General features: G+C 38.4%; 1 long non-coding RNA gene and 1 pseudogene across 1 annotated transcript; one reads left to right on the forward strand and one right to left on the reverse strand.

Annotated features, from left to right (window-relative positions):
• Positions 1–18,993: 18,993 nt before the first annotated feature.
• On the forward strand, positions 18,994–19,684 carry LOC140527316 (bridging integrator 3 pseudogene; annotated as a pseudogene).
• Positions 19,685–35,476: 15,792 nt separating this feature from the next.
• Positions 35,477–40,189, reverse strand: LOC140520252 (uncharacterized). The gene is made up of 2 exons (XR_011972439.1): positions 39,664–40,189; positions 35,477–36,043 (listed from the first exon to the last, which is right to left on the reverse strand). It is a non-coding gene; the product is annotated as an uncharacterized lncRNA (long non-coding RNA).
• Positions 40,190–72,089: the final 31,900 nt, after the last annotated feature.

The following is a 72,089-nucleotide window of genomic DNA, read 5'->3' on the forward strand; positions in this document are numbered from 1 at the left end:
AAAAAAAATGATCCCTATTCTCAAGGCAAACAAAGTTAAGAGAATTTTCCAGAGTCACACAGTCAATAAGTGTCTGAGGCCAGATTTGAACTCAGGAATATGAGTGTAATGGTAATGTAAATGGGAACATCTTTCCCATTCATTAATTAGGCCCATGTGACCTGCTTAAATCACATGGAAGTCTAAGTCACATATGGTGAGAGGACCTTGCTGAATGGGTAGAACAGGAAGGGTGGAATAGACCTGGGAGGAAGTTGGTGAGAGCAGTTATGGTGGAGGAGAGGACACAGGCAAGCAGGCACAGCTAGACTCCTGAGTGTTTGTTTGCGGGAAGGCCCCAGAAGGGGGCAGGGAAAGTGTGGGAATGGCTTTGTCCCCTGCAGTGCTAATGTGTATTGACTTGTTGGTTGCTATGATGTATTTGGCTTTCTGGTATTGAGATTTAAATTTCTGGTGTCTGAATAAATGTTTTTCTTCTGCCTTCTATATGGAGAGTCTGTTATACTTTGTGATTCAGAACTACACTGGAATATTCATAGTCACCCTTGGTGCTGTGAATATTGTCTTGGCAATACAATGAATCTTCCTGACTCTAGGCCTGGCACTCTATCCACTGTGCCACCTAGCTGCTTTACCAGATAGCAACACGAGAGAAACAGATTATCTCCCAGACTTCCCACAGGAGGGAAAACATGACTTGATAGAAAAACCAAAGGCACTGGTTAGACTTACTTGACTATTTTACCCTAAGATTCCTAGCATATTAGAACAGGGCATCTCTAGCCCCTCTGTTAAGCTGATAATCGGTTTTATTAAGAGGTAACTGAGAGAGGTCCAGTGATATGCCTTAAAGCTCACTACTAGCCAGAGTATACTGGAGTCAGCTTGGAGGGGTTAGTGAGAGCTGATGGTTAAATTTTCATTGTGGACATTTATACCCCAGAAGTCAGAAATTGCTACCAATTGGGCTTGATTTATTGCTCTGTGCTTTGAACAAAGTCAGTATTCAGTAAATATTGAATTGGATTGAGGAGAATAGCTGGCAAAAAAGCAGCAAGGAGGCTGAGACACACAAAGCATATTCATGGAACAAGGAGGAGGTCACCCAGTTTTGCTGAAGTAGAGGTTTGCAACTAGACAGGAGTGAGAGGAAAGACTGGAAAGGCCAAATTAAGCATTGGGAAGGGGGATAAGGTGGGATGTGAGGCCAAGAGATGTGTCTTAGAGTGAGTCACCCCACACATTTCACAACCTGATCTCTTTCAGAAGGTTCTCAAGGATAAAAGTGAATGAAACAAGAATAGAGAAAAAGATGAATTCTTATTGCCTATAGCTTAACTACAGCAATTTAAGCTCTACAATAAATCAGTTGCCACAATGAGGGAGCCTAGAAACTACCTCAGCCAGCATCAAAAACGTGATCTCCTTGCCATGCAAAGAGATATGGCATCCAAGGACAACATCAATTAGAATGGAAAATCTATCCTGGGGCTAATACAATTTGGAGGGCATTGATGGATCTCAGGATAGCTCTAAGAAAAACTGATGTCAAATGTTTTAGGGAAAAAAATCAAAGATGCTAATACCTTATTCCCTGCTAAACATGGTGATTGAGGAAATGGCAATTGACTGATATACCTACTTTTCCCATACCTACAAAACTTTTATGAGAAAATTTAGACATATATTGAGGTCATCTTTGATCAAAGTATGAGAAGGAATAGGCAGGCTTTTCTAAAGAATACTATATAGCAGACTACATAGCTTTACAGTCACAGAATTGACTGAACAGTACAAAGAATACAAAATCCGACTGAGCCTCTGCTGGCCCTCAAGATTTGCCTAGGATTCATTGCTCCTAGGTTACCAGTCTTCTCAACAGGGAACTAAGTTTCTCTTAATTCAATTCCACTCCCACTTCAGATTCCTGTAAAACAGTTCTATTTTTGGTTATAATCTGAGGTAAGGGTTCTTAATATAAAGCCTGTAAACTTTGTTTGTTTAATGTTTTGATAAGTGTATTTCAATAGAATTGGTTTCTTTCATAATTCTATATATTTTATCTTTTACTTTCAAAGATATTTTTTTCCTGAAAAAGGTCCATGGATTTCACCAGACTGGCAGAGGGGTCCATGACTCAAATAAGGGTTAAAAATTCCTGCTCTAAGGGACCTCCCAGTAAAGGGGAAGGGGGCAAAAAAAGTTACCCAGAGTAAAAAAAAAAATCTGTCATATATGGAACAGGTATTCCCACATAAAAAGGGGATGCCAAACAACAAATAATCACAGAATGATTACAATCAGTTGAGAGGATAATATCCAAGCTTCACTGGGCCATTTACAAAGAATTTCTGCCTTTTCTATTTCGTCTCAATTGAGAACAGCCCAATGAATACCAAATGGGTTCCTTCTTTCCAATTCTTTCTCCCTCTCCCTCTTCTTTTCCCTTCCTTCTCCTTCCCTCCTCCCTCCTCCTCTTGCTCCCTCCTTCTCCCTCTACCCCAAATGCTTTGGTAGCTGATATTCTATTGCCTGAGTACCTTGGAAGAAGAAGATACCAGTTGCCTTTTAAGATCTCACAAGGCCTTATACCAAAAGAAAAAAGACACAAGCAACAGGCAGCCCATCACAGGCACAGACTTGCCTAGAAGCCCATTAAATAGGTACTTGATGTTGCATAGGAAAAAGGGCACCCCTGGCACCACCCAACCTTCCACAGCTCAGAGTCATCCCACCATTTCAAGGCCAACAAGAAGAAAAGGTCTGAGAGGCAGAGATTACCCCTTTAGTGTATCAACAGATTTCTAGCTCAATAGCCCATGAAAAGACTCATCCTCCCCACACAGCAGGAACTTCTTTACTCATCATTACCAACAGGAAGCAGTCAGAGAATATCCCAATATTCTCTGAAGTTGGGAGTGGGGAGAGGATCCTCTGTACAAAGGATTACAAGCCCATCACAAACCCCTATGTCCTTGACTGAAATGCTTACTGAATATGCTATAAGGGGAAAGGAACAATCACTTATTAAGCACCTACTATGTTCCAAGCATTTCATAAATATTACTTCATTTGATCCTCATATTGACTGTAGAAGGTAGGTGCTATTATTATCCCTATTTTACATATGTTCTATATGCCCTGCTAATAAAAGGAATACGCATATTGATGAGCTTTTTGATCACTTGAAATCTTGAGATCTCAAGTCCATAAAGTTTTTCCTTATAACCATCCTGGAAGGAAGACAATGAAAATCTCATTCTTCCCATCATTCAGAAAAAGGATCTAAGGGTCAGAGGAACTTATCTTGATCAAGACTACACAGCTTGTAAGCATCAGACCCAGATCTAGACCCAAATCTCTGGACTCCAAATCCAATATTCTTTCTACTACACCATGTTAGCTTCCCAGTGGATACAACACATACATAGGTTTCACCAGAAGGCACATTGCTAGTCATTTCTAGTAACCCTTTTTTTGTTATCTACTATCTGTTATCTCTACTCTATTTCCTTGTCTTCTATTCTTTCTCTCTCCATCCTATCCTCCCAATGTCTTTGTTTCCCTTTCCCCCTTTATCCTGCTTTTGAAAATCACAAGTATATCTTTATCTTACCAGGAACAGAATAATCTCCTTACATTGACTGTCCCCAGAGTTTACTCATGCCAGCTCACTTGGCAGCATTATCTCAATCACAGGTAATGGGTATGGGGGTGAAGTGACCTTTTCCTCAATATCTTGGCCAAATGCAAAAGATCAGGCTTTAGGCCAAGCCTCAAGATGGACTGATCAGAACTACCGGACGAGTTAACTTCTGTGAGATGGTCAATGAGATGGGCAAGTTGGGAAAACCTATAAGGAACAAACAATTGAGTATAAGAGAACTCAGACTGGGAAGAATTTCAAACTAAATACATGTGTTTTGGAATACTGGATTGGAAAATAAGAAGACCTGGATTCTAGCCCCAGCTGTCTCCTTCTTGGTAATCTTGGGCAAATAAGTTTTATGATTCTATGACAAAAATAACCCTCAAGGTCATATTATACAGCCCTGTGTCTCTTTGTTCAGACCAATATGTAAATGAATGAGCAAATCTTTGTGAAGAAAAACAAAGTTTAGATAGTGATCTCATTCTCAGCCCTCCAATGGTGCAAATCAAAACCTATCCACACTTTCTCTTTTAGTGACTCTTATCCATGTTCCTCCATAAAGGCTCCATACAAAGACCTGTAGTCTACTGGAGGTAAGGCTCTAGCTCCCTTGAGATCATGTAGATACAAGAGGAACATATGGGTTTTCCACTGATGATTCATTTCTACATGACTATTCCACACTCCTTTCCAATCTCATCTTTCTCTGATGATTTCCTTTGTGCCTTCCACACCAAATTTAAATTTCTTTGCTTGACTTTTGAGACTCAAGATAAACATGGGAATAAGAATGAATATGTTCTATTCATGAGACAGTGGAGAAAATGTCCTAGCTGGAATGGAGAACTGAGCATGGAGGGCTAGGGCAATAAGGTTAGATAGGGAGAAGAGAACCAGGATAAGCAGAGCTTCAAAAATCAAGCAGCCAAATTTAAATATTATGTGGAATGCAACGGCTTTAATGTCAGAGCCATATACTGGCTTTTGCAAAGGAGAAGGACATGATAAAAACAGTTTTTAAAAACGGTGGTCTGTCACTGGGATGTTGGATGGACAGAATACAAGATGTCCAAGTCAAGAAGGCCAAGTAGGGATCTATTAAAGGAATTCTAAGACATGATGAGGGCCTGGACTAGGGTGATGTCAATGAAGAGAGAGGAAAGTCCATATAAAGACTGGACCTGTGATTTGATTGGTAAGAAACATTGCTAAAGGGGAAAAAATGTATTTTATGACTGACTAGATAAAAGTCCACTAGAGTAGGCATCATGCAAAGATGGGCCCCTGACCTTTGGGATTTCAAGGATTTTTATTACAGATACCTTGACAATAGTTTTCAGATACCTCACTCTCTACTAACAGAGCTTTAGTACAAAGAGCCCTGGGATGGAAGAGGATTATTAAAGTATCATTTTGTCACTCTCTACCTATGTTTGTCACAACTAGTCCAGACCTCAGGTTCTTCATCTGTAAAGTAACACAAAATTACCTGTCCTGCCAAAGAAGAAAGATGAGGATCAGGATTAAGACAGAAAACGGAAAGAAGGAATATGTCTACAATATTTCAGCACTTTCAAACTGCTTAATATCTATATTCTCATTTGAAGTTTGTAAGATATAATTAATGTGAAACTGTTTGGAATATTTTCCAAGTGCCTTATAACTACAAAGCAGTGTAACAACTGTTTTTAATATGAGATTTAAAACACATACTCATGAATACCCATAATCTCACTGATTTGGATATTAGATTTTCCTTTCAATGATGCTGGTCCCAACCCACCCATGGCTCTTGCCCATGTCCTTGAATAAGTTTGCCATAACAGATGTCAAAAGAAGTCTGTTAATTTGAAACTGGTATATACTTACAAAGTGTTACAAAAATATTATATTTGTTAATATATTTCTAAAGCATTAATTTTTTGAATTTTATTTTTCTTCTTTTTTATTTTCAGTGTTCCACAATCACTACCACACATCCTAGATTTTTTCTTTCCCTCCCTCCCTCTTCCTCCTCCCCATCTTCCCTCTCCCTCCCCGAGATGTCATTCAATTTTATATAGGTTCTACATATACATTCCTATTAAATACATTTTCACCATAATCATGCTGTATAGAAGAATTAAAACAAATGGGAGAACTCATATAACAAACCAAAACTTAATACAAAAGAAAATGATCTGCTACAATCTGTGATTGAATTCCAGAGTTCTTTCTCTGGATGTGGAAGGCATTTTGCCTTAAAAAACCATTGGGAATTTTTTAAGTCCTTGCATTGCAATGAAGTTCTAAGTCTACCAGAAAAAGTCCTCACACATTGTGGTTGTTGCTGTGTACAAAGTTCTCCTGGTTCTGCCCCTTTCACTCAGCATCAGATCATATAAGTCTTTCCAGGCCTCTCTGAAGTCTTCCTGTTCATCATTTTTTATAGCACAATAGTATTCCATTACATTCATATATCATAATTTATTCATCAATTCCCCAACTGATGGGCCTACCCTTGATTTCCAGTTTTTGGCCACCACAAAGAGTGCTGCTAAAAATATTTTTGTACATGTGGGAACCTTTCCCATTTCTATCATCTCTTTGGGATAGAATGCCAGAAGTGATATTGCTGGGTCAAAAGGTGTGCACATTTTTGTAGCCCTTTGGACATAGTTCCAAACCGTTCTCCAGAATGATTGGATCAGCTCACAGCTCCACCAACAATGAATTAGTGTTCCAACTCTCCCATGTCTTCCTGTTCTGTTATGTTAGCCAATCTGATAGGTATGATGTGGTATTTGATTTGCTTCTTAATTTTTAATTTATGAAATAAAACAAACATTTCCATAAAATAGTCCATGAAATTGCAAATCTACTTATGCACAACTTGCCATTCCTTTCAAATATACAAAAAAAAAATCATGTATTTTTTTTCCTTTTTTTCTTCCTTTCCCCCTCTTCCCCATCCTAGAGATGGTAATCATTAGACACAATTAAGTGTATACACATAATATTGTTCTATACATACTTCTATTTATCAATTCTTTCTGTGGATGCAGGTAACATCTTTCTTCATATGTTCTTTAGAGTTAATTTGGATATTTATAATAGTCAAAAATAACTTCTTTGCTCAAAGTTGCTCTTAAAACAATATAGCTGTTACTTTATACAGTGTTCTCTTGGTTCTTCTCATTTTGCTCATTATTATTTCATGCAAGTCTTTCCATGTTTTTCTAAAATTACTGAGCCCATTATTTTTATTGCACAATAGTATTCCATCACAATCATATACCACAACTTGTTCAACCATTCTGCAATTGATGAACATCCTTATAATTTCTAGTTCTTTGCCACAACAAAAAGAACTGCTATAAACATTTTAGAACATAAAGGTTCTTTTCCTTTTTCCCTAATCATCTTTGGAAATAGACCAAGTAGTAGTATTGCTGAGTCAAAGGGCATTTTTAATTTTCAAGGCACTTTCATACCCATTACTATTAATCATACAATTAAAATTGTTAACAAGATAGAACAATTGTCTCTTTTCTTTTTTGAAACAAATAAAAGGAAAAGAAAACCAAAAAAATAGAACAACCATTTGGGCTATAATCTATAATTCTGGAGTATTGTGACTACATCATTTAAGAGAAGAGCATCTATTAAAGCAAGGAAAGAAAAATGATTCCTCAGTGTCATCCCTCTTTCCTCAGTTACAGAAATCCTATTTCTTTCCTCTGTGATAAAACCACTGTCATGAGAAATGTATCATCCCATAAAGAGCCAGCTGATCAAGAGGTTCATCCTTGGCCAACTGCCCCTGTTGTGTAAAAGGGAGATAGATTCTCAAGAGGCCAGGCTTCAGTTTAGGGAAATCACACATTTCCTGTTAATTCATATTAAATTTCTCTTAAAATTCCTTGTACACAGCAGTTTACATTTCCTCTACCACCCTAATACTTCAATTCTTCATTCTGGCAGGGAGGTGACTCTGGGTTCTTAGAGCCCAGACTCTGCCAGTTTCTACTCAAAGATGGGAAGGCAACATAGTGCAAGGTAAAGAGGGCTAGCTGGGGGAACCAGGGGACCTGGGTTCTAATCCTCACTCTGTCACTTACTACTTAGGTGTCATTAGACAAGTTACCTCATGTCTCTGGGCCTTAGTTTCTTTAATGAGATCACTGGACTAGATGACTCTGAAGGTCCCTTCCACCTCTAAATCTATGATCCTCTGACAGATTTCCAGGATGGTCCCAGTGACAGACTATATACCTTTGTCAAAGATTGAGTTAAGTGCAAAAAACCTCATCCCCCAGGGTCTGAGCCAATGTGGTACACTTTTAAAGCTGCAACACCTCATCCTCCATTAAGGTCAGTGAAAGTGTAATCCACAGCAATGGATGAAGGACTCACACCAATGAAACTGGGGATGTTTGAAGGATTCCAGTAACTGCTGTTTCTTGTATAACACTTTTAGGTTTGCAAAGTACTTTGCCTACATTTTTCATTTAATCTTTAAAACAACCCCAGTGAGACAAGCAGGTTTATGCATTATTATCCACAAATCAAAGATGATGAAATGGAGATTAAAAGTAGCTAGTGGGCACCATAGTGCACAGTAGTGCTGGGATCTGGAGTCTGGAAGATCTCAGTTTAAGTCTGACCTTAGGCCTTTACTTGTGGTATGATCCTGGGCAAATCACTTAACTTCTGCCTGCCCCAGTTTCATCATCTATACAATGGGGGTATTAATAGTATTGATCTCCCAGGGATGTTGCAAGGAACAAAGGAGATAACAATTGTAAAGCCTTAAAAAAAATGCCTAGCACGTAGTAAGAATTATGTAAAAATTATTATGATTATCATTATTATCTAGGCAGCTAGGTGACACCATGGAGAAGGAGGTGGGCCTGAAATCAGAAAGACCTAAACTGAAATCTGACCTCAGGCACTAGCTGTGTGACCCAGGGCAAGTCATTTAACTTCTGCCTGCCTTAGTTTCCTCAACTGTAAAATAGGATTGCACCTACAGGGTTGTTGTAAGGATCAAACAAGAATGTTTGGAAAGTGTTTTGCAAACCTTAAGACCCCATATAAATGCCCTCCTTTATTATTGTTTTACGACTTGCCCAAGATTATATTTGGAGTCAGTATCTGAGGCCAGCTTCCAGTCCAGATCTCCTAAATGTAAAGTCCTTCCTTCTTTCATTGCAACATAGTGTTTCCCCACTCTGAATACCCAATTTATACAGAAATTGTGGTCCAATCAATTATGCTTTCCTAATTCAATAATTCTCAATTCATTGGTGCAAAGTAAAAGCAGCAAAATTTCATGGAGGAGCTCTGAACCACGATGAGTTAAAAGAAATAGATCTGAGTCATGGCTCCACTATTTACTAGATATAGATAATCTAGTTAGTGATAGACAGATACTATAATGCAGAATATTTACGATATACTAAGTGCATTACAGAAGAGGATTGGAGAAAGAACACTGCTTTTGGAGTCAGAGCATCTGGGTTCCAATATAACCTACATCGCTTACTACCTATATGGCCTTGGGCAAATCATTTAATTTCAATGAACCTCAGTTTACTCATGTTTAAAATGGAAGGCTTAGACTAGATGGCCTCAAAGGTCCCCTCCAGCTCTAACTTTGATTCTATGATCCCATGAAAATGATATAAGGTTTGGGCAAGATGTTTAATCTCTTTGAGCTTTATTTTCCTCATCTTTACAACAGGGATAACAAATAACTGTTCTCCCTCCAAATGAGATAATGTATATAAAAGTGATTTGAGAAGAATTTTAAAGAACTATACAAATATAAGCTGGCATTGTTGTTACTGAGCAGCAAGATGGGTTGGAGGAAGGACTTGGCACTACAATACATTCATTAACTCATTCATTCATTCAATGAACGTTTATTGAATGACAGAAATTTTTTTTAAACTGATGAGCATTGAAATGTGCAGAAACAGGAGAACAATTTATACCACTGTATAAACCACACTGTAAAGGCAAATAACTTGGAAAGCTCTGAGAACCATGATCAATATGATGACCATCCTTGATTCCAAAGAATGATGCTGAAACACACTATCTACCTATTGACAGATTTATAGTGCAACATTCTTGTATACAGCCAATGAGGGAGCTGGTTTAATTTCACTATGTATATTTATTACAAGGAATTTGTTTTTCTTTTCTCTTTTTCCCCAATGGATTGGGAGGTGAGAAAGGGAGAAAACAGATTTCTTTTAATTATTTTTTAAAAATAGGATGGTGGGGGTGCTACTGATAGGGAACGTTACATGCACTTTCAGATGAAATCACTATACTCCTAGTTTTATTTATTTTGTTACAAGAGACATCTAAAGGAGTAGGGATAATGCATAAAATTGTGAAATGGAAAAACAAAGTACATCAATAATTTTTTTAAAAATATGTTATATAGCCTGCCCTACAAATTTTTGCCCCCTCTAGAGCACAACAGTACCAGCAGAAATGCAGTTTCTTGAGCATATGACCCTCCTCTTTCCTTTGAATGTTTCAGTTCTCTAAAATGTCTCCACCAATTCTGTACAAGACCATCTCTGAGCCTCTTCCGCTACTTGATATTCAGTGAAGAAATTCAGGTAACTGAGAGCCAAATGGGGAGAAAATGAGATGTAAGTCTCAAATCTCTCCAGGCCCATGGACAGTCTAAAGTTATTCTGTTGCTTGTCCTTTAGGCTCAAAGAGAAGCAGTGACATCACAGGGTGATGTCTTGACTTGTGTCTGTATTAGACTTAAGTGAGGCAGAGTTGCTCAAAGTCATTAGCCTCACTCTCTCTTCCAGAGTTATTGAAATCCAGTAGGAAGGCAAAAATAAAAATGACTGGTGATGGCCTTGGGATGCAGAGGATAACTTTGGCATCTTTGACATTTCACCAAGTTCCATGGTGCCTGCTTCTGCTACTTTCATGGCCAATGGAACAAATTATTCTCACTGGCCTATTCCTCCAGAGGAAGTCTTCACATATTTATCCCCCTAAATCACCAACAGATCTGAAGTCTGTTGGTTATCTTAAATCTGATTTAGCCCATCTGTCAAAATGGTTTTATTAGGATGTGGCGTCTGCACACGCTACAGCTTCTTAGAGCCACAGGTGAGAGTTGGGTGAAAGGTGGACACCAAATGTGGATAAGTAACCTTGAAAAAGGGCTCAGTAAGTCCTCATACTAGAGGTATTAGTGCTCCCTGAACAACCCATACACCCCATATACAGAAGATTAATATAGCAGTCACATTTTCCAATCACTGGGGAAGAAGAGATACAAAGTAAAATTTTTAAAAATACTCCATAAGAATCGCAATTCCTACTAGTCAATGGAAAGAACTGTTCCTATCTTGATGCACCAATATGGAATTTAGGAGAGAGACCTAGATCTAAGTCACAGTAAGCTCTTGAGATGCATCTTGTATGTATGACTTAACCAGGATACAGATGAACGGTTCAAAAAAGGAAACACTCTGGGCAATATGTCCTAGGACATAAACACATACATGCAAGACAGGGATTCTAGATTATCCTCCCCCTAAAATTGTTATGAAGTTGATTCCTGGATAAGAGTATCAGTACAATCTTGTGGAGGTTAATTAGAACTGCATGGAAAATAATGACTATACAAACAGAGAATACAATAGCTTGAAAACATCTACAAGCAAAACCTAAAAGAAAAATTCATCTTAGACAGAAACCCAACAAGAATTCCTAGAAGACTTAAAGCAAGAGTTTAAAAAGATTTTTTTAAAAAAAGATTTTACAAGCCAAATAATAGTAGAGGAAAAAATAGGAAAGAGAGCTATGTGAGAAAGATATGAAAAGATAATTAACAACTTCTCTTATTACAAGAAATTATGAAAGAAAACTGTCCAGATTTCTTGGTACTTGAGAGGAAAGAAGAAACTAAAAGAATTCACCAGTCAACTTCTGAAAGAAACCCCAAAATGAAATCTCCAAGGAATACTATAATCCAAACCTAGAGCTCCAAGATTAAGAGGAAAATATTGTAAGCAGCCAGAAGGAAATAACTCAAGTACCATAGAACCACAGTTAGGATCACACAAAATTTAGCAGCCTAAAGGAGCAAAGAGCATGTATTTCAGAAGGCAAAGGATCAAGAATTATAGCCAAGAATTATCTACCCAGCAAAACTGAGTATAATCCTACAGGAGGGAAAATGGACCATTTATGAAATGGAGGACTTTCAAGCAGTCCTGATTAAAAAGACCAGAACTGAGCAAAAAAATTAACATTCAAATATAGGACTCAATAGGAGCATAAAAATGTAAATGTGGATGAGAAACAACCGAATAAATAGGATTAAACAGTTTGCATTCTAATATAAAGAGATGATAGATGTAACCCTTCCGGAACTTTATCACTAAAGGTGTTAGAGGGAGTTTAATTAGACAGAGAGAGGGCTTGATTCTATTATGTTTGAATAATCCCAGAAGAATGGATGGATGAGGAAAGGTAGAACTAATAACAGAAGGAAAAGCAATAGAACAAGGGAGGGCTATAAAACAAAAGCCCTTTACTTGTTGGCAGCCGTACCCACCAAACTACTTTAAGTGTCCCATGTAACTGCTATTTAAAACTGGTTAGTTCTTGCCTTTGAAAAAATCATTCATCTATCTTGCGCTACTCAAGGAATTGTTTCTGAGAAATTAATTCACCCTAAGGTAATAAGGTTTTAATGTGCTATTTGTATTTTAGTACAAGATTCTTGAAAAACAAAAATGGAATTTATCTTTTCAGATGGCAGTAGAGAATAAGTGTCAATAGGTTAGGGACCTGATTCTTCAGTCACACAGTAGTCATGCCAATTGATCTTTCAATTCTATAAATATTTATTAAGCATCTACTTTGTTAGGAGTTGTGGATACAGGGACAAGAAGAAAACAACCCCTGCTCTCAAGATGCTTACTTTCTTCTGGGATGATAGAAAATGTTCACAAATAAGTAAATATGAAGAAATTAAAAGTGGAAGAAAACACCAACAATTGTGTGTGGTTGGGCGGGGGGAAATCAGAGGTTTCCAGGAGGAGATGGCATTGATCTGAGCCTTGAAGAAAGACAAGATGATATGAGGCAGAGCTGAGAAGAAAGTGCACTCCAGGTATGAGGGATTCAATAAAATTCAACAACTATTTATTAAGTGACAATAACATGTAAGTCACTGTGCTACATCCTGGAACTATAAGGAGAGAATCAAAATAGTACTTGTCCTCAAGGAATTCATAGTCTGCCTGGGCCTTGCACAGTTCCTTGCACATAATCAGTAATTAATAAATGACTTATTGGATGGAATTAGGTTGGGTTGGGCTGGATTGGAGGGTATGACATGTATACAAGTAAGTTGACATAATATAATTTCAAAAGGGAGAGTGCTGATAATTGAGGTGACCAGAAATGCCTAGAATAGGAATTAAGGAATGAGCCAATACCAGAGTCATGTGGAAGATAACTCTGTGTGTTCAGGGAATAGTTAGCAGTTCAATTTGGCTGGAATATAGAATGAGTAAAGGGAAATAATATGGAATGAAATCGTAGGCCCCTATTCCTACTCCTGAGGTGGGAATTATAGGTTGTAACCAGATTGAGGAGGGTCTTAAAGGTGAAAATGAGTAATCTGTATTTTATTTGAGGGGCCATAGGGAATCACTGAAAGTTTTGTTGTTGTGTTGTGTTTTGTTTTTCACCAGGAAAATGACTTAGTAAGTCCTAAGCCTTCTTTTTGTGAGGCATTCCCTCTATCTGAGGATATTGGCACCTGCTGTGCAAACCTATAGTCTTAGTAATTTTCTGGGGACACTGAGTACTTAAATGACTTGTTGAAGGTCATATAGTTAGTGTCAGAGGAGGAGCTTCCTCTCAGGTCTTCTTGACTCTAAGACAAGCTCTCTGTCCACTACATAAAGTAATTCTAAAGTATTTTCCTATTCCATAAGAAATATTTTAGCATGTGTATGGAATCCAGATTGATGAGGAGTTTAAGGAAGCTGGAAGATCATTTATGAGGCTATACAACAGTCCACATAAATGATGATGAAGGCCTGAACTGCAACAGGGATTGGGCAAATGGTGGGAAGGGGAAAAATTCCAGAGATGTTCCTGGGTTTAGGTCAATGCTGTACACTTACATTCCTATTCATGTTCCCCAAATCCCACACTCTACCCTGGTTTCTCTCAGCATATTTGCTCTCCCATTGGGTTGCCAGTTAGTAGGCAAAAAAAATCAATCAATCCATATGTCTTTATTGAGTATCCATTATGTGGGCTATGCTAGGCCCTGAAGAAGTTCCAACATCCCCATTTTATGGTCATAAGCAGGAGATACCATTCCAAAATCAACCAATAAACTAATAAATAAGTTTATTCATTCAATGTTCAATGTACATTTCTTCAGCAACAGGCCCTGGAGTACTTTACTCGTTTAGTACCAAACCTGGAGACTAGATTACCATGTGTATGATCCAATTCTATTTATCAAACATTTATTAACTGCTTACTAAGTAGAGGACACCATGCTAGGCCATGGGATTATCAAGATGAAAAAATAACATAGTTCCTACCCTCGAAGAGTTTACATACTAACAGTTCCAAAACAAAACTTCTTTCCCCTTCCTCCCTTTCTCACTTCCAAATCTTTTACATGCATCTTTTAAGTGAGCTTGATTTTATTACATCGAAGTCCTGCTGTAGCTTCTAAGACAATATGCACATGTGAACAATTTTGGGTTGTCTGAGGAAGGGGTTTGCTATCTTTTTTGTACCATGGGCCCCTTTGTCAGTCTGGTGACATCTATACCCCTTCTCTAAATAATGTTTGCAAATGCCCTAAAATTTAAAAATAGGATTAAAACCCCAATTTTATTGAAATATAGTTAGCAAAACATCCCTTAAAATACATGCATGTACCATCAGGGATCTGTGGATCCCAGATAAAGAACCACTGGTCTAAAGTAATCATGATCAAAGGGGTCATAGAATATGTTGAACAGATGATTTTTTAAAAAATCACTTTTGTTTGGTCTTGAATTTCCAAGTATTCATTCTTTTGTTGTGGACTTAAGTATATTTTAGCATGGTAGAGCAGAGGCTAAAAAATTCTTAACTCCAAGAGTGACATCTAGTGTGCAGAAGAAATAATGGTACTCAAGTTTTTCTTTCATTCCTGAAAAGAGAACAGTAGTCAATTCTCCATAAGGAAGAGATGAGTTATCTTTCTCATAGCTGACCAGCCAAAGTCTAGATTTGCGGGGTAATAGGCATCAAACACATCTGCATAATACCATAATCACAGTAGGGGAAGGCAAAAGGACAAATTCCCATTGATGGTCATACGTGGCAGCTACCATCCACTGGGGCCCATGGCCAGATTATATGGCCAGCAGAGTGTAGAGGGTAGTACACTAGGAGGAGGAGCAGGATGATCTTGGTTTAAATCCTGCCTCCATCAGTTAATATCTATAAGATCCTGGAAAAGTCTACTTAACTACTTCTGTGCCTCAGCCCCAGAGGTCCAGCTCTAAATCTGATCTTATGAACCAATGATCTGTTGTTTAGGTAGTCCCGTTTTCTCTCCATTGGTTCAGGTAATTAAGAATCAAACACATTAGTATTTATTGTATACTGATTGCATCTCACTATGTAAAAAGAATCAAGTCTAGGTATGTGATACAGCTACCTGCAGAGAGAGGGCTCAGAGAAAAATCCCCATTGGTGGCTATAAACACACTTTACTGCTGTTGGACAAAGGAAATAAGAGTCATGGAAATCTCTATATGACAGGGCATGATGGAGGGTAAAGAATACTGACTGGCCTTAAAGTCAGAGGAACCAGATTTGAGTCTTAACCCTGCTACTTATTATCAGTGTGATCTTGGATAAGTCACTTAAAATCTGTGGGCCTCCATCACTTCATCTGTAAAAAGAAAGGGTTAAATGAATTAAAGTGCCCTAATTCCATGCACCTTCCCTACAAAGAAGGGACAGGAACTCTGCTCAGGGTGAATGTGGATGGAATGATAGTGAAGGACTACAGATACATACCTGCAGACCTCTTATTTTGTTACTGGTTGGTTTTGTTTTTGGTTTTTTTTGTATTTTGTTTTTCAGTTTTTGTTGTTTTTTTTTTTTACCTGAAAAGAATGATCTTTGTACTGGAAAGGACAGAACAAAAAAAGGTTATTAGGGACTTAAAAACCAATAAGAAAGCAATCTATGACTGAGAAAAGATATTTATATCTAATATCACTGATAGGGTTTGATATTCAGGCTATACAGATAATTAACAGAAATGTTTAAGACCAAAAGTCAACAGGGAAATGGTCAAATGATATGAACAGACAATTCTCAAAGGAGTTTCAAATGGTGAATAACCTTTTAAAAGAATGCTCCAAATCACTAATAATAGGAAAAATGCACATCAAAACATCAGGACTATACAAAAGTGTACTTGGGAATACTGACCTTTACTCTACATATGGACATCCAATTGGCATCTGTCTAAAACTAAGCTATATATCTCTCCCCCTACACTTGTTCTCCATCTGACTTTACTGTCTCTGAGAATTGCACTACCTGTTCCTTCATGTCATCCCTCACCTTCACTTATAATCAATCAGTTGTCAACTCCTGTCAATTCTTGCTCCACAGAATCCCTCAAATATGTTCTCTCTCTTTTATTTCTACTATCATCATTCTTAGATAAGCCTTTCTTACCATTTGCTTGGTTAATGTGATAAATTCCCTATAAATATTCCCAACCTCTACTCTCTCTCTCTCTTTCTCTCTCTCTCTCTCTCTCTCTCTCTCTCTCTCTCTCTCTCTCTCTCTATCTCTCTCTCTCTCTCTCTCCTTATCCATTCTTCATATTGATTCCAGAAAATATCTTTCTAATCCATAGATATGATTATGTCACTCCTTTCCTCAAAAATCTCCAATGACTCCTTACTGCTTCCTAAGTATAGTTCAAACTTCTTCATATCTCCCCCACAACTAATACCGCCCGTATTTCTTCCATTTGTATGCCATGTACTGGAGCCATATCAAGGCAACTCCCTGTCTCTTGAATCTGCTGCTCTTGTCCAGTCGCTTTTCCATCTGACTCTCTGTGACTCCATTTAGGATTTTCTTGGCAAAGACACGAGAGCGGTTTGCCACTTCTTTCTCCAGCTCATTTGGTATAAAACTGAGGCAAATAGCATTAAGTGACTTGCCCAGGGTCACACAGCTAGTAAGTGTCTGAAGCTAGATTTGAACTCAGGAAGATGAGTCTTCCTGACATCCCCTGTGCCATCTAGCTGCCTATCTCTAGAATATACACCATATTCTCACAGCACCATGACTTTTATTAAGATGCTTCCTATTCAAGGATGCTCTCTCTTTCCCCATCTTCAGATGATAGCATGGAATAATGGCCAGAGTGCTGGACTTAGTATTACTAATACCGAGGTTCAAACCCAGCTTCTAATACTTAATAGTTATGTGACCCAGAGGAAGTTATTGAACCTCTTTGGGTTTCAGGTTCTTCATCTATAAAAGAGATATTTAAAATATCTATAGCACTTACTTCACAGGGTTATTGTGAGGCTCAAATGGGATAATGAAGAGAATATAAAGCTCAGTTGGGTGGCATGGTGGATAAAGTGCCAGCCTTGGACTCAGGAATCTCTAAGTACTATGTATGTATGTATTATTATTACAATCACTATTATCTAGGCAGGTAGGTGCCACAATGGATAGTTCAAATCTGGTCTCAGACGTTTATTATCTGTGTCACTCTAGATACGTCACTTAACCTGTGTCTGCCTCAATTTACTCATCTGTAAAATGGAGATCATAATAGCATTTACTTCCAGAGTCATTGTGAGATCAAATAAGATAATACTTTTAAAGCTCTTAGCAAATAGAAGGGGCCTTATAAATGCTTGTTCCCTTCCCTCCCCTTTGAAAACCTTAAAATATTATACAAATTTCAGTTATCGCTATTCTTTGTTTATTGAACTGTCATTTCCTCCAGGAAACCATCATGATCCACCTCTCTCCCCCATTAGTAAAAGTCTGTCATCCCTCAGATCTTACATAGTACTTCCTTTTCTTGCATTTAGATTAATTTATCCTATAATGGTGTATATTTTAGCTGTCTGCATAAGTATCTTATCCCCTATATCATCTAACAAGCTCTGTGAGAGCACATCTTATCTGAACTTTGTATCTCCCTAGTACATAGCACAATTCTCCACACATAGTGGGTGCTTAACAAATAAATTATTTTTATATGGCACTGTATCTTTTGTCAGTCCATTTCTTAATTTTTTGGTTCAGAAAACATGCATAGGTTATTGAATTAGGAAATGCCTTTTTCCAAAGCCTCATGTACTGAGAGCAGAGTCTTCTTAATGAAATGTTAATGGACTATGTCATATAATTGTCCTATCCCTGCCATCCCTAGCAAACTTCTGGGCATATGTCCAAACCTACTTAAAACTGTCAAGTAAATGAAATGATTTCATTTGGGATGCCTCCCACTGCCTTCTTCTCAATCAGTCAGTGGCTATTTCCACAGTACCTACTATGGTTGAAAGGTGTCCTAGGTTTGAGTTTGTCTTTGCAAGTGGGATGTACTGTTCCAGGAAAGTGATTGAAAAGTCAAAGATGTTTCAAACAGTGAATCTGGAGTAAAAGACCCCAATTACTTCTATTCAGTCAATTAGACTAAAGACATAGATTGATAAGGAGCGCTAGGGAAACCCAGATATGGCCCAGTAGCCAGGACTGAAGCTGAATTGTGCTAATGCTGAGAAAATAACCACGGCATGAACACCATCAGTACTTCAGAGATGAGCTGGATCCATTCAAGATTGGAAAGTCCAAAGAAAAACTGATTAAATAGAGTTTCAGAGGAAAATATGATGTCCTCTATGACCTGATTCAGAGTTAAATGAGCAGAACTAGAATAAATATTACAATGAGAACAATACTATTAAAAAAATAACTTGGAAAGATTTTGGAGTTGACCAACACAATAGCTAACCATAATTCCAGAGAACTGAAGAAAAAGTATACTACTCACCTTCTTTCTGAAATAATGAACCTAAAATTCATTTTTTGACACAAAGAGAATTTGTTCTGTTTGACTATGCATATTTGTTGTAAGATTTTTTTCTTTCTTTTTCCCTTTGTATTGTTCAATTGTTTGGGGAGGAGTGGGAGAAAGAACATAAATGCTTGCTATTTGGGGAAAAAACACAAAATTTTTTGCAAAGTAAAGCCTTAAAAAAAAAATCAGGCAGTCTAAAGAACAAATTGTCCCCAGAATAGTAGAAAGAGACTTTGAAAGGGAAAATGGAAATCTCTAGCAGCTGGAAGATCAAACCAAGAAGCAGCAGGAAGTCACAATGGAAAACATAGATGCTGGTCTGGTCATGTCCATCTCAGCTATGAAAATCTCTTCTGATCACTTGTCTAATCTACTTTGTGAGCAAGACCAGGAATCTTTTAACATGACAACAGCCCTAGATACAGTCATGAAACTATGGATGCTTTTAATTAGGAAAAAGTGAACAAGATCCATAAGACCATACCTGAACTCTTTTTAAAAAAATTGGCAACAGCTCCCTCACTTTCAACATGATAGTGAAATAGCAGGTCTCTAAGAGGTTCAGGACAAGGTATCAGGAGAAAGAAAAGCCAGAGTCAGTACTGGCAAAACTCCACAAGGCACAGAGAGAGCATCAGTCTGTGAAGGCTGACTTTGAAACCAAAAACAATGATGTCTGGTTTCTACAGCAGCCCTCTTAACTAATTCCAGCCAAGTTTTGGGGTCACTGATCCAGAGCCAGGTTGTGTACTACAATGATATGCACAAGATCTTCAGGGACTTAACTCAATGAGACTTAACTACCAGTCTGATCATACAGATGAGCAGAGGAGCTAGAAAATAAGGCAAAGCTGAGTGAGTTCCAAGCCCTCTCTTTCATGGCTAATGACTGACCTCCCAAGGGAAACCTCTCTGAGGCAGAGACCTTCATACTACATTCACCTGTCTACTTTCAGGCTCAGCAAAACCCGTGGGAAAGGACAATGGTTATTACAAAAGAGGGAGCAGAGGAAGAACCTATTGCTTAACACTGGTCCTTGGACACTGAACTTAGCATAGCACCTGGCAAATAGTAGATACTTAATAAAGATTGACTGAGGGGGTGGAGCCAAGATGGCAGAGTAGAAAGACACACATATTCTAGCTCTTTTCCCACAGCCCATAAAATACCTGTAAAGAAAGACTCTCAACAAATTCTAGAGCAGCAGAAGCCACAGAATGATGGAGTGGAGAAGATTTTCAGCCCAGGGTGATCTGGAAGGCCAATGGGAAAAGTCTGTCGCATCAGATTTGAGCAGAGCCCAGCCTAGCCTTGGCCACATGGCACCAGAATGAGGACCAAAGCAGGCCTCAAAGGTGGAATCTCCAGCAGCAGCAGCTGGGTTCACAGATCCCTCAACTCACAGGTGCCAAAGGTAGCTTCAAAGGTCAGTAAAAGGGCTTTTTCACCTCTGTGACAAGGGAACAGGGTCCTCCCCTAGCCCTGTTCCCAGGCAGCAGAGTCAGCAGCAGCAGCTATGGTGGCCAGGCAGACAGCAGTCAGCATCCACTGCTGGATAAAGTCCCTGGGGAAATTGAGCAGCTGATCTGAATCTCAGCCTGGAGCCTGACCAGGAAGTAAGCTCCTCTCCCTTGATAGTGCCACCTTGGAGGAACTGAGATCTTACAGGTCCCCAGAGTATACCCTACTCTTGACAAAGGACCCAAAAGTCAAGTAACTAGTTCAGAAAATGTCCAAAAAAGGGGAAAAAAATAAGACTACAGAAGATTACTTTCTTGGTGAACAGGTACTCTCTCCCATCCTTTTGGATGAGGAAGAACCATGTTGACCACAAGGGGAAGACATAAAAGTCAAGGCTTCTGCATCCAAATCTTCCAAAACAAATATGCAATGGTCCCAGGCCGTGGAAGAGCTCAAAAAGGATTCTGAAAATCAAGTAAGAGAGGTGGAGGAAAAATTGAGAAGAGAAATGAGAGCAATGCAAGAAAATCATGAAAAGTGAGTCAATAGCTTGCTAAAGGAGACCCAAAAAAATGCTGAAAAAAATAACAGCTTTAAAAATAAGCTAACTCAATTGGCAAAAGAGGTCCAAAAAACCAATGAGGAGAGGAATGCTTTAAAAAGCAGAATTAACCAAATGGAAAAGGGGGTTCAAAAGCTCACTGAAGAAAATAGTTCTTTAAAAATTAGAATGGAACAGATAGAAGCTAATGACTTTATGAGAAACCAAGAAATTACAAAATAAAACCAAAAGAATGAAAATATGGAAGATAATGTGATAGGACTATATCCCCAAGAGATCATAAAAATGGGAAAGGGTCCCACATGTACAAAAATATTTATAGCAGCACTCTATGTAGTTGCCAAAAACTGGAAGTCAAGGGGATGTCCATCAATTGGGGAATGGCTGAATAAATTATGGTATATGAATGTAATGGAGTACTATTGTGCCATAAGAAATGATGAACAAGAAGACTTCAGAGAGGCCTGGAAGGACTTATATGACCTGATGCTGAGTGAAAGGAGCAGAACCAGGAGAACTTTATGCACAGCAACGACCACAGTGTGTGAGAGTTTTTTCTGGTAGACTTAGATTTTTGTAATAACACAAGAACTTCTGAAAAAAAAAAAAATCCCAATGGTGGACCTCAAGGCAAAATGCCTTCCACACTCAGAGAGAGAAATATGGAAGTCACTCACATAATGTAGCAGATCATGTTTGTGTATGTGTATGTGTTTGTGTATCATGTTCTGATTTGTTATACAATTTCTTTCATTTATCTTAGTCTGACTACATAGCATGACTATAGTGAAAAGATACTCAATAGGAAAGTATATGTAGAATCTATACAGAATTGTATGCAGTCGTGGGGAGGGAGGGAGGTAGTGGGGGGTGGGTGGGGAGGGATAAAATCGCAATTGTATGGCAGTGATTGTTAAACATTAAAAAAATAAAAAAATTAATAAAAAAAAATATATAAAAAAAAAAAGGCTTAGGAGACAAAAACCAAAAAAAAAAAAAAAAAAGCTTCATGTACAAGCTAGCACTTGATGTGAACCTCAAAGAAAAGTAGAGATTAGAGTTTATGGACAGAAGTGAAGAGGGAACAGATTTGAGGCCCGTACAAAGAACCAGAGACAAAGATGGAATTTCAGTTGTGAGGAATAGTAAGGACAGTCTGGCTGGATGACAATATACAAGTCTATCATATATGTATATACGTATATTACAAATATATGTAATAAAGCTAGAAAATTAGGTTGGGGCCAAGTTGTAATGGCCTTTCAATGCCACCCAGGGAACTGTGTATTTGATTCTAGAGGCAATAGAAAGCCACTGGAGTTTAATGAGGAGAAAAATAACATGGTCAGTCCTCCACTTTAGGAAAATCATTTTGACAGTTAAAGGTTGGAGGTTGGACTGGAATGAGGAGAGGCCAGAAAGGTATTGCCAGAGCACTAGTGAGAGACGTGATAAGGCAAATGCAAGTGGAGAGAAGGGGGCAGGTGTTGTGGAGGAGTTTAATGCCTAGTTTCCAAAAGCAGTTAAATAAATAAAGATACTAAGTGGCATTTCCTCCACTAGAGGCTGCCACCTGGGTGACCTCCTCTTCATCCTAGCCCCGGTCTACTCCTTCCATGGTGGCCTCTCCAAAAGTGGTATCATAGTGTATCAGGGTTTCTCCAGACACATTGTTCAACATCACGTTTTATTAAAATCAATTTGAGAATGCATTTCATGCTGCTTGCCCCAGGCACCAAGATTTCTTATTACAACTCTGCATGTAGGGATCCAAAGGACCACAAGGACATTTGTGAAAAGGCATGGGGGTTTGGAAATCTATGAGGAATACCACTGCCATTATCATTACAGTCATTATTTAGTTAATAAAAAAAGTTAACCAAATTTCCATTATCTGATGAACTTTGTTGGAAGATTTCTGAGCTTCAGGATATTTTTCTACAAGAAAAGACCAATGGCAAATTAGTACCTTAAGTACTGCATTCATTATATTTAACCAGTTAAGAGCCATTCCTATGGTACTTCCCACCATCTCAGTTCTGCAAAGTCAATAAGCCCAATGGGTCTGGCAAAATAAAGAAAGGCAATTGTTGATATCGGTGAATCTCAGAATCTCAGTTCCCCCCAAAATAAAGATATGTTTCAATTTAATTTCTCTGTCAGCTCTTATGATCTAGAATAACATAGCATTGTTTGAATTAAAGTCTTTTTTTCTAAGAAAATCAACTGAGTCAAAATAATAATATTATATAGCATTTACCAGGAGAAAGTATTGTGCTTCATGCTTTACAATTATTATCTCCTTTGATCTTTACAACAACCCTGGGACATAAAATAAGCATTTCCTTAACATAACAGAATAGAAAAAAAGATGCTTGCACATGAAACTACAAACCTATTATGTACAGCTTGCTACTCTTTTAAAAACAAATCATAGCTATCATGTAACTTTTTTCCCCCTCTCCAGTTCTAGGGATGGTTACCACTGGAAATAAGTGTGTGTGTGTGTGTGTGTGTGTGTGTGTGTGTGTGTGTGTGTGTGTGTAAAATTACTCTATACATGCTTTCTATTTATCAGTTCTTTCTCTGGATGCACATAGCATCTTTCTTCATAGGTCCCTGGTAGTTAACTTGAATATTTATAATAATCAAAATGATTTAGTCGCTCAAAGTTGTTTTTGATTGCTGTTGCTGTATACAACATTAGATTTTAAGCTCCTGCACACAGGAATTCTATCAAACATATGTAGACTTTGGTTTCCTCATGTGTAAAATGAAATGGTTGGAGTTTGTGACCTCTGAGGTGCTTTCAAGCTTTAAATCGATGATTCTATAGTCCTTATGTCCCAAGACCTAGCACAATAACTTTAGCAAGCAGATAACTTAATAAATGTTTATTGAGAACCATAAGAAATGATGAATTGAAATAAATGCAGAGAAACATATAAAGACTCAAATGAACTCATCCAGAAAGAAATATGCAGATTTAAGAAAAACAATATACACAAAGACTACCATGATAAAAATGAATAGACCAGCCACAACAAAATGAAACTGTAATGATAAAGCTTGATGCCAAAGAAGAGAAGAAAATTGCACCTTCCTCCCTTCTTTAAGGAGGAGAGCGATTATAGTCATGACACATTTTGTCAGATGTAGTTGATGTATTACTTAGCTTTGTGAACTCCTTGTATTCCTTTCTTTCTTTTTTTTTTAATATTGTTTCTAAGGAATGACTCTTTGGGGTAAGGAAAGAGGGATATATTTATAAATAAAGGCGAAGTAAAAAAAAAAAAAAAAAAAGAAGATAATGTGAAATATCTCATTGGAAAAAATAAATGACCTGAAAAATAGATCCAGGAGAGACAGTTTAAAAATTATGGAACTACCTGAAAGCCATGATCAAAAGAAGAGCCTAGATATCATCTTTCATGAAATTATCAAGGAAAATTGCCCTGATGTTCTAGAAGCAGAAGGCAAAATAAATATTGAAAGAATACACCAATTACCTCCTGAAAGAGATCCAAAACAAGAAACTCCTAGGAATATTGTGGCCAAATTCCATGATTCCCAGGTCAAGGAGAAAATATTGCAAGCAGCCAGAAAGAAACAATTGAAGTATTGTGGAAATACAATCAGCATAACACAAGATCTAGCAGCTTCTACATTAAAGGATTGAAGGACTTGGAATATGATATTCCAGAAGTCAAAGGAACTAGAATTAAAACCAAGTATCACCTACCCAGCAAAACTGAGTATAATATTTCAGAGGGGGAATGGTCATTCAATGAAATAGAGGACTTTCAAGCATTCTTGATGAAAAGACCAGAGCTGAAAAGAAAATTTGACTTTCAAACACAACAGTCAAGAGAAGCATGAAAGGGTAAACAAGAAAGAAAAATCACAAGGCACTTACTAAAGTTGAACTGTTTACATTACTGCATGGAAAGATAATATTTGTAACTCTTGAAACTTTTCTTAGTATCTGGGTAGTTGGAGGGATCATACACACACACACACACACACACACAGAGACAGAGACAGAGACAAAGAGACAGAGAGCACAGGGTGAGTTGAATAGGAAGGGATCATATCTAAAAAAAATAAAATTAAGGGGTGAGAAAGGAATATATCAGGAGGAGAAAGGGAGAAGTGAAATGGGGCAAGCTATCTCTCATAGAAGAGGCAAGAAAAAGCCTTTCCAATGGAGGGGAAAAGGGGGAGGTGAGAGAGAAAAAGTGAAGCTTACTCTCATCACATTTGGCTCAAGGAAGGAATAACATGCACACTCAATTTGGTATGAAAATCTTTCTTACACTACAGGAAAGTAGCGGAGAAAGGGATAAGCAGGGTCGGGGGGATGATGGAAGGGAGGGCAAATGGGAGGAAAGAGCAATTAGAAGTAAACACTCTTGTGGATGAACAAGGTCAAAAGAGAGAATAGAAGAAATGAGGGGCAGGATAGTATGGAGGGAAATATAGTCTTATACAACATGACTATTATGGAAGTCATTTGCAAAACTATACATATATAGCCTATATTGAATTGTTTGCCTTCTCAGCAGGGATGGGAGGGGAGGGAGGAAGGAAGAGAAGTTGGAACTCAAAGTTTTAGGAACAAATGTTGAGAATTGTTTTTGCATACAACTGGGAAATAAGAAATACAGGTAACGAGGTGTTGAAATTTATCTTGCCCTACAGGACAAGAGAGTAGATGAGGATAAGGGAAGGGAAGGATGTTAGAAGAGAGGGCACACTGGTGGAAGGGGCAATCAGAATGCATGGTGTTTTGGTGGGGGAAGGGGGAGATGGGAAGAAAATTTGGAACTCAAAATTTGTGAAAAGAAATGCTGAAAACTTAAATAAATAAATAAATTTTAAAAAAAGAAAAAAAAAAGAAAAAGAAATTTAAAAATTAAATAAATAAATTTGACTGACTGGTCTAACCCACCTGTAGAAGAAAGAACTACTCCCAATTTGTAGACAGGCTTACTTAGTGACACATCTCAACATTCCAGCTCTAAGCCAGCTGCTGCTTCCCACAGAGAGGTACATTAAGCTATAAAGCTGGATGATTTACGTAGGAGGAATGACCATGGGGATTCTTTGTTGCAAAATAACAGTCCATCATAGAGCAGTTTCCTATTCCAGTCAGGAGCAGTAGGTAACTTCAGTCCATCAGCAGTAGGTGTATGAGCATATCCACTCAGACTAGAGGCAGGATCTCGAAGCCTTTTTTTTGAAGTCAGGGAGTTATTTGGCTTTTAGGTTACCTGGTGTGCTTGTTTATTTTATTGTTTTGTCTTAATACCTTAATCTTAATTCTAAGGTGGTAGACCTGTCACTTTGATACCTGTTTAGTCTATAGGTTAGACTCTAACTTCAAACTTCACAGAACAAACTCCTTTAATAAAATGATTTGTTCTGTAAAACCTGGACTCAAAAGGCTGCACCCAAGGACCTAAAAGACCACATGTGGCTTTGAGGTTGCAGGTTCCACACCCTTTAGAGAGGTAGGGCAAATAACTGAGAACCATGAGGACAATGGAGACAAAGCAAAGCTGCTGTCTTCTTTGACCTGCTGAGTCAGGGAGAAAGAACCTGCCCAGAGTTCCAAGTATTATAGCTAGTTTTATGTTCTTTCCAGTCTTCTTGTGCCTGAATTGAGCAGAAGGGAAGAATTCTAAGTTTTCCAGCACAGGTTACCTTTTGGGGACTGAGGATAAGTTTTAAAATGTAAATTTTTTAATATCAGCTCCCTTTGTGGTGACAAAGAACTAGAAATTAAGGGGATACCCATCAACTGGGGAATGGCTAAATAAATTGTGGTGTATGACTGTGCTAGAATAGACTGTGCTATAAGAAATGAGGAGCTGGTTGGTTTTAGAAAAACATGGAAAGACTTGAATAAAATAACGAAGAGTGAAATGAGCAGAACCAAGAGAACGTTGTACATAATAACAGCAATGTTGCTCTAAGAACAATTTTGAAAATCTAAGAAGAACTGATAAATAGAAGTATGTAAAACATGGTTTTACATATATATGTGTGTGTATGTATTTGTCTAATAATGGCCTTTTTTAGGGCAGGGTAGAGAGGAAAGGAGAAAAAATTTAAAAAGTACAGCAGAAAACAAAAGATAATTTAGAAGGAAACATAGACAAGCAAGATAGCTTTAAAAATCATGCATAGTGTTAATTATATATTTTTTCAAAAACATAAACACTGAAATGGACATTCATGGTTTTATATTGAATCCTCTTTTTATGTTGTGCTATGTACATAGAAGTGTTCTTTTGTGTGTGTGTTGTGTTACATGGAAACATCTTTTTTTTATTTTTTTGTATTTAAGTTCAAAATGAAGAAAAATTTTTTAAAAATAAAAATAAAAAATAAAATGTAAATATTTTTCTCCTGGTAAACCCAGGAGTCCCATAGAGAGGGCAGAAAGTCTGGGCTCTCCTGACTTCAAAACTGAAGTTTTTTATTTTTTCAAGAAAATTTTAAATAAAGTTTACACATACCAAAAACAGAGCTGGGGGAAAAGAGAAAGTATTTCCTTTTGTCTCTTGTCTTCCTATTATTCTAGTCCATTGCTGTTCTTATTACATAACATTCTGGAGAGCTAAGTGATGCAGTGAATAGAGCACCAGTGCAGGAGTCAGGAGGACCTGAGTTCAAATCTCACCTCAGACACTTGGCACTCACTAGCTGTGAGACCTTGGGCAAGTCACTTAACCCCAATTGCCTCACCCTGGTCATCTCCAGTCATCCTGATGAATATCTGGTGACTGGATTCAGATGGCTCTGGAGGAGAAGTGAGGCTAGTGACCTGCACAGCCCTCCCTCACTCAAAACAAAGTCAAGTGCAAGTCATGTCATTATTTCTCTGATGGCATGGTCTTCTTTGGCAATGAAGGATGAACACACATATGACATTCTACCTCCTAGCACATGCCTTTTCACAGCATCATGTTAAAGCCAGACTGGGCAACATGCCATCCCCTGAACTCAGAACTCTACTTTCCACTCTTGTGCTCTTGCACTGGCTGCCCCCTGCCCCATATTGGGAATACATCCCTCCACCTCTGCTTCTTAGAATCCCTAACTTCCTTCAAGGATCTATTACAGGATCACCTCCTACACAAAGCCTATCCTGAGTCCCCCACCCCTAATGGCTAGTGCACTTCCAACTCCTTACAATGACTTCTTTTTTACTTTATGTACACAAACATACATACATACATACATATGTGTGTGTGTGTATATATATATATATAAAATCATCAGTGCACATGTTGTTTCTCTATAAGAGAATATAAACTTCTTGAGAGCAGAGATTTTCATTTTTGTCCTAGTATCCTATAACCTTCTGTATTGCCCAGGAAATATTCATAGTACTAAGGGCGAGTATGAATATGTCAGCATAGTTTGGAATCACAAAATATAACAGAATCTCCATATAGAAGGCAGAAGAATTATTCAGACACCAGAAAGTCAAATCCCAACTCCAGAAAGCCTTCCACCACATGTCGCTTAGGCTTCCCTGTGACTTAGGCAGGTCACACGGGTCTATTAATGAATGGGAAAGATCTTCACTTTTAAATTATTATTACACTTTCCCAGCCACTATTTGTCATGCTTTCCTTTGTTGTCATTTAATCAGGTAGCTTCATTGAGACATAGTGTAGTATATAACCTAATGGATAGAACACAGTCAACCTGTGTTCAATTCCTGCCTTAGATACTTGAGGTGTGGTGATGGGAAAATCATTGAAACTATCTGAGCTTCAGTTTACTCATTTCCTCATCTCTAAAACAGGGATAATAATACTTGGATAGCTACAAACAACCTAGGGTTGCTGTGAAGGAAATCCCTTGTAAAACTTAACAGCATGATAGGCACTTAATAAGTGGTTGTTGAATGAATGAATGAATGACCAGAACCCATTCTTCTTTACTATCTTTTAACCAAAGAAAGGAGGCCATATCACAGCAAAACTTCACATTTCTATAGCTTTTTAAGGTGTATAAAGTGCTTTTCTTATAACAGACCTGATCTGAGTCAGGTTTGGAAGTAAAATGAATTAACAGATGCATAAACTATATAATATTAACAAATGAAGTTTACTTAACAACAGCATGTTAACCTACATATTCTAAAATATTTATAGTGGCTCTCTTTGTGGTGACAAAGAGCTGGAAATTGTCAACTAGAAACAGCTAAACAAGGGGTGGTATGTGTTCATGATGGAATATTACTCTGTTATGAGAAATGATGAGCTCAACGATTTTAGAAAAGTATAGAGCGACCTCCATGAAATAATGAAGAGAGAAATTAGTAAAACCAAGAGAACACTGCATATAGTAACAGCAATATTGTTTTAAGAACAACTTTGAGCAGCCGAGCCATTCTATTATCAATATTCAAATTAACTTTAAAAATCCAATGAAGGAAGATGCTGTTTGAACCCAGAATGGAATATTACTATGGTGCAGGAAAGGATGAGGTGGTTGATTTAGAAAAATGTGGAAAGACTTGGACTTATGAAGGAAGATGCTTCCACCTTCTGAGAAATAGATGATAGGAAGAAATAAGCATAGTACGGTCTTCCATGTATGCGTATGAGTATTTATGCATATATATGGCATATATGTCTAAGTTTATAGATATCTATGTATATGTATATATATCCACACTTAATTGTAACCTTCTTTAGGGTGAGGAGGAGAGGAAGGGGGAAAAATAAAGTAAAAAGTGCATAGCAGAAAACAAAAGAAAACCAACAAGGAAGCAAAGAAAAACTGGGCAGTTTTGAAAATAATGTGTAGTATTTATTATATAGGTTTTCTTGAAATGGAAATTTATTGCTTTGTCTAAAATCCTCTCTTATAGTCTGTTGTATACATGGCAGTTTTTTTCTTTTCTCATTTTGTATTTATGTGTAAAATAAATAAAATTACCAAAAAAATAACATGAAAAGGATATTCAGCAGGAAAACAGAATTGATTCCTTCAGGTACTATTCCCCTGCCCTGCCATTTGCTAATATGTTCCACTCTTTCAGCAGTGTGTATCAAGCCTGAGGAATCCACAATTCCTTGTGAGATAAGCTTTTATTCTTAGGTGAACAGGAAAATATTAACAATTCAAGCTTTAGCCCCCTGTACCAGTTAAGCTTCAAAGATGGTTTCATTGTCTTTTAGGGGAAAAAATAACCCAGCTCATACAGGATAGATGCTGCTCAGCTAGGGATATATTACAAATGATTTTATTTTTATTTTATAATTTATAAAATCAAAGCTGAGAGAGACAAAATGGCCCATTTGATGTTACACAACCAACAAATGACAGAGCTAGGAATGAAACATGATCTTCTGATTCCCAATCCAGCAATTCATCCCCCTCAGCTAGTGCTTCTTTTGATTGTACCACAGCTAATTCCACTATTCCTGTTCACAGTATTGATGCTGAAGGGTTTTAAGCCACAGGAGGCCATTAGCGAAATCCAATTCAACAATCATTTTTTGATGTGCCTTCTACCCTTCCTTGCAGAGGTAGGAGATTATAGGTGTGGAACAGCGTATATATGGTCAAATTCAGCTAAAGCATTATGTTTAGTTTTGCTAAACTGATTTCTTTATCGCCTATCCTTTCTTATAAGGAATGGCTCTCTGGGTAGAGAAGGAAGAGGGATATATTGGAAAATTAAAGTGATGTTAAAACCATGAATATCAATCAATTTGTAGAAACCCAGATATTTATTAAGTGAAATAGTGTCCATGTTACAGGCCAGCAAAGTGCAGAAAAAAAAATACTAGCTTTGGAGTCAGAGGCCTGGTGTTGAACTTTAGCTTTTGATGGTTACTGCTTACTTGATACTGTGCAAGTGACTTCTCTTCCCTTGGTCTCAATTTCTTCATCTGTAAAATGAGGAGGCTGAACTAAATGACCTCTGAAATCCTTTCAAACTCCAGATCTATTATCCTATAATTATTAAAGCCTTCCCAGACAATACTTTCCTTTGTTGTCATTTAAGGTGGAATTTTTATTGAAACATAGTGTAGTATAACCTAGTGGATGGAGTGGTGGTCTTAGAGTCAGTCAGCCTGTGTTCAATTCATGCCTTAGATACTTACTAGAGGTGTGGTCATGGGAATATTATTGAAACTCTCTGAGTTTCAGTTTCCTCATCTGTAAAATAGGAATGATAATAATGGGACCAGCTACTAGCAACCTAGTGTTACTGTGAAGGAAATGCATTGTAAAGCTTAAACTCTATATAAATATAAATATGAGTTACATAGTATCACAATAGTATTGTATTTCTCATTATAGGAGTTTTAAGGTGCTTCAGGGTTGCAGGGGTATTCACCGGGGTCATGGATAATGTCTTGCTGCCACTGTTGTTGCTAAGCTGTTTCAGTCCTGTCAGACTTCATGACGCCATTTGCAGTTTCCTTGGCAAAGACATTGGAATGGTTTGTCATTTCCTTCCCCATCTCATTTTACAGATGAGGAAACTGAGGCAAACAGGGTGAAGCGACTTGCCCAGGGTCACATAGCTAGAAAGTGACCAAGGTCAGATTTGAACTCAGGAAGATGAGTCTTCTTGACTCCAGGTCCAGAGTTCTATCCACTGCATCACCTAGCTGCCCTACATATAATGCCCTACATATAATGTCCCTACATATAAATAGCAGAAAGATTCTGTACTGATGGGAAAGATGTATAGGTGCTTCTGTTTGCAGTCAAAACTGTCTTGATTGAATTGAGTCTGAGCATATCACAAAGCCTTGTCAGTAAAATCCATACTCACTGAAAAAAAGGCTGGTCTAACCATTCATAGTGGAAGGACAAAATGAATGAATAGCCCATAGTGTCCAGATTACAACACATAATTCAATGGGCAAACCATTACATCTGGCCATCTTGGACAGGTGATATTAATAGACAGCAAGTTGTATCTAGTCAAGATTAAGTAATTAGAGGATCATAGGTTTAAAACTGTAGGGGGCTTTAGAGGTCACTGAAACAAACTCCCTCATTTTTTCAGTGGGGGCTGTAACTGAGGCTCTGAGGGATTAAATGACTTGCTCCAGATCTCACAGATAGTAAGTGGAAGAACCAAGATTCAAACCCAGTCCCTCTGACTTCATTTCCAGCTGTTTTCCCACTATATCTTGACTCTATGATGTTTACCAAGTTGAAATGAATCGGAAGTAAAGAGTGAGAAAGAAATAACATATGGATGTCCTGAGTGCCACACTATTAACCATAAATATGTAAAAAGAACGAAAGGAAGCCCTGCAGAGCATTGAGTCAATCCTCCATGGAGTGTTTATTGAACAATATTGTCAAGAATCACTTCAAATGAAAAGGTATGACTAGATTTCAAGGAGGGGGGAATGTCCTGGAGATATCTAAAGGTTGACTGAAGCATCCAAGGTTACAACACACTTCCACATACATTGCTTCATTTGATCTTTTCAAAAAGTGTAATGACAGTCATTATTATCCCCATTGTATAGATGAAAAAACTGAAGATCAACAAAGCAAAGTAATTTGCCCAAAGTCACGCAGCTTATAAATAACAGGACCTGGATTTGAGCCTAGGTCTTTTGCTGCCAAGTTCAGAGCTCTATCTACTAATACATCCTGGAACAAAGGACATAGTAACCCCAAAGATCAGGACCACAGAAATGTGCCTTTATACCTGAGCATATGACATAAAGTGACAGCCTGTCAAAAGCCTGATTAATGTGCTAACGTGCATCAAATATATTATGCTAAACTTACTATAGAAGTCTCCTGCATATATATTGCTGTTATTATTATTAGACAGAATTTGATCCCTGTGATCACAGTGAAATCAAGATTTTAGCCTAATCCCTAGGTTCATCCCCTCTATGCCAAGTCAAATTGCTCTCCTTATAGTCACCTGAACCTCAGAAACTTCCCTAAATTTCATTTTTATGATTTCCTGGCATATACTCCACGATAAATGTGAAAGAGAGACTTTCCTGCCCTCTTGTGTTCAACCCTGTTGCTTATTCTTCTCCAGTTTTCTCATTTCTTAATTCATTTTCTCTAAAAGCCCCAAAGTTTCCTCTTACTCACTCTTCCTACTCCTCTCCAAAGACAGGAGGCCAGTTGGGTGGCACAGAGCTCATGCCCACACATCCATGTTTTTTTTTTTTTATTTGAGTAGAAATTAGAGACACAAAGTCCCAGAAGAAAAAAAATAGAAAAAAGTGGAAAACTTGGAGGAAAATGTTTTGGATGATTTTTAAAATGCTTTCTGTCTTCTATATCCCTCTCCTCTAAGGGGCAGGAGTAGAAAGAGAGGGAGGGAAAGAGAGGGAGAGAGAGAGAAAGAAAGAGGAGTAAGGTAGGGAGAGAGAATTTGTTCAGGAGGTAAAAGACATTCTGAATGTTTCCATTCCCCACCCCATCCAAACTCATTTCCTAGTAAACCCATTAGCATATGATATGCCGCATATAGCTACAAGCCAATTCCATTATTAATCTTGCAGTAGGAATACTGCCCCAGCCAGAGTTCTATTACTACTACATTCATCTATATTTCAGAGGAAGGAGGAGGGAGAGGGAATTACCACATTTACCCTCTGTGAATCCTTAAAACATTTATTGCCTTGACCAAACTTAGAATATACTGCTTTGTATAGGGAGTCCCTGTTCTTCACTGCAAGTTATTCTTGGAATATGCTTAGGATATTCCTAGCAAAACCACAAAAAATAGCTTTTCTCTCCATGTGTTATAGTTAGAAAAATTGCTTTTAAGCTTGCCATTGCCCTCATCACCATAAGATGGCAGAACTACCTTGTCAATAAGATGAAATTGTAGCTAACTACTGGAAATTGACAAGTAACAGCTAAGTGACATTTCAAACAAGGCTTTTACAAGTCATTTTCAGTTACTCTGACTAAGTAATTGAAAAGGAAAAGAACACAGTTAATATGGAAATATGTTTTGCTTGATTTCACATGTATAATTGATATTCTACTGCTTACCTTCTCAATGAATGGGGGAGGGAAGGTGGAAAAGAATTTCAAACTCAAGATTTATAAAAATGAATGTTTAAATAAATAAAGGATAATTATTTTTCAAAAGAAATGAAAATGGGAAAAAGAAAGAACAATCTGATCTGTTACTAAGGGTATTTGTTTTTGTTTATGACTGTATCTTTCCTTCCTAAAGAAATAGTAGGGTTCAGGAAGGATTATAGCATAGATACGTGACCCTAATGTCTAGGGCTGAAAGAGACTTCTGAGGTCATCTAATCCAACCTCCTCATGATAAGGCTGAGGCCCAGGGAGATTAAAAGTCTTGGCTACACCTCATCTGTGATGGAGTTTGAACCTAGATGCTCAGACTCCAAAGCCAGTGATTTTTCCACTATACTAAGCTGAGGAGGCTCTGCATTAGACATGATCCTTCTTTCATATTCCTACAGGACCTTGCAGTATGAATACTTATTCCACAGATGCAAATCTCAACACATCTATCCTTTCTCTCTCAGTGTGATTCTTATCCCTGTAATTCTATAAATCTTTCATAGAAGATGCCTTCCTTTAGTTCTTTTAATATTTTGTGGATAAAAGTATAAGTTTCTGGCTGGCCATCTGTCATCCCACATTATTACTACATGACTGGTCCAGCTCCTTTTCCAGCCACACTTGTTCTTGATGTCTTTCATATCATTTCTTATATATACATCACTAGTGATATGTTTCAGCCTGATTGTATCTGTTATTCACCTTTCCATTGTCCTTTCAATCACCTACAACTTTGAGTCTTCTGAAATTGTTGTGTTCTATGATTTCAGAACTACAGCATATAAGACTAAGATTTGGGGGTTTAAAGAAAGGATTATTTTCTGGGATATCTAGTGACTTGAAATAATTAAAAGTGCTGTGTAGCATATGTAATCAATATTATATTATTTACTTTTTCAAGGAGTGGGGGAGAGGTGGGAGGCAAGGAGAGAATTTGGAACTCAAAATTTTTAAAAATGAATGTTAAAAATTTTTAATGTAATTAGGAAATATTTAATGACATATATACATATACATACATACATATACACATACACACATATGTAAAGTGCTGTATAGTTTCCCAAATTCAGCCTGATATTCTCTCATTCATTGTAGGCACAGGTTGGTGTCAGTCCAATGAAAAAAAAAGCAGCAAGCATACAGGAGCAAACTCTTACACCGGCTTTCCTTCTTCCAAGGATAGTATTATGTCATAGTAAAGAGAGGGTAGCCCACTGGACAAGGATGTCAATCGACTCTGCATGGACTCAGATGTGAGTTCTTCCTGTGTGCTATGCTCTGTAAATAAACATTAATGATCTCAAGTCTTATAAGCATGAGTGCTTGTAGGGAGATATGATGGCTACCTGCCCAATATTGAGTCCGTAACAGGTGTGGTACTACATTTGATAACTGAAAGTTCTTTCAAGAGTTTCTATGTGTCACGAGGGAGCCTATCTATGACCAAGGAAAGAAAAATATTATATACATACACACACAGACATACACATTTTGTGTTTATGTACATATACATAAGCATATGTACATATTTGTGTATATATACTGAAATGGACAGACCGAGACAAGCACAGGCAAGAGTCAATTGAGAATCTGGGAGTGTCTTTATTAGCCAGCAGCTGTCCTCAGAAGAGGCAGCCCTGAACAAAGGTGTGTGTGCCTTTTAAGCATCTTAGCACTTCCCGGTACAGCCTTGCAGTTCCAATAGCACACATTTTTCACAGAACAGTTTTGACAGGGGTTCCTAGGTGCTGCTAGGCAAGGGGGCACAACAGAGAGGGGGGTCCAAGCAGCTGCCAGGCAAAGGGGCACAACAGAGTGGCTACTAGGCCCAACCCTGCCTAAAAACTCAACAGACATTTCTCAACCCAGGGGGCGGGGGGAGAGGAAATAATGTCCACTTCACTCCCCCCTTTTCATGTAACTAATTTAAACGAGGGACTCATCAGAGTCCAAAGGGGTATAACTGGCTTGACGTGCGAACGATGTATCCACGCCTTGCATCCTGCAATCTTAACCACTGATGGATTTAGCAGGCTCACTTGAAAAGACCTGGTCCACCGAGGTTCAAGAGAGGATTTCCGGGGTAGTTGTTGCTTGATATAAAGATCTGAGAGCACTCTGGACCTCACGCAGAGCCTGTAAGGACTTAAAGAGGGCAACATTAGAAAAGTCGGGAAGCCAACACCCACAATCAACAACTCAAGAAACAGCGGGGGGGGGGGGGGGGTTTACTCCAAATATGATTTCAAAGGGGGACAGAGAGAGAGCCGCAGGATTGGGGGTACACCTAGCCCGAAGCAGGGCAAAAGGAAGGAGACTCACCCAGGTCTCTCCAGTTTCAACCTTAAGCTTAGCAATATGCTCCTTCAGGGTCCTATTCATCCTTTCTACCTGGCCTGAACTCTGGGGCCCAAGTACATGTACTCAAGCACCCCACTTTGTCCCCCTTTAAGCAGATGGGACCCAACATATTTTGGGATAAGGGATGAAGGTCTCGGCTTCTGAAACTGCTTCCTGCTGAGACTGGACGTAGAGCTGACCCTGCCTCACAGGGTCCCAACATTGGAGGAGTTGGGTCTTTAACCAGTATGAGGAACTTGACAATTCAGAGGGTGATAGGTGATATTACAATTCTCAAGAAAGGGACGTCCCTCCATCAGGTCAGGGAATCTGGTGGAGGGAGGCAACTTACAGACCCTAACGCAGAGAATCCCACTTAATTGCTCATGTGGCTTTAGAAAAGAGGGGAGAGGGAGAAGCAAGACAACAGTACAACAAACAATGAGGAGATTTGAGTGACTTCCAGGTTTCAGCTACAGCCCACAGCGCTTTCACAAAGAAAGCTGGTAGCTGGTAAGGGGGGGAAACCAACCGACCCTCCACAAGCCCTGGATACCTGAAACTCAGGTATCCAAGGAGAAAGGCCTTATGGAAAATTAAATACAATCCTCACATTCTTTCCCCTATACATTCTTCCCTTCATCCCCTTTATTTACAAGGGGACTATCCCATGTTATAAGTACAGATACAGAGATTTAAGATACAAAGGTAGATCAATGAATTATCCATTCAGAGGTTCCATCTCATCTGGGAAGGGACATCATCTGATGCAGTTTTTTGATCTCGATGCTCCTTCAGTCATCTTCAGCACAGCATCTCTGCACATTCTTTATCTTCTTGTAGAAATTCAGATGTCCACTCTCCTACAATACTAACCTCAATACCATTTCAGATGACCATTCTTAAGCTTTATACCTTTATCACTCTACAAAATCAAAATTGGGATGTTGGCCAATTGTCATATTTAAGAAATCCACATTAAAACCCAGTATTTACATCTTACACTCAGATCTCAAGTCCTAAACCTGTTAGCTTAATTTTAGACTTAATCTCAGATGTTCCCCTACCAACAATCTGTTATTTTATAAATCTGATATTAAACTTACAAAACCTTTGACTATAGGAAATTGCCATTAAGAGTAGGGAAATTGCAGGGAAACAACATCTCCCTAACTTCATGTCAATTCCAGGCAGGAGCAGATTGTCAGCCAGCATTCAGTCAGGTTTAAAATCCACCACGTGTCAGTAGGGAAATTGAGTCAGGAGAATCCTACCTCAGCCCAGGCTGAACAGCCGTTCTCCCAACTTTACCATGAGATCACTTCTTGCACTTCATACCAGCATCTCACAGGCTTACTGACATCCTGGATCAGAGGCTCAGACCCCCTTTCTTGTTATCCACACCTGGAGTTAGACTCAGAAGAACAGTCAGTTAATAGTCCCATGACATCTTAGAATAGCAAGTTCCAATAATCAGATTTCAGATGTGACTATAATTTCACATTGTCTAAGGAACATCCTTGACTCTGTTTGAATTCAGGTAGGGGTGAAATTTTCCAATCATGCAGTATCTGTACTATAGCCAGACTCAGGAACAGTCAGGTGGGAAACATTCCTTTATAAAAGGACACAGAGGGGAAACTGACCAGGAGGATCCCATCCTAGATGGAGTCTAGAATTATCCCCTCAGTGTTTCCTCTCCAGATACAAATTTCACCTGATAACAGTACAGGATGCAGGATCACAGTCCCTCTGAATAACTTGTGGCATATTCTTTCAGATACTGATTTAATGCAGACAACTATACCCAAATTCAAACTTAAACAAAAATATTTATGGTCCCAAATGCTTTTACCTTAAACAGCAAATTTCACTAATCCCAACTTAAAGCCAAATACAGTTATTTGTATTCCCATGGAGTTGAAATAAGCAATGATGATTAACGGGACTCACATACATAAGAGATTTCATTTCAGATCCTTCTTTCTCAGATTTGAAACTTGTCCTGATATAAAAGCCAATAGTTAAAAATACTTTCTATATAAGCCGAACAGTTTTCTTAGGACTGATGACTGTGTCCACATGAAAGGGGCCTTGGCAGTTTTACAAAATAAAAGGAATTGGCATGGATCCCATGCCTGCCAACCCCAAACATATAGGAGGACTGTTCTGAATGGGCAAAACCAGTCTAAATAAATTATTACTCCATTTCTTTCCACACATAGTAATCCATTAACAATGTCAGGTTTAGCATTAAAACAGCAGCTTTTTAGCTGTAACTTTTTTAACAGGCAAAGGTGAAAATACCTGGTTTCCTAAATAACATAACTGACTTTACACAACTTTTCCAACATCTTTTAGTTTCAACAAAATTCAGATTAAAAATTGCTTTCTCTAACACCATTTCTGGATTATAGAGTAAAATAAAAATCTTGATGGTTTTAACTTTTACTCAAGAAAAATTTTCTGTCTGTGTCCACTCCTTAAAAATGTTTTTGAAAGAAAAAGTTATGAAACTGCAAGTGGAAGTGAGAGAGACTCTGGAACAAAGTCCAGTGGCATCTAGTCTCCTCCTTTACACTTGAGAGTTTCAAAGCTTTATCTCTGAGGTGTCTTTTCCTTTTTCTTTTTTTTTTTTTTTTGCATTTTTTTTTTTTGCATTTTTATGCATTTTCTCAATTTGTCTTCTTCCCCATGTGTGGGGAGGCTTTAGAGAGATGTTAGGGTTAGGACGGGGAATCAGGTCTATCCAGATGCTGGTATATGGGATCTGATCTGGATGGCCCAGATCCCCATTCACTGTTCTCCGCACCCATCCTGCAATGGATTTATCAAAAGTCCCCTCGGGTGGCCAGTCCACTCCGAAGGTGGGCCACTCTTGTTGACAGAGTAAAGTTAATTTCTCCTTGGAGACTGTGTACCCATAACCAGCTGCAGCTTGTTGGAATTGTTTAAAACACTTTATCATGAACTGCAACGGGGTCTCAGGATCTGAAAGTCTTTGTCCCATGATCCCAGGAAAGGAGAGTAAGATACAGAGTCTGATTAAACTGGGGGTCAAACAAAAACACAAAACAAGAGACTGACAAAACGCATGGACAGACACAGACAGTCTGAACTCAAACAAAAACACAAAACAGAATGCAGACTCAGTCAAGCGGTCCAGGCTCTCAGAAACCCAAAATACTGGAGAGCCAGACAAGATACAGAATGCAGAGTCAGTCAAGCAGTCCAGACTCTTGGAAACCCAAAATACAGTAGAGCCAGACAGATACAGAGTGCAGAGTCAGTCAAGCAGTCCAGGACTCTCAGAAACCCAAAATACAGGAGAGTCAGATCAGGACCTCACAGGGAGTCCCATGGAGGCCAGTAAGGGCATTTCCTGCTGCGTCCAGCCTCGCCACTTACTCCACAAGAGTACTCACCTACACAGACAGGGCGCTCAAAATGGCCAGATCAGAGGAATTTTGCTACCGGGAGCCTGGTTCACATGGCTGTGCTTTGAGATTGGGGCCAGGGAACATCAATCCAGGTGGCCACCCCCTGAAGTCAAAGCACAGTCTGGCCATCCAGGGCAGACGGTTTGCCTGTGCACACAGAGCCAAAGGCCATCTCGGTGGAACCTGCAAGTGAAATGGACAGACCGAGACAAGCACAGGCAAGAGTCAATTGAGAATTTGGGAGTGTCTTTATTAGGCGGTGGCTGTCCTCAGAAGAGGCAGCTCCGAACAAAGGTGTGTGTGCCTTTTAAGCATCTTAGCACTTCCCGGTACAGCCTTGCAGTTCCAATAGCACACATTTTTCACAGAACAGTTTTGACAGGGGTTCCTAGGTGCTGCTAGGCAAGGGGACACAACAGAGAGGGGGGCCCAAGCAGCTGCCAGGCAAAGGGGTACAACAGAGTGGCTACTAGGCCCAACCCTGCCTAAAAACTCAACAGACATTTCTCAACCCAGGGGCTCCAGGGGGTGGGGGGGGTGAGGGAATAACGTCCACTTCAGTACATATATATAAATATACATACACACACACATACAGTTTTCTTCCACTTTTTTTTATTTAGACTGATCTGTTTTTGAATGATAGTGGCTGTCTTAAAGGAGGTCTGATAGTACATAATGTCAGTGAAGAACAGGAATATCTAGAGAACCCTGATATCAATGGAGAATTCCTCTTCAGTACTGTAATGTTAATATAAAGCTAATGGGGGGTGGGGGAAGAGTTAAAGATCTCCCCCCCCCCATTAATAGGCTTAAATACCTTTTCTTAATTTCTACTAAGGCATTGGGTCAGAGGGTCCTGCCCTCCAACTCTGAAAAGTATATAAATACACTGAGGTGGGGTTTTACTTTGGGGCTTACTCATTAGAAGTGTTTGTTTGGCCAGAAAGACTGTTACAGGTAGCTGTTAAGGAGTCCCCCAGCTTTGAAAACCCAGATGTTGGTGCTTCTCTCGCTGAACTATGTATGTGCATAACGGTCAGGCAGTTGGATCTGTCTGCTGATCTGTGATGTATATATTGCTTATGGTCAGACAGCTGGAAGCCCTGTCTGTTGGTCTTTATTTCCTCTGTATTTTCTCTGAAGCGCAGGGTGCTGACTTTTCCCCCTGAACTAAGTGAATAATATATGTGCTTGATTAAAGTAGATTGTTGACTCCTCAAGAGTTCCTTTCCTTTTAGAAAAGCAGATCTAAGAACCTGTACAGCAGGCCCTCTTGTGTATGCTGAGGTCCTTGCTGTTACAAGTACAGATTCTGTATAAGACATCATCCACAACCCTAGCAAACATCTCTACCTATAAAAGCATATGTCTCCCTATTTGATAATCACTTTAAGTTGATACTCAGTGAATTGTTAAAGTTCTTACTGTGGTAAGATTTATTGTGGTGATTCTGCCATAGCATATCTTTATAGATATTATAGAGTATGAGATAAATGGCTAGAAGAGAGATTTGAAAGTGTCAAACACTTTTTTGAAATATACAAGTAGACATGATAAGATTATATATTACACCTCTCGGTTGTGTAACTATAAAGATGGATAGATAAATCATTTTTATAAAATGTGAGATTGGCAAATAAGAATTCTGTCTTGAGAGAGGAACAAACCTTTATGAAGCATCTACTATGTGTCGGGCATTGTGCTAAGCACTTCACAAGTAGTATCTCATTTGGTCCTCACAACAACCCTGTCAGGTAAGTGCTATTGCTATCCTTATTTTCCATTTAAGGGAACCAAGGCCAACAGATCTCACAGTGATTTGCGCAAGGTCACATAGCTACTCTGGGTCACACAGCCATTATGGGTCAGAATCAGAACTTGAACCCAGGTGTCCCCTGACTGTGAGGTCGGCTCTCTAACACATGGGACCAGGCTGCCCCTCAAAGACCATATAGAAGATGTGATGGAATTATTAATTATTGGTTTGCTGATAACCTCTCGATTACTTTTAATTTTTGCAAAAGTGAATTTTCCTTCCTTTTCAATATTCTCCCCTTTGAGAGATAGAACATGAAAACCAATCCTAGAGTGCCTTTAAAATCATGTATATAAGTGTGCATGTATATACATATATGTATATATTAAGATGTGTGTATATTTGATCAGTTTCTTTTGATCTTTCTGAATGTATCTCTTTAGTAGTTGGTTGATTAGTCTTAAATTTTCCTGGATGAGTTTCCCCAATTTAGACATAAGCAATTGATAAGATCCCAGTGTAGAATAATAGTATCCCAATGATCTGGGCTGAAATCTAGGATGTAAACCTGGCACTGGAAATGCCTAATAGTCAACTTTAGGAGAATGTTTGCTTTTTTTTTCCCACCTCCATGCATTTGCTCAGGTTATCCCCCATGCCTAGAATATGCTCTCTCATCATCTCTGCCTTCCAGAATCTTTCTTTTCCTTCAAGGGTCAGATCATATACCACCCACATTTCTATTTCTTCCTTCCTTCTTTCCTTCCTTTCTTTGTCTTTCTCTCTCTCCCAACTCTTTCTTCTTCCTCTCCTCTCTTTCTCGCTCCTCACCTCTCTTTTTACCTCCTCCCACCCCAGTTTTCCTAGACTAGTTTGTGTAAATCTCTCCTTTGCCTCCATCACATACTCTCCCTTATATCATCTAATCATAGACCTCAAGTTGGAAGGGCCTCCAGAGGTCATTTAGTCTAACCAGTTCATTTTGTAGATTATCAGGGCTAGAAAGGGGAAGTGATATGCACTGGAGGACACAGGTAATGAACAGCAGAGCCCATTTTAAAGCCTTGATCCCTAACTTTGAACCCAGCACAGATCCCACTATGCAATGTTACTGATGTGTAGTTTTTCATCTTTGTCTCCCCAGAATCAAGTATAATACCTCGCAGACGGAGAAGCCAAATACATGTTTATCAACTCACTTGAACTCAACTCAGTTCAGTGATATACTGAAAAACTGTGGAGGCCTCACAAATGGACTCAGAAGGACTGAGGACTGAGGATGGATTTTTTAATGCCCAAAACTACCATTCTATCATTCATGTAAAGTATAGATCTCATTGTGTCATGCCCCCAACTCAGTAAACTACACTAGCTCTAGGATAAAATAGAAACTCCTCTGTTTTCCATTGGAATCTCTTCCCAAGCCAGCACCATCCCACCTTTCCAAACTTCTCATATCTTACTCCTTTCCATGCACCCTTTGGTCCAGCCATCCTGGCACACTTAATGTTCCTCCCACAAGGTAACCCATGTCCTGCCTCTTGTCTCTTTGGTCTGGTCCCTGGAACACTCTTCCACCTCAATTCTACCTCTTGGAGTCCCTTGCTTCCTTCAAGGCTACACCAAAGTGTCACCTGCTACATGAAGCCTTTCCCAATTTCCTCACTCACCCAGCCCCACTGCTCTCCCTCCCCAAACGATCATGTTTATTTTGCATACATGCTGCTTATGCTCATACTGTCCCCATTGTCTCCCCTGTTAGAATTTAAACTCCTGGAGAGCAGAGAATGCCTCCATTTTGTCTCTCTATCTCCATGACTCAGGTCAGTGCCTGCTAGTGATAGGTACTTAAGAAATGTCTTTTGACTGATGACTGAATGGCTGATGTCCCATTCCATTGCCTTACTGAGGTCTCAGGGTGATCCCAAGTAGTCAAAAAGTTATGCTATCGGAATACTAGCTCTGGCAAGTTCTACTAAACTGGAAAAATTTAGAGCACAGGCCTGGGAACAGACTGGCTCTGGATGTTCAGTTGAACTATGCCTGGACTTGCTCTACTGCAGAAGGTTGGCCACCAAGAGGAGATCTGGGGGTTTTGGTTACAGCAATTCTTGAAACTGTCTGAAGGTGTGGAGGATTGTGATCAGTACCAGGGGAGGGAGAATACCTACAGATAAAATCAAGTATCTTTTGAAATATAAACCACAGGTATTGCATATCACAATTGTTTAGAATTGTTTTCCCTGGATCACTCTTAAAAAATTGATCAGAATGAAGATAAATATTGTTTATCAACTCCACAAGCTTTAACCTGCCTAAGTACATTCCCACTAGCCATGTGTACCTTCCTCCCCATGCTCAGAATGCTGGTCTCCTCATCCTGTCTTAAAGAACCCTTCCCTTCCTTTGAGGCTCAGGTCAGAGTTCTCCCTCCTTCTCTGGGAAGCTTCCATAGACATCATAGAATCATTGAGTTGAAAGATTCAGGTTCAGTGACAACAATTCTAGACTTGGATTTGGAGGACCTGAGTTGAAATACCAGCTCTGGCATTTACTATCTGTGTGACCTTGGGTAAACCCCTTGGTTTCCCTGTTCTTCAGAGGAGATAGCCATTAAATTCCTTCTAATTTTATATTTTTGAAACATTAGAGACCATCTAGTCAAAGATGTACCTAATGAAAAGCCTCCCTTTACCTCATACATAACCTCTAGTCTTTGTCCGAAGGCCTCCAGGGATGAGGGACCTACAACCTTCCATTTGCCCAGATCCCCTCAACTAAAAATGTTCTCTGCCTCCTTACATAATCTGAGATTCCATGTCTGATCTTTTGTCCCTTTCATTCCTTACCCTGCATCCTATTGGTGTGTGTTTCTGTTGCATCCCCCCAGTAGAATGAAATGTCCAGGAGGTCAGGGATGATTTTGTGTGTTTTTATCCCCAGAACCAAGCATGGTGCTTTGCTTACAGCAGGCACTTAAAATACATGTATTAAGCTGAATCAATATAAATATGGTTGTATGGTCATATGCACACAAGGCTGAGAAACCCTAGGCAAGTCACTTAATATCTCATTGTTCCCAGGAGGCTTTCTAAGACAAGATTTCTTAACTTCAGTTCAGTGAATTAAAAAAAAAAAACAAACCTATTTTGAAAACCATATAATTGGATTCCTTTATAATCCTGTATATCTTATTTTATCCATTTAAAAATATTATTCTGAGAAAGGGTCCATAGGCTCTTCGTCCTGTAGACTGCCTCTGTGGTCACAGGTGACTACTGCATTGTATGAAGTTCTTAAGCCTTTTAAAGTTGTTCATCTTTATAATGTTATGGAAGAGTAAGATGTTCCCCTGGCTCTGCTCACTTCCCTCTGCTTCAGTTCAGACAAGTCTTTCCAAATGCTGTTCTGAAACCGTCCCTTTAATTATTTGTTCTAGCACAATAATATTCCATCGTACTTATATGCCATAATTTGTTCAGCCAGTCTCCAGTTAACGGGTACCACCCTTTAGTTTTCTGTTCTTTGCTACTACAAAAATGGCTGCTATATTTTTTTCTTCATGTTAAATAGGGTTAGCTAGGTGGTGCAGTGGGCCTGGAGTGAGTTCAAAACCAGCCTCAGGGACATCCTAGCTAAGCGACCCTGGGCAAGTCACTTAATCTCTCTTTGCCTCAGTTTCTTTATATGTAAAATGGGGATAATAATGGCATCTACTTCCCAGAGTTATTGTGAGGATCAAATGAGAAAATAATTACAAAGCTCTTAGAATAAGGCACATCATAAGCATTATATAAATGTTAGCTGTTATGTGACTGCTTTTCATCTTTCTTTGAGCTCTTTGGGATACAGACCTAGTACTGGTAACACTGGGTCAAAGGGAATGCATTGTTAGTAACTTTTAGGGCATATTTCCAAATAGCTTTCCAGAATGGCTCCACCAACAGAACATTAATTCACTCATTTTCCCACAGACATTTAATGCCTGTCATCTTTTTTTTTTTAATCAACTTTACCAATCTGATAGGTATGAGGTGGAACTTCAGAGTTACAGCTATGACTAGAACATTTTTCCAACTATGACTAGAACATTTTTCCATTGGATATATATATATATATATATATATATATATATATATATATATCCATCTTGGTTTTCTTCCCTTTAGACCTACCTATTCTTAACCTTTGATCACTATCAATTTTGGTATAAAACATATCATTTCAACAACCATGACATCTTCACATCTGCACTACTCTCTCCTTTCTGAGTCCTCTGTGACCTCAGAGACCATTATCAGCGATTTAGTTCTTTATTACACACAGCTGTGTATTGTTCTTAAATTATTTTATGCATGTCAGTGTCTTCTCCCCAGCTAGACTCTAAACTCCCTGAGGGCAGAGCCAATGTCTAATTTTGCTGTATTACCCAGTACACTGCTGCAGTGCTGGGCATATTAACAAATGACTTGACTCATTTGTTGTGCAACAAGACTCACACATGTGCACAGCATCCCTGATGCCTCCCATAAAAGAAGCTAGGGAACCTGCTTTCTGGAGAATTGTGATATGTAACAGAAGTGCCTTGGATAAACTTTGGAGAATATGTAGAGACATTCTATAACTGGTTCTGGCTTACCAACCACATAATGGACAGCAGCTCTTTGATTAGTTGTAGAACTGGAATTAGGGGAATTAGGGGTACACTTTAATCAGCTCTCTCTCTCTCTCTCTCTCTCTCCTTTTTTCCTCTGGATTTCTTTCTGTCTGTCTGTCTATCTATCTATCTGTCTGTCTGTCTATCTATCTATCTATCTGTCTATCTATCTATCTATCTATCTCTGCTCTTGGTTTGACTCCTTCATTGATGGTGTCTGGTAAGAGACAGTGCTTTACAGAGAGAAGCCTTGGGCCCTCTTCCTACAATGTGACATGTCATCCAGTGAAAATAATATCACTCCTTTGTCTTGTGTTTTTTTTCTTTTATTTTAGGAGGGAGAATTGGAGGACCTTTTGCATTTAGAAAGATCAAGAGAATATGGATAGTTAGAGAATAGGGTATTAACTATATGGATTGTTAGAGAATAGGGTATTAACACATACTGGAAGTCCACACCTTCAAGAATCTGGGAGTCCAGAGAGTCTATGAATCTGGGGACCCTAAGAATAAAGTCCATGCTAGGTTTTTAGCCAGCCCACCATCAATGTTCTCCAGTATAACTTTAGGGACCCAACCCCGCCATAGCTGAGACACAGAAATATCTTATCTGAATGTGAACTTGGTGGGACCAATGTTGCCCAGAATCTCTGCTAAGTTCGAGCCCACTGTCCCCAGAGCCCAAGGTGATGTAGGGGGAATGTGTCTCCAAGGTGCTGAAAAGAAATGTTGGTATTTTTGTTCTTGCTATCTCTTCAAAGTAAATATTCCTTTGTAAAAGCCCATTGATATTAAGGGATTAAATGGAACTAGAGCACTAACCACTGACAGTTAACAAGGAGGAGAGGAAAACCAGCTGGGGTTCAAGCCAATGAGAGTGTCAAAGAGACACCCCAAATCCTCTGGGTACCCCATGGATCCTGAAGAAGAAATGCAGCCAGCCTGGCTCTAGGATAGTGAGCCACTGTGCTGGAATAGAAAGATGGCAATTTCAGATAAGATTGAATACAACACCATTCTGTAACCAGAAGGTTAAACTAATCCCCCAGGGTTTGTGCAATGGGCACACCTGGAATATCCAGGCTAATCTCTGTAAATCTGCCATCTCCTCTGTGGTAAGGGTTGAGGTGAGGTGTCTCCATTCTTCTGTAGAGACAGAAACTCTCCCTCTTTGTGCCATTGGCAAAGTCTTCACATTCACCCAGCAGAGCATCAGCTGACTCAACATTTATCCTTATACACAGAGCAGAGAGCTGGGAGGAGCTGAGAAACAGTTCTAAGATTGTGAGGTTCTTGGCCACATATGTTCCTTGCACATATGCCTCCCTACTGCTAGACTTCAGATTTGTACCCACTCTCTCCACTATGCCCCCTAGACTCTCTGTATATTTGTAGGAAGATGTGCCCCTGGTTTAGGGGAAAATATTTTGTATCTACTGTTCTCCCTGTGACATTTGAGTAAATGCCTTTACTAAAATATTGAGTTTATTGGTTGATTATTTAGAAGAAGCACACAGGTGGGAACTTGGAAGCTAGTGTTAGGATAGCCACCAGGGATGTGCTAGAGTCAACACATTTTCAGTCTGAGCATTACACCTTGGAAATCAGCAGACTCTACAAATCAGGGTTTGATTATTGTTTCGTTAATTGTCAAGACTTTAGAAAGTGATAAAATGTTAATTCAGATGAAACTTAAAAGTGTGCTTTTTTGGTCATTAAACATTTGCTATTACCCCTAAACAGTCACCCATAGAGTTACTCCAAGAACTCTGCAAGTTGTAGTAGTCTCTCTTTTGGGGATTCAATCTGCCAGTTAAATGGGATTTAGGGGAGAGAGCCCAGAGCGGAACACTACACTGTGACCCTATGATTTCATTACTACCCCATACCCTCCATCTAACACATGTGCAGGGCTTCGTGAGTGCTTGGAACATAATAAAACACCTAACAAATGCTTGTTTCTGGCTTCAACTCCTCAAGAAAGCTCTCTACAATCACTCCCCTCACTCAATTCTAAATCTTCTGTAGTTCAGCCTTGGACATCATTCAACTGAAATTACTCTCTCCAAAACTACTAGTGATCTCCTAATTGTAAAATCTAATGGCCTTTCCTCAGTCCTCATATTTCTTGACCTCTCTGCAAACTTTGACAATGTTGATGACCTTCTCTTTGACAATGTCTAGGCTTTCATAACACTACAGTCTCTTGGTTCTTCTCCTACCTGTCTAACCACTTTTATGCAATCTCTTTTGTTAGATTTTCTTCCAGATTACACCCACTAACCATAGATGACTCCCAAGGACCTGTCCTTGGCCCTCTTCTCTTCTCCCTCTATACTATCTCACTTGGTGATCTTATCACCTCCCATGGATTAAATTATCTCTAAGAAGATGATTCTTAGATCCATTTATCCAGCCCTATACTCTCTGCTGACCTCTAATCTCATATCACCAATAAGCTCTTGGACATCTTAAATGGAATGTCCCACAGGCATCTCAAACTCACCATGTACACAAAAACCTCATTCTTCTCCAAATCTCCCTGCTTCTGAACTTCCTTATCATATTAAGGGTACTGTCTCACTTGGTCACTGTTTGGGCCCTCATGGCTCAGAATAAGTGTAAACAGCAATGGTTTGTTTTGCAGTCAGAAACCCTGAGGATCTTCCCCTCTCAGACTGATTTATTTTAACTAGGTAAAAGAGGTCATCCTTTGCCTCAATTCTTACCTAGCCATAATCACTGAATGAGTCTTGTCTCAGTCAAACTGAGACCTGGGAAAGACCTTAACCTAAAAAGGTTTACATCTCCCACTGCATCTAGTCATCCTGATCTATATCTTGCCACTGGACTCAGATGGCTCCAGAGGAGAGAGTGAGGCTGATGACACTGCACAGCCCTACCTCACTTAAATCCAACTCACTTTCAAGCAATGGCATCACCTTCTTGACCTCATAGGCCTCTTTGAGAACCAAATACAAACAAGGGTACCATGGTCCCAGTCAGCTATGCTCACAACTAGATGTTATCATTGACTCTTCAACCTCACTTCTCCCACATATCTGTATTTTTGTAAAATCTTGTTGTCTCTACCTTCACAGCATTTTTCATATATGTTGTCTTCTCCCTACTCCTACACTCATGACCCTGGATCAAGCCCTCATTATATCATGTCTAGACTACTGTAATAGCCTTCCAGTTGGTTTTCTTGCCTCTAGTATCTCACTCTAATCCTTCCTCCACTCAGCTTCCAAAGTAATCTTCCTAAAGTGTAGGTCAAACCATGCTTTCCCCTACTCAATAAGTTCCAGTGACTCTTTTTTACCTCTAGGAACAAATATAAAATGTTTCATTGGTCTTTTAAAGACCTGCAAAACCTGGTCCTTTCCCACCTTTCTCTTCTGACACTTTACTCTCCTCTACTTACATTCTAGTCTAATACTGGTCTTCATGCTGTTCCTTGAACACAACACTCCACTCCTGACCCCAGGCTTTTTCAGTGGCTGACACTCATGCATAGGATGCCTTTCCTCCTCATCTCTGCCTCCTAACTTCCATGGCTTCTTTCAAGACTCACTTCAGATCTTACCTTCTGCAGTCAGACTTTACTGGTCCTTCGCTCTGCCTCTCCCACTAGTGTCTTCCCTCTCAAATTATTTCCAATTCTTCCTGAATATTTTATATATACGTAGTTGTTTGTATGATATCTCCCCCATTAGAATGTAAGCTCCCAAGGGCAGAGACCATGCTTCCTTTCTTTGTACCCTCAGTGCCTAGTGTAGTGCTTGGTACATAGTAAGCGCTAAATGAATGCTTATTAACTGTTATTGGGAGAGACGACATATATAAATCATAAGATACAAGATAAATATAGATTAGATGAAAGGGTTCCTCAGAGGAGATGACATTGGCAGCTAAAGAGATCAGAAAAGACCTCCTAGAGGAAGTGATGCTTGAGCTGGATCTTAAAGGAAGAAATTCCAAGAGTCAAAGGTTGAGGACAGCATTCCAGACATGGAGAACAGTCCGAGCAAAGGATGATGGGAGATGGAGTGCCACTCATGAGAAACAAGTAAGCCAGTATTTATGGTAGGAAGGGAAAGAATGTAAGAAAATTAGAAAGGAAGGAAACCAGGTTGTGAAGATCTTTAAATGCCAAGCAAAAGACTTTGTATTTGATCCTGGAAATAACAGGGAGCCATGAGAGTTTACTTAGCCTGAGAAGGTAGGAGGAGGAAGGTGATAGGACTAGACTTAAGTTTTAGGAAAATCACTTTGGAAGCTAAGTAGAGGACTATTTATTGAATATAATTTGTGGAACTAAACCCCTGATAAACCCCCATTACAAATACATATATCCACATATATACAGTAAAATCTCACCTATCTAGAACTCTGCTATCTAGTAATCTTATTTATCCAGAAGAGAGCTGAGAACTAGGACATAAGCAAATAATGACCTCTGAGGAGCCAAAATAGGCATCCAAAAGATTATGCACTTTATTCACAAGCAGGGACTTGCAGAGCCTTTCTCAGAACCTATTAATTCTTGCATTAAACAACATTTTAAGAAGCTTCATTATCTTGTTTTCAGTCCAGCTTAGAACCAGAAAATAAGAAGGAGAAAGGATTTTTCAAATTCTCTCTACTTGATGGGATCCAATAGAGCTGCTCCCAGTCCCAATATTCTAACTTCATTACAGGCCTATGTACCTACCTAGTCCCTTCCCACCCTCACCCCCACCCATGTCCTAACTTCCTCAAATATGCCTCACTGCTCACTAAAACAACAGGTGTGTCTACAAACTCATAGTTCTCACAGAAATAGCAGGCGTGGGAACCCAGCCACTGCCTCTACCTAGGCACTGCCCTAAGACCCATTCCCCATATTTCCCACAGAAACAGTAGGTGAGTCCATGCCCTCAACCACAACCACATCCATCTAGTCCTAGACAGGACCACAATAGCCAGCCAATCAGAAAGCAGCAGCACCAGAATGCCTAAGCATGGTGTGGACCCCAAAACAATAGAAGGGATTTTCCCCAGTTAGGGACCTGTGCAGTAATAGTAAAGAACTGACATAGAGTAAAGTTATGATGTAGACAGGCTTATTATAATATTATTATCATATATACATACCTCACCAAATGGGTTTCACTGTATGCATTATGTGTAAGTGCATGTGCAATTCTACTGTGGCTGGGACCCCTCCTCCATTACCTAATGCCCTAACAAATTCCTCCTGCCTTTCTAATATTAATCATATTCCTATATTCTATGGAAATTTCTGTTATGTAATTGCATCTTTACCCTATAAAATCCATCTTGCTTTCTCTGAAGTTGTTGATCCTCTTGGAACTCAGCCCGCTTCATGAGAGGCATCAATCTCTCTTAATCAAATGCCTGTACCTGGATTAGAAGTGGTCTGACTGAATTCTTTGAAACAGTTCCATCCCAACATATCATGAAACTTCAACAATCTTGGAATCCCAGAGATGAAACCTCAACACACCCAAACTTACTTTTTTCATTCTTCTCAACTCACAAAGCCAGGAGGTAGGGCAAGCATCCTTGGAATTAAGTATGTATGCAAAATTTCAGACCATTCCTCTGTCTCTCATTAAGCATTCCTCTTTCAAGACCCATTCTTATAGCACCTCTTCCCCTCCTTGTTGCTACCATTTCTCAGCACTTTGGAACACTGTCACAGTTTTAACATTTGGTTCATAGTTTTCCTCTCTTCCTTCCCCTGCCTACATCTTCAAGGACTTTGATATTCATGCTGACAACCTGACCACATCATTCCTCCATAATGCTAATAACCACCACCTCATTTCACCCTTATGCTAACACAGTCATGCATTAGACCAGCCATCTCTCAGAATCACACCTGCAAGGCATGGAACTTTTTACTTCTACTCTAACAATACCTTCCTGCCTTCAAACAGCCTCATTTCCCCCTCACTCTAAGTCTATTCTTCAGTCAACTATCCAATCTATCAAAAAATATTTATTAAGCACCTACTGTGTGCAAAGTACCATGGTGGATGTAGGGATGCAAATATGAAAAATGAAACAATTCAACATTCAAGGGCTTGTTTTCCTACAAGGGAGACAAAATTACATATGTAAAAGTATACAGAATAAATGTAAACTCAAAAACGCATGTAAATAGAAAGCAATTAAATGCAAGGTAGTTTGGGAGGAAATACACTAGTAGTTGTGGGATCAGCAAAGTTTTATGTAGAAGGTAGTGACTGAGCAACGTCTTGAAGAAAGAGAGGGTCCTATGAAGCAGAAATGAGATTCTAGGAATGAAGGACAAGCTAGAACAAAAACATAGCTATAGGAGACAGAGTGTAGGGAATAGAAAGGTCATTTTGACTGGATTGCAGAGTGTGGGAGGAAGAACACTGTACAATTAGTCTGGAAAGTTAAGTAGAGGCCATGTTGAGAAGGGCTTTAAAGCCTTAAGAGAGAAGATTATATTTTATGCTAGAGGCAATGTGAAGTCATGGATGTTTTGGGGGTAAGGGAGTTTGATAACTGGGCTTCCTTTCCCTTATCATGATAACCTTTAGGTCCCTTAGGCCTTCCCTATTCTCCCAGTCTCTTACCTTCACTTTGGAGTGTATAGTGCTCAGGGCTGCTCATCCATCTTTGGAGTCCACCTATCACCTAATTCTCTCCTGTGGCCGCACCCTGGTAAAACCATCTCAGCAGATGGGCTAAACCAGGTTGAGAATAACCAATGGGTCTCAGACCTGTTGATGAAGTAGGGAGATGTCTACTCCAAGCATATAAAGACTTTCCCCAGCAAAATGGGCAGAAGAGAACAATCTGTTCCAATGACCATGAAGGTGGCAGAAAAAAGTCCTGTGGAGTACTTAAAGCTCAGTAAGATATCAGATGCCAAAGTTATCTACCACAATCTGTCATGCCACTGCACGTTGAAGACTCTGGAAGAGAGAGTGAGGCTGATACCTTTGTGCAACTCTGCATCACTTAACTCCAGTTAATATGTAAGTCAAAATATCACCCTGTGATGTCATTGGTCTTCTTCAAAAATGAACAACACCTTCACTCTGACTTCACTCCATTCTCAGTTTTGACCATATGTCCTGCCACTTTAATGTGTCACTGCTTATTATCCAAGAATCATTTTCTTCCCACCCCAATACCATTTTCCATTACATGACCTGCAGATCCCTTTCCTTGTGAAAACCACATTATCTGATTTCTTTATGACTATTGCAAGACTAAGTCTCAGATGCAAAACCAAGCTGATTTTATTCATTACAAAGCCATCGTGAATCACTTTGCTTCTGCTTCACTATACACGTGACCATTATTGATAATTTGTTTCCATTTCTCCACAGTGACTATTCCAAACCTTTTCTTCTTTTCTCTCACAGACAACTGTATCCCAGCCTCCACTCTTATAGCAAATGATAAAGCCTCTCATTTTACCCAGAAGATTCAGGCCAACAGGCATGACCTCTCAGTCTCCCTCCTCCATTCGTCAAACCTTCTCATCATTAACCTCTCTCTCCTCCTTCCCCCCAGTCATAAAAAAAAAGATTTTCCAACTCTTCACTATAGTTAATTCCTCTTATAGGGCCTTTGATCCTATTCCTTGTCATTTTTCTATAACCTTGATCCAAAAATCATGCATCTTTTCCCTCTTACATCTTCAGTTTCTAATCAGTCTGTGTCTCCTTTTCATCTGCTTACAAAAATGCTGAGGCCTTCTATCCTATCTAGCCATTATGCTATCCATTCTTTTCCTCTCCTTCACTATTAAATTTCTTGAAAAAGTTAGTAGTTTTCTCCTCAACTCTTTAAAATTGGGCAAGCACCCCCACTCCTAACACTTTGCTGAAATTTATATCTCTGAGGTTATCAATGACCCCAAAAAATCTAAGGATTTTTTTGACTATTCCTCTTCTTTCTCTGCAGGTTTTGACAGTGACTGGCTTTTTGTCCCTTAGCTTCAGACACTAAATATATCTTTAGCTTTTATGCTACTTCATTGTCCCCTCTCTGTCTTCAGACAGATATCCTTTAACAACTTTTCAATTTGATTCAGTTTAACAAGCATTTATTAAGGGCCTTAATAAATAAGTGCCTGTATGTCGGGCTATGTTTCGTGCTGTGTTTTGGTTCATCTGAAACCTAAAATTTTGTTCCTTTGATGATGATGTTCAGTCATTTTTCAGTCATGTCTGACTCATTATTGACCCCATTTGGAATTTTCTTGGCAAGATACTGCAGTGGTTTGCCATTTCCTTCTCCAGCTAATTTTAGAGATGAGGAACTGAGGTAAACAGGGTTAAGTGACTTGCCCAAAGTCACACAGCTATTAAGTGTTTGAGGCTCGATTTAAATTTAGGAAGATGAGTCTTCCTGACTCCAGGCCCAGCACTTCACTCACTGTACCACCTACCTGCACCCTCCTCTGATGCCCAACATTATTACTCAGCATAAGCTACTCAAAGCCTGTGTTTAAAATGAGAGAAAGAGAGGTCTGATGGCATGTCCCCAGCTACACCACAGCTCAGCCCTTCCCAACAAAGCTATTAAGAGGAAGCAGAGAAGTTTCAGAAAAGAAATGAGAGAGCTACCTTCACCATCTTCCCCTTCCCTTTCAAATACAAGCCATTGTTTCAAACCCTAGCCACATCCTTGAATGATGATGATGATAATTAACATTTCTATAGCTCTATAAAGTTTGCAAAGATTCACACAACTACTCTTCAGAGTAGGTATTATTATTCAATTTTAGAGACAAGAAAACTCAGGTTGAGAGAGAATGGATGAATTGCTCAGGGTCACATAATAGGTGTTTAAGGCAGAACTTAAATTCATGTATTCCTGACTCCAAATCTGGCTTTCCATCCCTTACACTATCTTGCTGCCTCATTGTTGGTCTGTACCTCACAACGAACAACAATACAAACACACAGATGCAAACATTGCCACCCACAAGCAACATATGTTATTGTGGTACAAGTTAATACAAACAAGTATATGTGCAGAATAGACACAAACACACTTAGCTCTTTGTGTCTACTCCATACACACCTACCATCTTTTCTCCTATAGTCTCAATCTACCAATATCTCTGGAGTCAACTCTAGAAACCCAATGATACCCCCATCCTTCACAGTCCAGTAATAGCCCCCCAACAACCAGCCCAGCAAATTCCTTCTGACAGCCATAGCATAACAATGAAACCCAGAAAGGTTTCCCCATCCAGCCTAACAAGGCTCTCAGTCCCTATAAACTAATGATTCCCAAGATCTCTATACTTCTCTCCCTACCCTGTCTCTTAAAACTACACAACCTAATAAAACTTCCTCTTAGCCAGGAAAACATCTTTCTGTCCTGCTTCTCAATCTTCCTAGCTCAAGAACTTCATCCCTTTTAGTACAATAACTAATAATTCCCTTATATAATAACTTTTTCCAACTTCTCTGTTAATAATTTGGCCTCAGGAAATGGAAGGAGAGAAGAAGGGAGGGAAGGAGGTAAAGAAAAAGGGAAGGAAGAAAAGAAAGAAGGAAGGAAGGAAGGAAGGAAGGAAGGAAGGAAGGAAGGAAGGAAGGAAGGAAGGAAGGGAGGGAGGGAGGAAGGAAGGAAGGAAGGAAGGAAGAAGCAACTCCAGAACTGTGGGCTACATGATCTGCAATCATTATTTTATCATGATCCTTTCCATATCTATCTGGGTCCAAAACTGATAGGCTACATTGGTAGCCATTAAATCACACTCCTTGCTACTCAGGCTATTGTTGTTGTTCAGTCATTAAGTTGCGTCTGACTCTTCATGATCCCATGGACCATGGCACACCAATGCTGTCCATGGTTTTCTTGGCAAAGATACAAATTGATTTACCATTTCCTTCTCCAGTGGACTGAGGCAAACAAGAGGTTAAGTGACTTGGCTCAGTTTCCTCAACTGTAAAAATACTTTGTGGGGTCATTGTTAGAATCAAATAAGATAATATTTGTAAAGTGCATAGTATAGTTCCTAGCACACAGTAGGTGTTCAATAAATGCTTCTTCCTTCTTCCTTTTTTAAATATACTTCTATAGTACAAAATCTCATAGTTCTTGATGAACAGTAAGATAATCTCCTGACCCTCATACTAAATGAAATGATTAAGTTGCATGAAGAACCATCAGTCAAAAAGGGCAATTCTAGGTCTGAAGACACTTTGGCTCTCTGTACTAAGTATTGCCATTTCTGAGTCTAGCTTCTATACCATTCCATTCCCTCTTTATTTAGGTTTGCATCTCCCTTTCCTGTCACAAGGTGGCAATAGTCCACAAAGATAACAGCAATCAAACTATTGTTATTTGTTTAAGAGATGGAAGGTCTTCGGGGGTTCTATTACTCAAGGTTGGCAATCTCAAAATCAAGTTTAGGCATCTGCTGGGGATAGTAGAGCCCTTCACTTTTGTTACATTATCAAATAAATGCTCATTGGAGTGGCAGGGCAAGGGAGGAGGAGGGGGTTCTAATTTTGTGCTTCTGAACAGATTTAGGAAAAAGGAGATTTGAGAACTTCCAAAACAAATTACACAATATTGCTCGGATTAACAGAAGAAGGACTAGAATACTTACATAACTCTGTCTTAGAAAAAGAGACTAAACAAGATATCAATGAGCTCCCTAAGGAAAAAATCCCCAGGACCAGATGTACTAATAAGTGAATTCTAGCAAACATTTAAAGAACAATTAATTCCAATACTAAATAAAATAGTTGAGAAAATAGGTACAGAAGGAGTCCTACCAAATCCCTCTTATGATCCAAAAAATGGTTTTGATTATTTAAGACAGGGAGAAAAAAAAACAGAGAAAGAAAACTATGGACCAATTTCTTTAATGAATGTCAATATGATAATTTTAAATAAAAACTAGCAATGAGATTATAGCAATATATCACAAAGTTCATATACTATGAACAGGTGGGATTTATACCAGGAATGCAGAACTAGTTCAATATAAGAAAGATTATCAGCATAATTGACCATGTCAAAAACAATAACAATAAAAATCATTGTTTCCTATTAAAAACCCTAGCAAACAAGGGAATAAATGGAGCTTTTCTTAAAGTAATATCTATCTAAAACCAAGAGCAAGCATCAAATAAACTTGACTTCCCAATAAGGTCAGAGCTGATGCAAGGATGTCCATTATCACCACTATTACTCAATATTCTACTAAAAAATGCCAGCTATAGCTATAAGACAAGGAAAAGAAATTGAAAGAATAAAAATAGGCTATAATGAAACAAAATTATCACTCTTGCCAGATTATATGATGGTATACTTATGGAACCCTAGAGAATCAACTAAAAAACTAATTCAAACAATTAACAACTTCAGCAGAGTTGCAAGTTATAAAATAAACCCACATAAATCATCAACATTTCTATAGACTACCAACAAAATCCCACAAAAAGAGACAGGAAGAGAAATTCCATTTAAAATAATGGCAGATAATATAAAATACTTGGGCATCTACTTGCCAAGACAAATCCAGGGATTATATGAACACAATTGCAAAACACTTCTCACATGAATAAACATAGATCTAAGCAAGTGGGAAACTATTAATTACTCATAGGTAAGCCAAGCAAATATAGTGAAAATGACAGTTCTACCTAAATTGATTTCCTTATTCAGTGTCATACTAATCAAATTACTAAAGAATTACTTTACAGACCTACAAAAAATAACAAAATTCATCTGGATGAAGAAAAGATCAGGAATATCAAGGGAATCAATAAAAAAAGGTGTTAAGGAAGACACCCTAGAAGTACCAGATTTCAAACTATACTACAAAGTGGAAACCATCAAAACAATCTAGTATTGGCTAAGATATAAAGTGGTACATCAGTGGAATAGATTAGGCTCACAATACACAACTTAATGACCACAGTAATCTAGCATTTGATAAATCCAAAGATCCAAGTTTTATGGGTAAGAATTCACTATTTGAAAAAAACTGTTAAAAATTTTCTGGGAAAACTGCAAAACAGTATGGTAGAAGCTAAGCATAAAGCAACATCTTACATAGTATATCAAGACAAGATCAAAATGGGTAAATGATTTAGACATAAAAGGTGATATAATAAGTAAATTAGAGGAGCATGGGAAAATGTACCTGTCAGATCTATGGATAAAGAAAGAATTTAAGTTCAAAAAAGAGATAGAGAGGATTATGGGAAGTAAAATAGATAATATTGATTACATGAAATTAAAAAGCTTTTACAGAAACAAAATTAATACAGCCAAAATGAGAAGGAAAAAGGAAACTGGAGGAGAAATTTTGCAGTGTTTCTCTGATAAAGTCCTCATTTCTCAATTACAAAGGGAAGTGAGCCAAACTTATAGAAATAAGACCCATTCTTCAGTTGATAAATGGTCAAAGGAAATCAACAAGAAGTTTTCAGAAGAAGAAATCAAAGCTAGTCTCATTTAAAAAATACTCTACATCTGAGCTTCTTAAACTATGGATAGTGACCCCATAGAGGTCATGACCCACAGTTTTAAAAGGACTGAAGGGGTCACAAATGGAAAAAAGTTACAGATGCCTTTCAAAATCACTACTAATTAGAGAAATTCAAATTAAAATAACTCATAAGATAACACTTCACACCTCTCAGGTTGTCTAATATAACAGGAAAAAAATTTTAATGATAGAAAAGTGGTAGAAAAATTGGGATACAAATGAACTGTTGGAAGAGTTGTAAACTAGTCTGATCATTGTGGAGAATAACTTAGAACTATGGCCAAAGAGATAAAAAACTGTGCATAACAACCCAGCAATTCCACTAGTAGGTCTGTACCTGAAAGAGATCAAAGAAAAGCAAAAAAGATCTATTTGTACAAAAATATTTATAACAGCTTTTTAGTGGTGGCAAAATAGTGGAAATCATGGAGATGACTATCAATTGAGAAATGACTGAACAAGATGTGGTATATGATTGTGATGGAAATAGGGCTGCAAGAAATGAGAAGGATGGTTTCAGAATAAACCTGAGAAGAGTTATCTGAACTGATGCAAAGTGAAACAAGAAGAACCAGGAGAACAGTATATACAGTAACAACATACTGCAAGGATTATCAACTGCAAAAGACTTAGTTACTCTGATCAAGACAATAAGTCAAGACAGTTCCAAAGGATTCAGGATGAAAAAGGCTTATCCATCTCGAGAGATTACTGATGAACTCTGAATGAAGACTAAAGCATACATTTTTTTTTGCTTTCTTAATTTTTATTATTTTGTTTGTGTGTTCACTTGCAACATAGCTAATATGGAGATACGTTTTGCATGACCTCACATGTATAATCAAAATCAGATTGCTTGCCTTCTCAAACAGGGGGAGTTGTGGGAAGGAGGGAAAGAAGTTAGAACTCAAAAATTTTAAAAAAGATCATTAAACATTTTACGTGTAACTAAGAAATATTTAATAAAATAAAAAAATTTTAAATTACATTGTCCCATACTGGTAACTCAACAGTAGCCAGTGGATTGCAAAAAATAGGTTTATATCCAATCCTAAAGAAGGACAATGCCAAAAAATGTTCCAATTACCAGACAACTGAACTGATTTCATGTGCCAATAAGGTTATGCTTAAGATCTGCAAGCTAGGCATGTAAAGAAAAGGGGGTTTTAAACTATTTACCAAATATTAATCATCAAAACAATATGGTACTGGATAAGATATAAAATGATTGATTAATGGAATAGATGAGGGACACAATATACAGAAGCAAATGACCACACTAACCTACTATTTGACTAATCCTAAGATGCCAGCTATATGAGCAAGAACTCACCATTTGACAAGAATTGGTAGAAAAACTGGAAAGCAGTATGGCAGAAACTAGGCATAGACCAACATCTCACACTATATACCAATATAAGCTTAAAATGGACACATGACATGGGAATAAAGAATTATATCATAAGCAAATTATGGGAGCATGGAAAAAATTACTTGTCACATCTATGAATAGTGGAAGAGTTCATGACTAAACAAAAAATACAAAGATTCCTAGGAGGTAAAATGGATACATTTTACCTTGATACATTGAGTACATTAAATTTAAAAGTTTTTGAACAAACAAAACTAATGAGGCTAGAATTAGAAGGAAAACAGAAAGCTAGGGAAAAAATTATAGTGAATTTCTCCGATAAAGGCCCTGTTTCTCAAATATATAGAGAACTGAGTCAAATTTATAAAGATCAGAGACATTCCCCAATTGATAAAGAGTCAAAAGATACAACAGGAAGTTTTCAGAAGAAGAAATTGAAGCTATCTACAATCATATAAAAAGGTTCTCAGTCACTAATAGAGTCACAAATTAAAACAATTCAGGTATCACTTCACACTCATCAGATTGGCTTAGATGACAGAAAAGTAAAATGACAAATGCCAAAGGAAATGAGGGTTGGAGAGTATAGGTATACTACTGTATTTTTAGTGGATCTGTGGATTACTTCAGTCATTCTGGAGAACAATTTGAAACTATACCCAAAGGGCTAAAAACTGTGCATACTCTGACCCAGAAATACCACTATTAAGTCTATAAACCCCAAAGAGATTAAGGACTCAATGACTACCTTCCTTCCCAATTTTCTGTTGTTTTTATGTCCATAATACCACTGTTGTTCAGATCTTTCTCACCTCGCAACTGGACCACTGTTAATAGCCTCTTACTTGACCTTCTGCCTCCCTTGTCTCCCCTCTCTAATATATCCTTCTCACTTGCCAAAATAATCTTTCTAAAATACAGGTCTAACCATGTCACTCCCTGCTCAAAAAAATCTTTAGTGTCTTTTTATTTACCTCTAAGACTAAATGCAAACTTCTTTTCCTGGCCCTTAAAATCCCTCATAATCTTGGTCTAGTTATCTTTTCAGATTCACTTAATATTCTATTTTATCACTCTGCTTCAGCCAGACTGAATTCATAATGTCCCCCCAATTATGAAATTTTATTTCCTACCTCTGAGTATTTGCATAGGCTGCTACTCATGCCTGGAATCAATTTCTGCTAATCAGTCACCAGGTTTTGTCCCTGGAACACCACAAGCAAAATATGCTGCATCACTAGTCTGGTTTACAGTCAACCTGGATTACACAGTCCCAGTATCTGCAGCCTCTGTCTCCTTGCATCATATCTCTCTCCCCTCCACTCACCAATGAAGCTTTTCATGTTCTCCCTCAGCATACTTGCTCATTTCTCTCCTCTCTGGAAGTTTCAGGACTCCCTTCCTTTGGGACAAGGGGAAGAATGTCCTTTCAGACATTATCACCAAGTGAGATGATATAAACGAGAAAGAGAAGACTAAGAACGGGCCCTCTGGGGAAATCTAGGACCTGTGGAGGTGAACTGGAGGAAGATCAAGCAAAGTAAACTGAGGAATGGTCAGATGGGATAGGAGTGGAACCAGGAGAGAACAGTGTCATGACAGCCTAGAAAGGAGGGTGTCCAGGAGAAAGTGATCACAACCGTCTGATTCTGCCAATAGGGCAACATGGACAAGTATTGAGAAAAGGCCATTAGACTTGAAAATAAGAGATCCTTGGTAACTTTGGAGAGAATAGTTATCAATTGAATAATGAGGCCAGAAGCCAGACTGTAGCATGTTAAGGAAAGACTGAGAAGAAAGGAAATGGAAGTATCAATTATAGGCTTTTCAGGGAATTTAGTTGAGAACAGAAAGAGAGATAAAGGATGATAGCCAGCAAGGATCAACTGAAAGTTTTATTTTATTTTTTTAAGATGGGAACGATACGGGCATGATTTTATGTTGCAGGGAACCAGTCAGGAGATAGGGAGAGATCAAAGATAAGAAAAAGAGCAAGGATGGTAGTGGGAGCAAGAGAAGATGAGATGGGAGCTTATTGTGGCAAAAAGAAGGGCCACTTCTTAACACAAGAAAGGAGTGAAAGAAGAAATAGGAGTGGAAAACATTTTACTGTTATAAAATGAGAAGAAGTGAGTAAGAGGGAGTTCTCAGCAAATGTCCTCAATTTTTTTTAGTAAAGTATGAGGTGAAGTCTTTGCCAAGCTTTATCTCACTAAGAAGGAAAAGTATGGGGGTGCCATATAAGATATGAAAAGGTTTGAAATAGCCACTGTGGTGAGATAATTCATTGATTAGGGGAGTGCCAGAGGATTCCCTTCCTGTATGGAGGGTCCAGTTAAGATTATTTAACACAAATGTGTAGTGGACCTAGTTAGCATTTATGATTTTCTCCAGCTCTGTTTGGCAGCACATGAGTAGGAGCAAAGGCAGCAGATGGTGGGAGTGATCTAAGTTATATTTATAGCAGAGACACACTTTCTCCTAATATTAGGATACTTACTGCACTGATAATATGTTTTCACATCTAGAGACTAGATCATAAGAATTGAGAGTTAGGTTGGAAATTCACATAACGAACAAAACCTATGATAACTTTGGCCTTTGTTTCTTCCATGTTATGTCTATAATGAACAGCCACATGAAATAAAGAGCTTTCTCTTTGAGAGAAGTCATGGAGTGAGTTAGACTCTTTTGCAACTCCTATTAAACCTCCTTCACCCCTTCAACCACTTACAATAATCAAAGTTTCCAAAGCATATGTGGAGATAAGGGGGATCTTTACTCCCGTCAATCATTAACCTAAAGTTCCTGGAAACTGAGGAAAATTAGTGATATACGACTCATGCATCAGAAATTAGACTTTTCCTTTATTACAAGGCGCAAGCTAGGGAGACATCTTTACTGCTGCCCTATCCCCATCTCTACTGCACAAGCTGATCTGACATTCTGACCACTCCCCAAAGAACAGAGGCCTCCTAAAGAACAGAACTGAACACTTTTGGTGTCTACTTTATCTACTGAAGCCTCAATCACTTTAAACAAAATCTTTCAAAAAATTTCTTTTGGACACACAAATTTTCCTATGGACTTTCTTTCTCCTCTCTGCCGTGGGACAGAAGTAGACCAGTAATTTCACTGACATAGTGAACTCCTGATGAGGAAACTCCTACCAATACAGATCAACAACTATTCCGTAACTCTTACAGGGTTGCCATGTGCTCAAGGGTTAACTTCATTTGCCCAGAGCCACATAGTCAGCTATGTGTCAAAGATATGACAGGAACCCAGGTCTTTTCTATTTTCAGTCCAGCTCTTTCTGTACTACATCACATTGACTCTAGTTTAATATCATCTCTAAAATACAGTACCTTAGAACTGAACTCAAAACTCCAGACAGGAATCTTGTGACTCCTGGTTTAGTGCTCTTGGTCCTGTTCCAAAATGTTTCTCATTCCCCCTCCCATATGTTTTCACTGTTCTCTGCCCCAGTATCACAATGTACTGCTCTCAGGATTTAAATTTAGGTTCTTTAAAAGAATCACTCAATGCTAACACCTCTCTCCTTCCCTCACCCTGTCTTCCACCTCTCCCTCTCTTCCCCATCTCTCTCCATCTCTATCTCTCTCTGCCCCTCTGTTTCTTCCTTTCCTTCTCACTCTCTCACACCCCCTCCTTTTCTCTCTTTTACTGCCCACCCCTCTCTTTGCAGGTGGCATGAGTCATTTCATTAGGAGACCATGAGTCACTACCGGCAGAAGGCACTAGCAACCCCTCTGGGCCAGAGCTCATTGCCTATCAGTTGGCATCTCAGTTATAAAAGAGCAAGCTCAGTTTGGTTAAATATATCCAGAGAGCATCTCCTATAATGTTTAACTCACTTGGAACCAGCAGTAGCAACTAAAGCAAATGTACTCTCTCTTCTGATGTACTTTCCTCCCTCTAATTAGCTGCTTTCATTGTTTATTCAATGTGCTTAGTACAGAGGAAGGGACGGTTGTATAGTGAAATGTGCACCAGTGCCTAGAATCAAAAGAAGTTCATATATCATCTCTGCCATTTTCAAGCTATTTGACCTTGAGAAAGTCACTTAAATTCCCTTATGTTCAGTTTCATCAGCTAAAAAAAAATGGAATAAGAATACTTATGCTACTTGACAGAGCTGTACCTACAGCAGGGCAAAAGGGCTTTGCCCGGGAGTACCCAAATTTAGAAGGCACAAAAATGTATGTGTTTAACACCTGGTTACTAAAAATAATTATTTTTAAAAGTAAGGTAAAAGATGTTGGGTATTGTAAATAATACCTGTGTGCCATTATAAAAACTAATTCCTTCTCCTATGCATTTTAATTTGTCTTAATTCCTTCTCATATTATTTTCACATCATGAATTACAAAGCTGATTTGCAGGCTCATTTAACAACGCTCTGCCCTGCCTGGACCCAAGGCATACTACTTGCCTCAGTTGCCAAAACTGCTAGCCATGGTGACTCACAGGACCAGGCTTTGGATTGTTTGTTTGTTTCAATCAATGAAAATTCATCTTCTCTCTTTCCTCACTATCCTATCTTCGTAAAGAAATTAAAAAAAAAAAACAAGCATGTATAGTCAAGCAAAACAAATTCTTTCACTTTTATATGTCTCAGTTTGCACACTGAAATGTTTTATTATGAGTCCCTTCACTCTGTATCAGTTAATATGAGTCTTCTCAGATGTATCTGAAACCATTTTCTTCAGTATTTCTTACAGCATAACAGTACTGAATCACAATGAAACACCACAACAGGTTCTTATCTTTCCTTTCTTCTAAAGTACACTTCATAATCCCCTGTTTTTATAGTTTGTTTTGCTTATGGCTAATCTCTATCAATCTATTATTCCTTTGATTTCTCCCTCTTCCCTCTCTCCTTTCCCCATTTCACTGTGAAGTGAAATATATTTCTGTACGTGTATTCATTCCTCCTTTGACTAGTTCAAATGAGAATGAGACTCAGGTGTTGCTCATTCTTCCCTACTCCCACACCCCTTACCATATTTCCTTGGGTTTTTTTGTACGGATTTCTATTCATGTCATTAATATGTGAGATAATTTTCCACATCTGTCCTCTTCTTACCACCCCCTCCAGTGTATTCCTCTTCCCTTAACATTCCATTCTTCCTTTAAGATCAATAAAATAATCATGTCTAGACCCATTGTCTAATTAGACTCGCTATATGAACTAACTTATGTAGAATTGTGATTTTTATTATATTGCCTTAGTCCACCCACGATGAATTATTATTTCTTCAATTGTTTGCATCTGTCTTTATTTCTGTGAAAAGTGTTCTGTAATTGTGTTCACATAATCCCGGAGTTTGTCTTGACAGGTGAATTACTAAGTATTTTATGTTGTCTGCCATTGGAATTTCTATTTCTACTCTCTTCATGATGGCTTCTGTGAGTTTATTTTATATCCTGCAACTCTGCTGAAGTTGTTAATTGTTTCAGCTAGTTTTTTAGTTGCTTTTCTAAGTACATGTATGATATATCATCTGCAAAGAGTAATCATTTTCTTTTCTAACTGATGATTTTGATTCCCTCAATTTCTTTTTTCTTGTTTTGCTATAGGTAGCATTTCTAGTAGAATATTGAATAATACTAGTGATAATGAATATACTTGCTTCATCTCTGATCTTAAATGGGAAGGCTTCAAATTTATTTGCATTATTGCTCTTATGTTTAAATAGACTACTTATTTTAAGAAGGGTTCCATTTATTCCTATGCTTTCTAGTGATTTTAATAAGAATGAGTGTTGTACTTTGTCAAAGGCTTTTTCTATATCTATTGATACAGTCATATGTTTATTGTTTTTATCATTGATATGGTCAATTTTGCTGATAATATTTTGATACTGAACCAACCCTGTATTCCTAATATAAATCCCATATGGTTATAGTATGTGATCTTTGAGACGTATTCCTATAATCCCCTTGCTAGTATTTTATTTAAAATTTTTGCATTGATATTTATTAAAGGAAATTGGTCTATAGTTTTCTTTCTCTGTTTTTGCTGTCCCTGGTTTAGGTATCAAAACCATATTTGGATTATAAAAAGAATTTGGTAGGATTATTTCTTTATCCATTTCCCCCCAAATATCTTACATAGTATGAGGATTAATTGCTCCTTACATGTTTAGAAGAATTCATTTGTAAATTCATCTGCTCCTGGGGATTTTTGGGGGGAGGAGTACACTTCTATATATAACTGAGTATGTATATATAAATTCTTGTTCTTTGAACCAATTCCCATGAAAGACAGGTTTAAGAATTGCCTTCCATCCCTTCATTTCCCCTTTCATTGTAAAAGCTGTTCCTTGCTCATTTCTTATATGTAAGAAAACTTTTCCCTATTCTACCTTTCCCTTTCCCCTTCTCCTAGAGCACCCCTTTCTCTCACATTCATATTTTGAATATCATTCCAACATAATCAACTCACACCATACCCTGTGTCTATGTATACACCTTTTATCTGCCCTAATAAACTTCTTAGGAATACATGTATCATCTTCCCATATAATAACATAAATGATTTAACTTTATTGGGTCCCTTATGATCACTCTTTCATGTTTAGATTTTATGCTTCTCTCCAGGCTGTTTGACTGTCTAATTTTCTATTCTGCTCTGGTCTTTTCATTGGAAATGCTTTAAAGTCTTCTATTTCATTAAATATCCATTCTCCCCCCTCCCCGAAAGATTACAATCAGTTTGGCTGGGTAGGTGATTCTTGGTTGTAATCCTAGCTCCTTTGCCCTTGGGAATATCACATTCCACTCTTTTAACTCTTTATATGATCCTGATTGTGGCTCCGCAATACTTGAATTCTTTCTTTCTGGCTGTTTGAAGTATTTTTCTCCTTGACTTGGGAACCCTGGAATTTACCTTTAATATTTCTGGGAGTTTTCAAGGTGACTGATGGATTCTTTCAATTTCTATTGTATGCTCTAGATCAGGCCTGCACAACATACTGCCTATAGGCCATATTTTGTGCAGGCCTGCTCTAGATCTAAGGAATTGGAACAGTTTGCCTTGATAATTTCTTGAAAGAAGATGTATAGGCTTTTTTTTGAACATCACTTTCATCTAGTGCAATTATTCTTAAATTATTTCTCAATCTATTGTCCAAGTCAGTCATATTTCCAATGAATTATTTCACATTTTCTTCTATTTTTTCCTCATTCTTATGACTTTATTTTTTTTTTTATTTCTTATGGAGTCATTAGCTTCTACTTGACCATTGCTAATTTTTACAGAATTATTTTCTTCAGTGAGATTTAATATCCCTTTTTCTACTTGGCTAATTCTGCTTTTTTAAGGAATTATTTTCTTCAGTGAATTTTTGCGTCTCTTTTACCATTATGTCAATTCTGCTTTTTAAGGTATTAATTTCTTCAGTATTTTGTGCCTCTTTTAACAATCTGTTAATTCTCTTTTCATAATTTTCATACATCATTCTCATTTCTTTTCTCAATTTTTCTTTTACCACTCATCTCTTTTTTATAACTCTTCCTGAAATTCTTGTTGGGTTTTGGTCCAATTAGTATTTTTCTTTGAGGCTTTATTTTGTAGCTGCTTTCACATTGTTGTCATCTTCTGAGTTTATGTCTTGGTCTTCCCTTTCCCTTTATTAGCTTTTTTATGGTCAAATTCTTTTTTTTCTTCAACCTATTTCTTGATTTTGAACATTATGCTAAAATTGGACTCTCCTCACCTGGGTTTGAGGAGGTACTATTTTAAGCTTCCAGCTTTTTCATGCTGTTCTTTTCAAAGCTAGTTCTGAGAGTCTGTAAGTTTTCAGTGCTTCTAAGTTGGCGTAATCTTGAGAGAATTTTGGTCATTGATCTCCTGGTCTTTACCCAGGAAGGGATGCTAGTCCACTGCAGCTCTGCTTTGGTAATATAACCAGGATCCCTGTTCCCTTATGACCAACCACTAATACTCCTCTCTTGAAATTGTGACCCAGAACTGTGTATGGGCAATAGAGATGCCAATCAGCACCACCTGTGCCCAGTGTCAGCAGAGTCCCTGGGTAATCTATTTTTCAGGTTAGTTGCTTTTCCAATGATATTTCACATTTTCTTTTATTTTTATCATTCTTTTTACTTTGTTTTATTGATTCCTGATGTTTCATGGAGTCATTAGCTTCCATCTTACCAACTGTAATTTTTAAGGAATTATTTTCTTCAGTGAGGTTTTGTACCTCTTCCATTTAGTCAATTCTGCTTTTTAAGAGTTATTTTCATCAGTGAATTTGTGTATCTCTTTTTCCATTTGGTCAGTTCTGTTTTTTAAAGTGTTTTCTTTAGTATTTTTGTGCCTCTTTTACCAAGCTGTTCTTTTCACAATTTTCTTCTTTTACTCCGATTTCTTTACCCAGTTTTTCCTCTATCACTCTTATTTTATTTTTTAAAATAATTTTTAGTTCTTCCAGAAATTCTTGTAGAGTTTGTATCAAGTTCATAACTTTCTTTAAGGCTTTGTTTTTAGCTGTTTTGATTTGTTGTCTTCTTCTAAGTTTGTGCCTCAATCTTCCATGTCACCATAATAGCTTTTATGGCCAGGTTATTTTGTTGTTGTTATTCACTTGTTTTTCCACTCTATTTCTTGACTTGAAACTTTATGTTAAAATTGGGATCTGTTCCCAGCATGAGATGGGGAGGGCCACCATCTTAATCTTCAGGGTTTTTTTGCACTGCTATTTTTGGAGTTAGTTCTGGGAGTTTGGAAATTTTTGGTGATTCCAAGATGGCTGACCTGGAGAAAGGTATGGTCCCTGCTTTACTTGTTTATGCTCTAGTCTTTACCCAAGAAGGCTCCCTGATCCCTTGAAAACAGAAGTGACACTAACCCTCAGGGCTTCCATTCTCTTTTGACTGAAAGTACCCCTCTTCACCTTTGAACTATGATCCTGAAGTTGTTATAGGCAATAAAGTTGCCAAACTACTTCTGGCCCTATGTCCAGTGCTAATACCGGGTGAGTCTGAATCTCTTTTTGACCACTTTTCAAGTCCCTTTACCAGCTCTGGCTTGAGAGCTCCTGAAGCTGCTGTAGATCTCCCCTGTTTAGGGAATGGCCAAACAAAAGTAGCCTTAAATGGAGACTGAGAAGTTCATGGGGTCCATAACCAATCCGAGGGCAGAAGCAGTGTAGATAAGGTGTGAGTACTAAGTCTGAATGGATTTTGAGAGATTATGAGATTTTCCAATAGCAATTTTACTAGTGGCATGGTGGAAAAGTCAAAGAAATCCACAATGAGTGCAGCTGGTTGGTAACTGAGGAGATGACCAAGGTCAAGAAATATCCAAGAGATATACCCAGAAGAGTATAATTCCACAACTCCAAACAGACCTTCAGAGAAAAATAAAATAGAAAGGACTAGAAGATAGTATCTGGAAGAAATTAAATAGGATATATTAAAAAATGAAATTGCATGTGAAATAGAAACTCTGGATGAAAGAATTGGAAGAATAAATAACTTAGAACAAAAGGTAGAAAACTTTACCCAAGTAAGGGTAAGGTTTCTACCTGGACTGATTTGCCCCTTCTTAGGAAGCCTGGTGCCCTGTCCCCCGCCAGGGGCCTACCATATTGGCCCATACTTAGTGCTGAGTTTTAGCCTTATATATGATAACTCAGAGCTCAAGCCTGGCTTCTGCCTCCTCAGTACACATACACATATACATATATATATATGTAAATATGTGTGTGTATGTATATACATATATATATGTATTTCTTTAAATAATGAGTACACTAAAAATAGGTTCCCACATGCAAAAGGAAAATATTGACATGCAACCCTTCAGAAACACATCTATTGTGTACAGTAAGGTACTCCCCTATAAGTGCACTCTGTACTAACACAGAATAGAAGACATAAATAACACTTTTCTTGGAGCCTGTTGTTTTCTTTCTTGATGCATGCACTGGCAGCTGGCTTCATGGTTGGATTTATCACAGTGCCTGCCGCCTGGATGGAGTAGGTGGACTGCCCTTACAATAATAGCAGTGTGAAACTCCTGAGGCTGAGATCCCAAAGGATAAAAATAGCCTCTCTCATGCAATCTTCTACAAAGACACTACAGAATCCCTTACCAAGAGTAGCATCTCCCTACCTCCAATCTCTTTCCCTTGAAATCCATCCTTTATACAGCTGCCAGAATCATCCTTCTAGAGCACAGTTCTGATCTTATGAAGCCCCTGCTTTAAAATCTTTGATCATGGCTCCTCACTGCCAACAGAATACAGTACAGACTTCTGAGCCTGGTTTTATCTTTCCTTGAAATGCTTTCTATCTAGAATACCTAGATGGCACAGTAGATAATGCTGGGTTTGGAATCAGGAAGACCTAAGTCCAAATCCAGCTTCAATCACTTGTGGCCATGTGACCTGCTGGGTAAGTCATTTAATTTGTTTCCGTCAGTTTCTTCGATCTAAAATGATGATCATAATAGAATGCCAGGTTGATGTGAGGATCAAAAGTGACATTTAGTGTGGTGCCTACCCCATAGTAGGTTCTATATAAATGCTTAGGTCCTTCCCTTCCCTTTCCACTCAGCCAAGGTCCTGTTTAAGGTTCAGCTCAAATGCCCCCTTCTCCAACCAGAACCTCTACTTATTCTGTACTCCTTTATCATTTGAGTTGTCCAACTCAATCCATCTTGCATTCTGTCCCTCCCTGTAATTATTTCCATAATGGAAATTGGACATTTCTTGACCTTGGTCATCTCCTCAGTTACCAACCAGCTGCACTCATTTCTTTGACTTTTCCACCATGCCACTAGTAAAATTAATTTCCATAAATTTCCATAAAGACCATAATGGTCTTCTCTTCTGCACTATAAGTTTCCCAAGGTTAGGGGTCATGTCATATTCATCTCCTTATCTTCTGTGCCTACTGCTGTGCCTTGTACATATTAGGTATTTAATATGCATCTCACAGAATCATAAAATCCCAGCTTTGGAAGAGGCTTCAGAAATTGTCAAGTTCAATCTATACCTGACCAGGAACCAACAACCATCCTAACAAATCATCACTGAGCCTTTAACACCTCCTCTAAGGGGGAGGCTACTTTCTCCCAGGATAATGCCAGAGATGCACTGAAGCCAGCTAGAACTGGTTTAGAAGAACCAATCATTAAATTTTCAGTGTAAATATTTATACTTTAGAAATTGGCAAACTACAAATAAGGGCTTGACATTGTTTTATTAACTGTCTAGATTTAAGAAAGTAATGGGGAAAATGTCAATAACACAGATTAAACTTAAAGTGTCAGAGAGTCAGTTGTTAAACATTTATCAATACACTTCTAGATAATTCATTCTATTTTCAGAATTAAAGAATCACAGTATTTGAGAGAATTGAAGGAGACCTTAGCTACCATCTACTCCAAACCAAAAAGAATCCCCATAACAATCAGAACTGCTCTGGACCAGGCATGCAGAAAATGAGTTCAAAATGCAATTGTACCCATTTGCTGAGGATGGCAAATTTTTTCAATGGAAGTTTGGCTCATGTCCAGAGTGCCTCAGATGGTATCTCTCCACAGATGAGGAAGAAACTGCAGCACTTCCTTCCAGGAGAATCATGATGATGTATAAAGAAAGTACCTTGGAAAGACTATGGAGCATGTGTAGACATTTTGTAACTGCTTCCAGTCTGCTAACCCTGTAGTAAAGGAAAAGCTTTTAACTGTTTGCAGAGGCATTCAGAAAGCCTTCACCGGCTTCCATCATATCTTTTTTGCCTCTGTCCTTTTGGCTGTTCTGTTCATCGTTGGACACCTTCACTCAGGATGTCCAATAAAACCAATGCTGGGGGGAAAAGGCCTTGAGGACATGTGACCTGAGGAGATGAGCCCAGGTCCTAGGTGTTTGCATTTGTCCTTTTCTTTCCTAGATGAAAAAAATGGAATCTCCAGTGTTATGAATTTAGAAAGGTCAGTGACAGGAACAGGGAAGTTGGAGCCCAGACTGGTTTTCATCTTCAGCCCAGCATCTATGCCCCACAGAACAAGAGGTGACTTTTGGAATGACCTTCTAAACCTATACCAGTGAAAATTGAGATG

Source organism: Notamacropus eugenii, chromosome 1, assembly GCF_028372415.1.
Source record: "Notamacropus eugenii isolate mMacEug1 chromosome 1, mMacEug1.pri_v2, whole genome shotgun sequence".
Lineage (NCBI taxonomy): Eukaryota > Metazoa > Chordata > Mammalia > Diprotodontia > Macropodidae > Notamacropus > Notamacropus eugenii.